General features: G+C 49.8%; 2 protein-coding genes across 2 annotated transcripts in view; both read left to right on the forward strand.

Annotated features, from left to right (window-relative positions):
- Positions 1 to 29,582: 29,582 nt before the first annotated feature.
- Positions 29,583 to 48,220, forward strand: Ivd (isovaleryl-CoA dehydrogenase). The gene is made up of 12 exons (XM_028885980.2): positions 29,583 to 29,763; positions 33,145 to 33,234; positions 33,441 to 33,492; positions 39,085 to 39,254; positions 40,117 to 40,210; positions 40,380 to 40,516; positions 42,038 to 42,134; positions 43,785 to 43,878; positions 44,489 to 44,570; positions 45,060 to 45,164; positions 45,247 to 45,319; positions 47,299 to 48,220. Exons 1-12 carry the CDS (start codon positions 29,623 to 29,625, stop codon positions 47,430 to 47,432), a joined length of 1,269 nt encoding a protein of 422 aa, XP_028741813.1. The 5' UTR covers positions 29,583 to 29,622; the 3' UTR covers positions 47,433 to 48,220.
- An 18,849-nt stretch (positions 48,221 to 67,069) lies between these two features.
- The window catches only part of Bahd1 (bromo adjacent homology domain containing 1), a 25,311-nt gene continuing 21,935 nt past the window's right edge, over positions 67,070 to 70,445 (forward strand). The window contains 1 exon segment of the mRNA XM_028885978.2: positions 67,070 to 67,600. Coding sequence (XP_028741811.1) covers positions 67,588 to 67,600 — 13 coding nt within the window. The 5' untranslated portion in view covers positions 67,070 to 67,587.

Raw genomic sequence — 70,445 nt, forward strand, 5'->3', positions numbered from 1 at the left:
GAACGCTCACCTTCAACTTTTTGGTTGTTGAGACAAGGTCCTGGCTGTCTTGAACTCGATATGTAAACCAGGCTGGCCTTGAACTCACAGAGATCCTCCTGCCTCTGCCTGTGTCACCATCCCAGGTCTCATTCTTATTTAGTTAACATATAAAATAATGGGTCTAATTTTGATAACTTTCATGGATATCACTTTAAATTTTTAAAAAAACCAAAAACCACGTTTTATCAATTCTCTTTTGTATAAAACACAAGGAGGAACCCAACCAATCAACATATGACCGACCACTTGGAAAGGGATTTCCCACACAAATGTTTCTCTCACGCCCACTTTACTTAGAGATCCATTACCTGCCAACGCCAGCACCTGCAGCCCAGTACTCTGTGACACTCACTGTCTTGGTCTAGGCTTTCTCACTGTCTTTCCCAGCTTCACCTCCAGTCAGGGTCCTGACTAAGCATGCCTACTGCCTCCCCAGACACTGCCCCCTTCTCCTGTGCATATCACTTTGACTCTTACACCGGATTTAACCATCTCTAAAACCAAACTTAAAGCTTCTCACGGACATTCAGGGCTGGAGGGATGAGAAGGTGGTGCTCACTGGTAAAGTATGTGTTCACTATGCACAAGTCACTGGACTCAATCCCGGGCAACACACACACTTTTTCCTTAAAAACACAACTGAAACCACTGATACAAAACCACTAAAATAGTCAAATTTATTCTGACAGGAAGTAAAATAGAGAGAGAGGGAGTTAGTATTCAGTGAGTACCAGTCAAGTTTCTGATGTTCAATGGTTTTGCTTGCCTTTTTTTTAAGATTTGTTATCATTTTTAGCTTTCCTCTAATCCCAGCCCTTAGGAGACAGAGGCTGGTAGATCTCTATGAGTTCAAGGCTAGCCTGGTCTACATAGTGAGATCCTATCACAAATCAAAATAAAAGTATTCTCAATTGCTACATGTTTATGCTGATTTTATAAATTAAACGTTTGTTTTTTTGTTTTTGTTTCAATGCTGGGAATTGAATCCAGGGCTCCCATAATACTAGGCAAGTGTTTTACTACAGAGCAGCATTGCCAGAACAAAATGACTTCATCCATTCATTAGAGACAGGATCTTTCTGTGTAGCCCAGTCTAGCCTGGATCTCGATATGTAGCCCAGGCTGCCATGAACTTACGATCCTCTTACTCAACCTGCTGAGAGCTTGGACTACAGACATGTGTCACCATGCAGCTGCTCTGAGGTTTTCCAGATTGATTATGTTTGACTATTCAGAGCTATTTTTTCCAAGAGCTGTTTCTCATGTTAAGTGAAAGTTGCAGGATCCAGGCTTGGGATGAGGTTTAGTTGGTAAAATTCTCACCTAGCATACATGAAGGCCTGTGTTCAGTTCCTAGCATTGCATTAAACTGGGCGTGGTGGTGTGAGGATGCATGCCTCTAAGCCCAGGAACTGGAGGGCAGGAGCACCGAGAGAGTTAAGAGCCTTCTTCTCTTCCAGAGGACCAGAGTTCACTTTCCAGCACTGTGTGTCAGCAGTTCTAGGTGGTCCGATGTCCTCTTCTGGCTCCTGAGGACACACACACGTAAACAAGTGAACATGGGTAACTTCTTTTAAAATCATCCTCAGCTACATACACAGCAGGCGTACAATGCCAGGGGTTTGTTTTGTTAGGGGAACAGAGAGGCCATTGTTAACTGATCTAAACAGGCAAGGTTAAAAGTCAAAAGAGAAGCTAAAGTCACCAAAATGAAACTCAAATGTTTATCTGCTCTTGCAGATCAGGATTAGACTGATAACAAATTTCCCAAACACAGCACTACCAACTGGTGTGATAAAGGAGTTTCTTTTGCCTTAATCCTTACACAAAGGGAATTGATTTGCACTCTCTCTTAGCTGGTGACCTTACCCTAAGAGTTGCTTTCCTCCTGTTCCGGATCTCTGTCCCCACCCTCCAAGGAAACTGACCAATCCGCTTTTGCTTTCTGCTTTTTCAGGTCCTTCTCTGTTCATAAAACCTCGTTAGTGTACACTTAGCTTATTCTATGGGATGTATCGCTCAATTCTCAAAAGTGGAACAATTAGAAACCACAATCTATTTTAATTCTGCTCTTGGACGGATCTGACAGCCAAAGAAAGGACACAAAGATGCAAGTTGAGAACTCCCAAGACCCTGGGAGGAGCCGCTGCGGATCCCTTTTCGGGTCTCCAGTCTTCCTCACGTAGCCCCCAAATCGTAAGTGCTTCTCCTCCGGAGTGGATTCTTCTGTCTTTGCATTGAGCACATCACCCCGACATCTTTTTGGTTTATGGGGTGCCAGCGTTGGTACTTTATGCTAAAGCGAGCGTTTGCCTGGCACAGCCTATAATCCCAGCACTTGGGAGGTGGAGGTAACAGGAGTTCAAAACCAGGCTGGGTCATGTGAGACCTGCTCTCAAAGAAGAGAACTGAGGCAGGACAGAAAGACGGGATATTTGGAGACTTGGGAAGAGGAAAGGGACCCTTACCCAGGAGACGAGGGAAAGTGAGGTCCTAGAGCTTCGTGGAGGCTTTCCCTCTCACGGCGGGGCTTTGACTCGGCAGTTTGGGAGCCAGAAGTTTACAGTCACACAAGCTTCTACCGAACCACTGGCTCCAGGTTCTTGTGGATTCCAAGAACGGAATTCACGGCCCGCAGTGGGCGAGTTTCATTGTTGGGAGTGAAGCGCCGGAGCGGGTCTGAGACGCGGCGCCGCGCAGCCGCCAGACCAGGTGAGTGTTTTAGGACCCATGGCAGGGACCGGGGTCGGGCTTGGGGAGGTGGCCGGTCCAGATGGACACCCACCAAGTGCCCAGGTGCCCCCTCTCAGTTTCGATCACATCCTCAGGTGAGCTGCCAGGCAGTGCTGCTGGCTTAGGAGAGAGCTGACCAGGTACCGGGAACCGGAACGCCTTCCTGGCATTTCTGGCCTGTGGCAAGGACAAAACTGTGGCCAGGACCAAGGACATTTCAGGAGCTGCTGCTTCTGGGGTCCCTGCCCTAAAACTTCCCGACCAGTGTCTGCCTCCTGTTGCCATGTTTCCCCTGAGAAGAGGTAGCGGATAACTCCGTTAAGGAATCTGGACGATGACTACCCTGGCTCCTCTGAGCTGAGTGGAGCCCTCTAGAGGCCAATCTAAGGGACGTCAAAAGCGTTTGAGGGGTTCCACACGACAGCCAGGTGAGGTTAGCGAAGGGCATCTGATTGGTGCCTGGGTAGAGACAAGGAGCAAGGCCAGAGAGGAGCCCCCTTTGAGCAGCGGTGGTTCCGTCCTTCCGGGAGCAGGCGTGAGCTTATACAAAAACTTGGCATCAACATCGTAGACAGAGAACCCGAAGCCAGAACAAATAGCATCTGGAAATGTCTGCATCGGGGCTGGAGAGGTGGCCCAGTGGGTAACTAACGGCTATTGCTGCTCTTGGAGAGGACTCAGGTTTGGTTCCCAGCACCATCACAGTGGCTCAGAACTATTCATAACTCCAGTTCCAGGGAATCAGTCGCCCAGGGAATCAGCCTCCCCAGGCCCCCACGTGGTGCACATACGTAAGTGCAGCTAGAACACTCATACACATAAGTCTACTATAATCCTTCTCTCTATAGGCTCACATGAGGATCCATCTGAATTTGCCTTATTGGGCTCCTTTAAGGTTTTTTTTCTTCCCTGGCCTTCAAGGCTGGGTTCAAAATGAGTAACCAAGAAGATGCAACATGGGAAGGTCACAGATGAGGTAAACGAGTCTCGAGGTGCACATAGATTAATAAAAATGGTTCTTTTAAGTTGGAAGAGCTGGCTGGAGACAAGCCTAAGCTATCATCTGAGCATTTATAATTAATAAGTCTCTGAGCGATTATTTGGGAGCAGCTGCCAGGACCTATCCCCTCTCTCTTATCCTTGAACTCATAGGTATCTGCCTGCTTCTGCATCCTTAGTGTCACCATAAACTTTTAAAATGCCTGTTAACTGTGAATGAATTCCCAATAACTTCATTGATGTTTAAAATGCCTGTTAACTGTGAATGAATTCCCAATAACTTCATTGATGTTTTCTGTAGTTGCCTAACCTCTCAAAATGATTACAGAATTAATATACTTTTATTGTCTGGGGTTTTAAAGGATGTGTGTGTGTGTGTGTGTGTGTGTGTGTGTGTGTGTGTGTCTGCTAGGTAAGTGCAGTTGCCCTGAGAAGAGGGCACTAGATCCAGTGGGGTTGGAGTTATAAGCAGTTGTGAGCCCTCCATGTGGGATGGGGGTGGTGGTGTTGGGAATGGAGCTCAGATCTTCTGCAAGAGCAGTCCACACTCTCTGCTGCTGAGCCATCTTTCCAGTCCCTAATATAACATTTAAAATGTCAAACTGAGCCGGACAGTGGCGGTGCACGCCTTCAATCTCAGCACTTGGGAGGCAGAGCTTAGCGGATCTCTGTGAGTTCAAGGCCAGCCTGGGCTACAGAGCGATTTCCAGGAAAGGTGCAAAGCTACACAGAGAAACCCTGTCTCCAAAAACAACAACAACAACAAAAATTGTCAAACTGTGCTACCCCATATTGTAATTTTCTGCTAGGCTGGACAAGTTAGTGTCTTCTGTGGCAAGATACTAAAATGGTTCTCCCCTCTAAAGGAATAAGAGTTTATTTTTGAACCAAATATGAGGGGCAATGGTCCAAGAACACCAATGTATGCTGTGGAATAGTCCTTCTGTACACCGTGAATATGTATTACTCTTATTGGTTAATAAGAAACTGACAGGCCAGTAGCCAGGCAGGAAGTTAGGTGGGAAAGCCAAACTGAGGATGATGGGAAGGAGGGTGGAGTCAGAGTTGCCAGCCAGATGGAGAACAAGTCGGGCACACAAAATAGGATAGATGTAAAAGCCACAAGCCTCGGGGAAGCACGCAGATTAATAGAAATCAGTTAAGTTGTAAGAGCTAGTTAGTAATAAGCCTGAGCTATTGGCCGAGCATTCATAATTATATTAAGCCTCTGAGTGATTATTTGAGAGCAGGCAGTTGGGACAGGAAAAGTCTGCCTACAAATTTACTTTGTGCTAAATGATAGTGTGGAAGTGCTCACACAGCGGCATGGCTGTCACTCCAGGCAGCTCGAGGAGTTCCTTTAACCCAGTGGCTCTCCACCTGGGAGTCTCCACGCATCTGTGGATTGGATGACCCTTTCAGAGGAGTTGCCTAAGACCATTAGAAAACGCGAACATTTACATTATAATTCATAACAGTAGCAAGATTACAGTTATGAAATAGCAATGAAAATAATTCTGCGGTTGGAGGTCACCACAACATGAGGAACTGTGTTAAACGGTCACAGCATCGGGAAGGTTGACAACCTTGGCTTTAATCAGATAAACCAGATCCTTGGCTCTGACACAGAAAAGAATTTCAGAACAAGTCAGCATGAAACAGAGCTGGGGTTTATTAAAGATATTTTAGTGCATATATTTTAAGAAATAGGGTTAAGAGAAAGAGAGGCACTCTAGGAAAAAGGAACAGCGTGGGAGTGAGCTTCTCAGAGAGAGCCATGCTCACTGTCCCTGCGTCGGGCATATGTAGCCTCTTGGTATATTTGGAAGCTGTTTTCTTCTGAGGGTGGCTGAGGAACCTAAACTAGATCACAGGGAGATTCCTGAGGGCCCTGACAGGGTCACAGTTCTTAAGGTAAGACTCTAGATCGGGATATAGCATCCGTTCTCAACTTGTGTCTCAACCCCTTTGGGGTTGAAGGATCCTTTCACAGGGGCCGCCTAAGGCCATCAGAAAACACAGATATTTACATTACAATTCATAACAATAGCAAAATTACAGTTATGAAGTAGCAACAAAAATAATTTTATGGTTGGGGGTCACTACAATATGAGGAACCGTATTAAAGGGTCACAGCATTGGGAAGGTTGAGAACCACGGGATACAGGGTTACAAGAAGTTGGCATCCTCATTGTAAACAAAGCCAATGATTTTGTTGGAGACTCCCAGAAAGTCTCTGGAAAGGGGAGGAGGCCCTACTTAGGGTCACATACATCCAGGCCTTAAGCCAGCTCACTGCTGTTTTAACAAAATCTCTATATTTGAAAAGAATATCTGTGTGTAAGCCACCTTCACAGCAAATGTCAAGTGTGCTGGAGTTCTTGCTTCTCATCTGTGAGGGGCTTCAGACTCCAGGAGGAAGGCTCCTTTCCCTCCTGATGTCCCCATGGCAATAACTCCATAGGTATCTAAGGAGACAAGGCTACTTTGTTCCTCTTCCCCGAGTTATCCATCGATGTCCTTTACTTTGTAATACAGCTTGAATTTGATATGGACGTAACACCTCTAGGGTCTCTCTCAAGGTTAACTTAGTGACTTCTACTATTCAAGTGTTGGTGACTAATATTCTCAGTCACCTAGGCCATCCTTATATGATTGAATCTAGCTGTCTACAGAAATAAGCAGGAGCCTGGGGATGTTACCCAGCTCCGGAGTGAGCAACCCTAGTCCCACTTCCGGTCTCTCCACTACAAAACAGGAAAAGGGCTGCTCCAAGTCTGGCAGCCCCAGGGCTGGGGGAGAAGTAAAGGGCTGCCTTTAACTTAGCAAATCCTGCTTGTAGCATTGGTTCCCTGATCAAGACACACATAACATATCTGAAATACCCAGCTAGGAAGCTGAGGCAGGAGACTGAGACTAGCTGGGTTGCATAGAGAGACCCTGTTTCAGCAGAGCCAAATGGAACCAAAAGAAAAAGTTCCCTTCCCTCCAGAGCCTGGCAAAGGGGCAGGGCAACATCCTCAAGTTGGGGTTCCAGATCTTTCAGAAGACAGCTATTTCCAAGAACGATGTCAACTGCTTTTCAGTTGTGGGAGTTGATATTAAGGGTCCCCGATGCAATCTGGGAAGACAGCTCTCTTCCCAGTACTAACCCCCAAGAAATGGACCTGTTGATTGATAGTTTGGGGCTTGGCAGGGCAGACTTTATAATAGTCTTGTAAACTTAAACTCCATGTCTTTGTTAGCTGCTGTGGGAGCCCACAGTGACTCCATCCTGTGGCTTGATTCCATCTTGACTTAGGGTCAGAGAGTTTGAGCTTGTATTTGCTTCTCAGGGCTGAATAACAGGATGTTTTGCTAAGGCAGTGGAGGAGGTGTTTATGCTTCTCTGTTCCTTGAACCATGGTGTCCTTAAGATAAGGAAGTCTTTTTGCCTCCTTGCTTTCTGTATATAAAGGCCATGAAGAATAAATTCGGGGCTGCGGTACTCACTGACAGTCCTCCCGATTCTTTTCTATGTCTTGTCTCTCTTAATCCTCACCGGCCACCCCCGCCCCCCCATTCAGGGGGCTGTTCGACAGGTTGGCTGGTCCAGACAAGCTTCAGAGCTGACTCAGCAGTTAAGAGAGCACTTGTGCCGGGCGGTGGTGGCGCACGCCTTTAATCCCAGCACTCGGGAGGCAGAGCCAGGTGGATCTCTGTGAGTTCGAGGCCAGCCTGGGCTACCAAGTGAGTTCCAGGAAAGGCGCAAAGCTACACAGAGAAACCCTGTCTCAAAAAAAAAAAAAAAAAAAAAAAAAAAAAAAAAGAAGCACTTTGTATTACAGAGGACCCAGGCTCAGTTGCCAACACCCACAGCGGGCTCCAGCTCCAGGGGATCCAACACCCTCTTTTGGCCTCCGTGGCCACTGTATACATGTGATACACTTACATACACTAAGGCATATGCACACACATGCCCATTAAATAAATAAATCTTCAAAAGAAAAGGAAAACCATGATTGCATTAGTTTGTGAAGCCCTCTTTGAGGGATTTCAAAAAATATCCCACACTGAGTAAGGCTCTGTTGAGAGCGGGTCACCTAAATCACTCCATATTGTATAAAACAGTGCAAAAAAAATTTGCAGACTGTGCCTTGTCCTGAGAGACTCCATTTTATTGATAAGTGAAACAGAGGATGATTGCATGCCTGGGTGGACATGTAAACACCACCACCTGTCCAGTCCCACCCTGTAGCACAGGCTGGCAAATGACTTTTTCCTTGGAGTAGAACAGGTGCCACCCTGGAAACTTATCAGGGTGAATTGAGACCATAGGGGCATATGGATCTTTTAAAATCATACCACAAGATCAAGAATTGATCAGACATATCAGACAGAGGAAAAGGTGTAAATCCCTCACCTGGACCCCATAAAGTTGTAGACACCTAGCTCTGAGATGTCACGGTCCCACCAACTGGTCCTCTAATGCCTGGGGTGTGATCAAGGACTGACAGGCAGAGGGCTTCCCACTGTCCTCAGGACCTCAGCTTGGCTGGGTTCCCACTAGTGACAAGGCCGCTTGACTGTCCAAATGCTGGCCTGTCTGGACCTGAACACACCATGTTCCAACCCAGTTCTATCCTTTCACCTCAGAGCTGGACTCAATTCTGCTCAATCCGGCTAGATAAGTAGATAGATGGATAGATGGCTAGATAGGTAGGTAGGTAGATAGGTAGATCTAGCTAGCTCTATTTATAGATATAAATCTATGTAGAGAGAAAGAGAGACATATTTACTGTGTGAAATGATAGTTAATAAGTAAGAATAGAATAAAAGAACATTAGCCAGATCACTAATGTAAGTGGAATTGTCTGGAAAATTTCTGCCATTGAAACAGTTGCACGTGTTTTATTTTTTAACTCATGGCAGGGGTGGGGGAGGAGACATGGTTTGCTTTGGCTTAGTTTCCGAGGAGAAAGTCCATCCGTGGCAGGGAAGAAATGGCGACAGGCGGGAGCATACTGGTAGGAGCAGGAAGCTGGATGATCACATTTCATCTGCACACAGGAAGCAGAGAGAGCGAACGGACTGGGCTAGGCTATAAACCTCAAAGGCCACCTCCAGCAAGGCTCCACTTCCTAAAGGTTCTATCATCTTCCCAAACAGCAGCACCAACTGGAAACCAAGTGACCGACGACATGAGCCTCCGGAGGGCATTTCTCAATCAAACCACTGCATTCCACCCACAGTCCTCATAGGCTTGTGGCCATCCCATGATGCAAAATGCACTTAATTCAACTTCAGAAGACTCTATAGTCTTTACTAATCTCAACACTCTTCAAAAGTCCAAAGTATCTTCTGAAACTCGAGGCAATCCCTTAACTCTGATCCTTCTGGAAAATCAAAAGCCGAATTATATACTTCCAACATGCAGTTACACTTACAACCCATCCAAAAAGGGAGAAATGGTATAATGAGGAAATACTGAAACAAAGGAAGACCAAAACCCAGCGGGGCAAACACCAAATCATATAGTTCCATGTCCAGTGCCCGAGGCTTCAGTACCAAAGGGTTTCATTGATGGCTCTGCCCCTCTAACTTTAATGCCTGCAACATACATGTCTCTCTTGGCCTGGTTCCACTCCCTATATGTAATGTGGCATGTGTCTCATGACTGTCATCTTCATCTTCTTGGGGTCTCAACTTCAACCAAGGCTTCCCCTTCACAGCTTCACATGATGGCCTTTCAGGACCTCCTCACAGGGGGACTGTGACCTGCCATATATTGCCTGACCTCAGTGACTCTAGTCCCAGAGTGTTGGGGTATTCTGTGTTGAGTGGGTCAGTTAAAGAAAGAAGTCACTCCAAGATGAAATTTTAAGGCCTGTGTGGCAGCAAGAAGGCCCAGTCTCTCTGATGGACTGAACCCCAAAAAGCCTTACAAAGGCATATTTATTGATTGTTACACAAAGTTGGTTTGGGGTAAAGTATTTCCTCATACCAAAGTCCCTAATCTAATCTATACGTCTCTCTAAAGGAGAGCATCACATGCTCTCATGACTTTCATCATTTAATGTATATCATTTGCAATACACAATAACCCAAGAGCCTCGGGTGCGCCAGAGGCATCTTGTGACCCAAGTCATGGGAAGGCTGCAACACCCCTTCAGAAAAACAATTCTACAAATCATGGAAAACAATCACTGTTTTCCACAAAGATTCTTTACTGTTTCTACAATGATTCTTCAAGGTCAAAGTGCTTCTAGAAAACAACTATTCATTCTAACGTCTACCCCAGGTAAAGTGACTACTAAATTGCTACAATTCCGTAGGGATAGCGTCCATCATAGTGAGAAGACATGGAAAGAGCTAGAGAAGGGCCGAGTGGCAGAGCAAGCAGCTGGCTGGTCACATCCCACCCACACATGGGAAGCGGAGAGCTGTACCTTTTGAATATGTTGCTTTTCCATAAACTCTGGCATTGTGGAAAGGCACAAATAAGTTTATTTCTATTTCTGGCCTAGCAAACTCATGACAAACTCCCTCCTTAAGACCCAGCTCCAAGTTCCTGTGCTAAGTCATTGCCAAAAAGAGGAAGACTATTTGAGAAGCCCAAAGGAGGACTGTTCAAATGCATTACTGCATAACTTTAGTTTGAGGGCCAGCCCACTCAAAAGCAAACAGTGTGAGTGTGGGCTGAGTGGATACAAAAAGGAAGCGCCTTTTAGATCCAACACAATAAACTATATTGTGTCAAAGAGCATTTGAGTGAGAATATATAGTGACTGGGAACTACAGGGGAATGGCTTCCTTTACTGCTCACAGGACTCCATCTTGGACTTTGCCCTGGTAGCCATGACAATCACAGCAGTGTAATACAGTGGTAGCCAGTTCTGTGGTAATGGTAATGAGGCGATTAGTCCACTATGGTAGATGGGGATAAGGAGAGTCAGGACGCCCTTGCCGAAGACCTTAGCGTATGTAGTTCTGCCTTCTTCCCCGGATGAAAGTGCTCTCTCTCAAGGCTGCAAGCCTCTAGAGCAAATGGAAGGTTGGGGGCTCAGTGGTTAAGAGCACAAGCTGCTCTCTCAGAGGACCTGGGTTCAATTCCCAGCACCCACATGGCAGTTCACAACTGTCTGTAACTCCAGCTCCAGGGGATCTGGCACACACACACACACACACACACACACACGCACGCACAGCACACGCACATACACATAGGCAAAACGTCAATGTACATAAAATAAATCATTAAAAAAAATTTAAAGAAAATGGAAGATCAATTGAAAGCAGGACCCTTCCACACTGTCACCCTTCATAATGAGGTGGAACTGTGCACTGAGTGGCTGATTTTCCCACACTCCTGTGGGTAATCCCTCACCTACGACCTAGAAGCAAGTCCAATAAACTCATTGGTCTCTGGAGGAAAAGGAGCACATGACTGCTCCTAGGTATGGTTGAAGAGGTTTTTATTGTAGATATGAGGGAGAGAACAGCCAGAGGCATCTGGAAGAGTCCAGACTGAACTAGGTCATGAAAAGATAAGTGGGGGGTGGGGAGCAAGAGTGGAAGAAAGGATGAGTGGGGAGAGGGTAAGAAGACCAAGAGAGGGAGAAGAACCCAAGAGACCCTGTGGCCAAGACGGCTGGATTATATAGGAGTCAGAAGCTGGGGAGGGAAGGCCGGGCCCCAGGCTGGAGAAGCTTAGGGTAGGGGGCACGGTAAGAAGTGCGGGGGAGGAGCCACAGGTACTGAATTAGACTTGTCCCTGGTTTCTTTGGGACCTGTCATTCTCACCAATATGATAGTACTTTGGTCTGGTTTTGTGTCCATCTGGGGTGAATAGGTATTGGTTTTGTTTGTTTTTAATTTTTATTTTATGCGTATGAATGTTTTGCTTGCACGTATGTCTCTGCACCTCACCACGTACATGCCTGCTTCCTGCAGAGGCCAGAAGACAAGGTATGAGATGCCCTGAAACTCCTGGAGTTACAAATGGTTGTAAGCTGCCATGTGGATGCTGGGAATTGCGGAACCAATGTTCTTAACTGTTAGTTATTGTGTGGCGCTGTGCTATTCATTAAGTGGCACTATTTACTGTGTGAGAAAAGCCACGAGGTACAACAACACCCACTATAAGAGTTTATTAGGGAAAGGGAATAGAAGGGGTTAAAATGGCGCTCTTGTGGCTGGCTTCCGCATGCCGGCGTGGAGTGCTGATCAGAAGAATCACAGGCCATACTTACCTTTTTAGAGCTTTATTGGGAGAGAGGGGGGAAGAGAGGGAGAGAAAGGGGGAGGGGGAGAGAGGACAGAGGGAAGGAGAGAGCGGAAAGGAAAGAGAGAGAAGGGGGGCACACAGAGGCTTTTTAGGCTGGGACACCGACACAGGCTGATGACTCGATTGGACCGAATCCTTACAGGGATGTGCTTAGGCCTATGGAAATGGTCGTGTAAGGAGAGAGAGGGATGGGTATGTGACCCGCTTTTTATGGATTCCCCTGCACATGCGCATATGGGCTTATGTAGCTACACCAAGCATGCGCGTAGATTACATGATCATGATGCGGGCAAATTATGTGACCACACAGTGCGTGGATTACAACGTAAAGCCCTGGAATGACTATGCATCTTGCCAGAGCATATACACTGTGGTCATGTAGCTGGAGGAGTGGCCAGGAATTCCAGCATTAACCACTGAGCCATGCCTTCAGCCTATGAATAGGCAATTGTGTCTTCCAGGAAAAATTAATGCAACAAGGTCTTAACACTAAGTGATAATCCCCACTAAGTTTTTTACAGAAAAATGATGGAGTATTACATGGACATTGACTAGACCTGATTAAAACATATTTGAGAAATTTATCCATGAATAGCTGACACCCTATCCTTTGTTTCTGGCTGTACAGAGAACTGGTTTTCTGTAGCAAAGAGACTCCTGCCTTCATATGTGTCTGATGGGTGACCTTTCCACAAACTGGAGTGAACTGTGTATATTGGGGAATGGTCTCCCATATTTCTTGGAATAACTCATCTGTCACTTTGGGGGATAATATCCAAGTTCAGCAGTGTTTACATTTAGTAAATTAACTAAGTGTAGTTAATGGGATCCCTGACAGGTAGGGTAAAGCTAATAGCCCAGTCTGGAAGAAGTCTTACCTCAGTTGGTGGGTAACTATGTGATCACCCCAGACACAGTAAACAGGTAGTAAACTCTGCTGAGGCTCCTCCTCAGGCCCTTTCATAATGAAAGGTGCAGAGTGAGGGAATAAAACTGGCCTAGGCGGCCTTCGAATTAGTGAGGAATTGAGTAGGCCAACTGAGCATGCCCAGAACCGCCTAGGGCTCCTCCCGCCAGTGTGGAAGCTACAGCGCCGAGGTCGTTAGGCGCTTCAGCACGACATGGCTGACAACCACCTTTCCAGGGCTGATTCTAGCTCTTCAGAGTCAAGGGCCGTCCTAGTTACAAGGTCCCCTTTTGCCGTAGGTGGTTCAGAACGTCTTTGGTGGCTGCTGTCCCTGAGGCATGCCTCGCTCCACTGTCTAGGCTGCTGGCAATTAAAGTGAGCCTGCCTCCCTCCCTCCGTCTTCAGAGTAGTATTTCCTGTCTGGCTTAGAGGTGTCATGGTTTCTCCAAAGGCAGCCAAAGGCTTGGCTGGCCTCTTTTTAGCCTTGATCTCATTTTTCAACTCAGGCCATGCGTGTCTTTCTTCTGTGGCTTGCTCTCGGTTCAGAATGGTAAGGCTACGTCTAGAAGTTGTACGTAAGGGACCCAATGCCACTTTCTGAAGCTTTCCCTCGATATGTGAGGCTGGCAGTCCAATATAGTGAGACCCAGTATACTAAGTCTCTCTGGGAAAGTATTAAGATATTTCCTAGCGGTCCTTGTCAATCTCCCATGAAAAAAGATGTGATTTTATTTGTGCCTTAAGTTACCTCCTTCACTCATCATGATGAACAGAGCCGTTGGTATCTTTTCATTCTTCCCATCCACTTGACCTCCGTAACACCTAGTCCCTCCTACACCTCCTATTTGGTAATTTCAGTTAGGATCTGACCATGCAACTGCATTGGCCCTGGCTAGCAGACACAGTTAATGATATGCCTGATACAGTATTTTCTCAGCTGTGCAAACAGAGACGGTGAAGCGTTAATCTAATTAATCTCTATCAATAAAAATCAGGAGTCAGATATCGGTTTTAAAACTTGAAAGACCAGAGAAGCAGGGGAGAAGCCACCAGTGACTTCCTACCTCTTCGGTTCCTCCATCCAAAAAGACCTAGATCCTCTCTCGGCCCCACCTTATCACTTCCTGTCTCCTCTCTGTACGGACCTCCAGACCTCTATGGTTAACTAGTGGCTAGCTCTGCCCTCTGAGTCCAAGCAAGCTTTATTTGTCAGAACAGAAACAAAATATCACACAAGACAGAATTACACATGGTTTCTTCCAAGTAAGCTCACAGGCCATGGCTATGTTTCCAAGCCCCTGTGAAAAACATGCTGGGTGCTGAGCGAAGTAATTCAACATTTCTCTGCATTGTCTTTATTTTTAACTTTTAAGGATTCTACTTTATTTTAAATTGTGTGTGTGTGTGTGTGTGTGTGTGTGTGTGTGTGTGTGTGCGCGCGCGCGCCGCATTGGATTCCTTGGAACTGGAGTTACAGGAGGTTGTAAGACACTCAGTACAGGCGTTGGGAACCAAATTTGGGTCCTCCGAACGAACTGTACATGTTCTTTTTGTTGTTTGGTGTTTGGTTTTTGGTTTTTTTGAGACAGGATTTCTCTGTGTAGTTTTTGGTGCCTGTCCTGGATCTTACTCTGTAGAACAGGTTAGCCTTGAACTCACAGAGAACTGCCTGGCTCTGCCTCCCGAGTGCTGGGATTAAAAGCGTGCGCCACGGCCTGGCCGCAGTACTTGTTCTTAACTGCTGAGCCATCCTTCTAGCCCTGCCTGCATTGTCTTACATTGGTCATTGAAAAGGGGATTCCAGACAGGTGAGATCCAGAACAGGCTCCAAAGCTACACAGAGAAACCCTGTCTGGAAAAAAAGAAAAGGAAATTCCAGGATGAACACTCCTAGATTCTGCATCTTCAACTTTCTGAGATCTTGTTCCCTCAGGTGCAAGTTCATTTTCACCAACTGAAAACACGTTAGTGCCGTCGGGCTGAAATGTGGGCCCTGGGAATACTGCATGGCCTAATGCCCAGCACGCTGCTTCTAAGTCTCCCCGTGATCTTGGATATCTGAAAGTTTACCATGAGCCCAAACTAGGCTGGCTGTGGTGGGATAGCACTTTCTTGTGCGCTGGCAGGATATTAAGTGATCTAGAAGAGGGCCCCATAGGAGAAATCATTATTCCTTGAATTATTTATCACAGAACAGAATGGTTAGTAAAGAGTAAGTTTGATGTCGGGTGCAAATTGGACAGTGAATCCTCACATACAAACAGGTGTACACACAGACACAAAAATAAACATGTAGACCTCCCAATATATGGATAACTTCTTCCTTTACTTACATGGAAGCAGGACAGTAAAAAGGTATGGAACTCACTCTGTAGACCAGGCTAGCCTCGAACTCACAGAGATCCACCTGCCTCTACCACCTGAGTGTTGAGATTAAAGGCGTGCGCCATCACCGCCCAGCTGCTTGTTATTTTTTGAGATAGGGGTCTACCTATGTCTCTCTGGCTGGCTGATTTATAGACATCTGCCTGCCTCTGCCTCCCATGTTCTGAGATTAAAGGCGTGTTTCTTTCCATCTGCTTGATCTCAGTTTAAGAATGACAAGGCTAGGGGGCTGGAGAGATGGCTCAGTGGTTAAAGAGCACTGCTGTTCTTCAGAGACTGGGTTCAATTCCAGCACCACATGGTGCTCACAACCATCTATAATGAGATCTGGCATGCAGACAGAACACTGTATACATAATAAATAAATAAATCTTAAAAAAAAAAAAAGACAAGGCTAGATCTAGAAGGTTGTATTTCTACACCAAGCTCAAAAAGATTTTTTAAATCTGTGTGTGTGTGTGTGTGTGTGTGTGTGTGTGTGTGTGTGTGCGCGCATGCGCGCACGCTCAACTCAAACACATGCTCACATTGTATGTGTGAGAATACCCATGGAGGCAAAAGAGACTTACATTCTCTGGAGCTAGAGTTACAGAAGGTTGAAAGTCATGTGACATGGGTACTAGGAACCAAGTTCAGGTCCTCTGCAAAAGCAACAAATGCTCTTAACGTCTGAGCCGTCTCCAGCCCTGGAAGCAGCGGTATAAGCTGCTAGTGCTGCCCTTCTCTAGAGACAAATGCTTTCCTATCCCCCCAAATGTTTGGTAGTGGGGCTCTTTGAACAGAATGGCTATCTTGTTTTCCTCAGACCTGGACTTAACTAAAAACCAAAAAGTCTCTAGGCATGGAGAGATGGCCTGATGAAGAAGATCTCAGAACCTCTTCTAGCCTTCTTTGGCACCCACATGCACTTGGCATACATGCACACAGAGACACACATATACACATAAAGAAAAATAAATCTGCTTTTAAATGTATAAAAAGAGGATCCTGGAGATATGGCTCAGCAGTTAGGAGCACTGGCTGTTCTTCCAGAGGACTTGGGTTCGATTTTACCACCCACATGTGGGCTTACTACAATCTGTAACTACAGTCCCAGGGGATTAGCAACCCATGAGGCCAGAAGGCCTGCATTCCTTGGGTGTGATGGTGTGGATTTTTTTATTTTATATTTTATTTTATTTATTTATTTATTTATTTATTTATTTATTTGAGAGCTATGGAGTTTTTCTCAGCTTTTGGTGAGCTTACCTAGAGGGCTACGGTGCCAAAATGATCAACGGTCACTAAAGCCGCCCGAGCCAGGGCCTTCCCAGCTTGTTGGCTCACGCTCAAGAAGATTAAGGGAAGGCAGACAAGGAGTGAGCAGAGCAAGACGTGAGAAAGAACTCCCGGGGGGGGGGGGCGCTCCAAGGGAAGAATACCTATGTGTTGCCCTCCCCAGTGGCCTCTTCATAGGTCTGCACTCACTTTTTGGTCTGTCATGGGCTGAGTCTGGAATGAGCCCACATACTTTGTGCATGGTCCCTCATCCCAACCAGAGAAGGGATCATGTGTGTTACTGGCCACATGTGTAAATGACTAGCTCATGATCTACCACCCGCCTCCATTAGTGTCTGAGGGGAGCTATCTCAGTGAGACAATACAATGAATCTTTTTCCTTTGAAAGCGTTGGAAAGCTTCGACAGGGCCTCAGGTCACCTCCGTTCTCAGCATGCAGAGTTCTGTGTTGTTATAAGCCATGCTGTTAGCAGAGACTTCTGAAGATACATTTGAAAAAATTAAATTGAGCCAGGCAGTGGTGGCACACGCCTTTAATCCCAGCACTCAGGAGGCAGAGGCAGGTGGATCTCTGTGAGTTCGAGGCCAGCCTGGTCTACAGAGCGAGTTCTATGACAACCAGGGCAACACAGAGAAACCCTGTCTTGAAAAACCAATAAGCAATTAAATAAACTCATCTCTTTAAAGTGTGTGAGTGTTTGCCTACATGTCTGTCTTTGTCCCACATGCCTGAGCCCACGGGGACCGTAAGAGGACATCTGATCTGATGCCCCACACACACACACACACACACACTTGGGAGTTCTTTCTCACGTCTTGCTCTGCTCACTCCTTGTCTGCCTTCCCTTAATCTTCTTGAGCGTGAGCCAACAAGCTGGGAAGGCCCTGGCTCGGGCGGCTTTAGTGACTGTTGATCATTTTGGCACCGTAGCCCTCTAGGTAAGCTCACCAAAAGCTGAGAAAAGCTCCTCAGCTCTAAAAAAAAAAAAAAAAAAAAAAAAATCCACACCATCGCTCACACCCAAGGAACGCAGGCCTTCTGACCTCGTGGGTTACTTCAATGAAGCACAGTGGAGACCGATCAGGTTCTTCCTCTCTTTGGCTTGACTAAACTGTAAATCCATTTTCCTCTGCCAATCCTGTTTCCCAATTTCTTCTGGAATATAGGAAATGGAGACAGCAAGCTGTAGACCTGAATGTTTGGTAATAGAGTATGTGCCATGTGGGTTCCATTGTCATGAGGTTAGAGGTCAGCCACTGGTCGCTCTGGCAGCCAGCTTAGATTTAACCCGTTCCAGCTAACCTAGCTGAGGAGGGACTGCGGCCTGCCTGCCGCCATCCTGTTCTCAGATGTCCGGTGAAGCCAAGGTAAACCAAGGTAAAAATTCAACTTGATTCCACTCCCAGAAGGTAATACATACATACATACATACATACATACATACATACATGCATGCATGCATACCACCACCACCATCATCACTAAGAACAACAAAACAAAAACAAGTAAAATGAAATAAAATAAAAGCTAGGTATGTATGGTAGTAAATGCCTATAATTCCAGCAGGGAGACTAAGACAGGAGAATTGCTACAAGTCAGAGACCAGCCTGGGCTCCATAATGAGTTCTGGGACCAGCCTGAGCTACTGTGCGACACTCTACCTTAAAACTGCCCACCCCACCCCACCTAAAAACCCACCACAAAAGCCCACCTAAGTGGAAAACACTTGCTATTAAGTTGGAGTCTTATTATTAAGTCTCCATGATAACATTCTTTCTGGTGTTTGGGTTGGTTGCGTTTTTCTGGTGGTGGTGGTGGTTTTGGAGACATCTTCTTACATTGTTGAGGGGCCTGGACTCCTGGGCTCCATCATGCCCAGCTTCACTCCGGCACACATCGGGATGCCAGGGGCACACACCTACTCAGGATTTTTTTCCTTTCCGTGTTAAGGATTAAGCCTAGACTTGTCTGCACTAGATAAGAGCGCTACCACAGATTGCTCAGATTAAAAAAAAAAAAAAACAACAACAACATTGCTTACTTATTTAAAATTTTGTAGCTTTTAAGATTCTTTATAAAATAAATTGGTGCCTATGAAACAAATCTATACTTGTAAAGCCCCCTTTCTGCCTGAGAAGAAAGGGAGGGAGGACTAGATCTTCCCTTCGGTCATGGGGCATTTGGGGTCATCTCCTCCCAGCTGGGCCTTACCTGCCCTTTCTTTGTTTCAGGCTAATAGTGGTGTTTAGATTTATGTCCTTTGACAAGCTACACAGCGCCTGTTTGTTTGAAGCAGAGTCACCCCTTGGGAAATACATACTTGGACTTAGCCGGTGCTACTGGCTACATAACCCAAGCGGCACTTCAACTCATCCTCCTCCCACGCCAACACGCCAGCCAGAGTGTTTCGATAAACCGTGTGTGGGGTTGCACACCTCTAATCTCAGCACTCAGGAGGCAGAGGCAGGCAACCCTCCATGGGTTCCAGGCCAGCCTGACCTGTACTGTGAGTTCCAGACCAGCCAGCACTACATGGTAAGATGTATGTAGTGAGTTGAAGACCAGCCTGGGGTACACGAGACTCCTTAAAACAGAAGGAAGAAGAAAGACAAACAGGTTCCTGCCAGTATGTCTGATCTGACCTGCACGCTGATATGAAATAGTCCCTGTCCTGGTATGTCTGATCTAACCTGCATGCTGATATGAAATAGTCCCTGTCCAATCACTTCACTAAAAAAACTAACAGATGACTCGGTGGTTAAGAACACTTGTTCTCAAAGAGAGCCTGGGTTCAATTACTGACACCCACATGGTGGCTCACAGCTGTCTACAGTTCCAAGGGATGTGAAGCCCTCAGAGGACCAGACATGTGATGTACATGCGTACATGAAGGCAATATACACTACACATAAAATAAATAAATCTAAAAATAATAATAATAACCCTAGGTATCCTCTGGCTTTTATATAAACCAAATAAGAAATCCCTACAAAATAGGCTGTCTCTCCAGAAGCTCATGATCCCATTAAAGGCGTGCTTCTTCTCGGTAATAAAACTTCATCTCAGCCCCTCACTGGTGGTGCACACCTTTAATCCTAGCACTAGGGAGGCAGAGACAAGCAGTTCTCTCAGTTCAAGGCCAGCCTGGTCTACAGAGTAAGTTCCAGGATAACCAGAGCTACACAAAGAAACTCTTTCTCTACTAACCAAAATAAAAATAAAAGAAAGTAAAGTAAATAATAAAACTTCCTCTCAACCCTTACTTGTGTAGTCTCAGAACTCTTTCTCTAACAGTGACAGTGTTCCCAGAGTTGTTAGGGTGACAATGATCAGCCCTACCAGGCTAGAGCACCTGTCCTCAAGAGGTCAGCCAGAGAAGCAAGTGAGAGAAAAAGCACCAAAAGGAGATTTATTCAGAGTGGTCACTTTGGAAAGGGGACACAGAAGTCCAGTGAGACAACGTCTCCCCGCCACCCTGGCAGACGTTAATCAATGTGGTAGGACGCAGCTGACTGTGGACAGCCCTGTCCCTTGGTTTGGGGCCCTGGACTGTATAGGCCTAACGAGTTTCGGACTCTGGACTGAATAGGGGTAGAGACGTGTGTGTGTTTCTCCCTGTTCTTGATGTAGCGTGACCAGCCGAGTTCCTGCCTTGATTTCCTTGCTATGACTGACTGGAGCCATTGTGGGCTAAAAAACAAAACCCTTTCTCTCCTAAGATGCTTTAAAAAAAAAAAAAAAGATATCTGTGAGTGTGTGTGTGTGTGTGTGTGTGTGTGTGTGTGTGTGTGTGTGTGCCAACAGAGGCCAGAAAATGGCATCAGATCCCGTGGAGCTGGAGTTAGTTACAAGCTGATGTGGGTGCTGAAAACCAAACTCAGGTCCTCTATGAGAGTAGCAGGCGCTCTTAACCATCGAGACATCTCTCCTGCACCCTCCACTGCCACCACCAAGTTCCTTTTTGCTAAGGTTTGTTTTTTGTTTTTTGTTTTTTTTATCACAGCAGCAAAAATGAAACTAAACATCCTTCCCCGAGGGCCTTTTGGGGGGTCCTGGCATGAGGCTCAGGTTTAAGTAGAAGGCGAGAGTTATTCCTAACACGGTCCGACCCATTATCACTGCCAGCTCCAGTTTCTCCCACCAGGTGGTCAGACAGTTTCCGGAACCACGTGGAGTCTCCTTCTGGAAGAGAAGCTTCCTCACTTCCAGACTTCAGGTTTTTCCTTCTCCAAGCACTCCGTTCCTGGGGGAGGTCCAATTTCTTGAGGTCCTTTGCGTCTCTTGTGAATATCTTCATTCCTGATAGGAGTTAAAACAAGAGCCTAGAAACCCTACGTTGAGATCTCTGCGTCGCCTCTGTCTCTGAGACCCCTCCGGCCTGCGCCAACAGCCACAGCAGTCAGTGCTGGGTAGCAACCGGAAACTGTCCCGGGCACCAGAGCTGAAAGCACATTTTTCTAGGCCTTGTCTGAAGAGAGCAAAATGACCGACTTCAGCCACAGAATAGAGGGGGGAGCAGGGAAACTCTGGGTAGGAGTGCAGTCCACAAGCTGAACCCTTTTTTACATTTACTTTCATTATTTCGAATTATGAATGTGTGTGTCTATGTGCACCTGAGTGCAGTGCTCTAGAATGCTGGAGGGCAGAGGCCTAGGACCCCCTGAAACTGGACTCACGGGCGGTTGTGGGCTGCCATTTGAGTACTAGGAATCGAACTCAGGTCCTCTAGGGAGAGCCGCGAGCCCTCGGAGCCATCCATCTCTCCTGCGGTCTCTCCCACCTCAGGGGCAGAGGTCTTGGCTGTGCCTTCACCCGGTTGTAGTCAGCAGGCTGCAGAGGCCCCCACCGATCAGCCATGATAACCTTTAAGGTGCCAGGGTGACTCGGTTAATTTTACCTGCTAACTAATTAACTTGTTTTATCTCCCCTCGCTACCCTCTGATCTTTGAAATTAAATTTTGAACACCTCAGAATTTTTCTCTCATCAGGGTTGACTCTGTGATCTGTTTTGCATAACATTAGATGCAGTGTTCTAATGCGTGGTTTTCCTAATTTGTGCCTGTCCATGAGAAACACTGGCCTGTATTATCTTTTTCTTGTGAACTTTCTTGTCAGATTTTGGTAACATTGTTATACTGGCTTCATAAAAGAAGTTGCCCCTCCCCTCCTCCTCCTCTCTCCCTCTTCCTCCCCCTTCCTTTCCCATTCCGCCTGAAGCGATTTCACTTTCCTTGTCACTAATCCAGTTGTGGCAATGCCTTAGTTTGAGGAAGGGGTGAGGCAATGTTCCAGATCATCAGAGGTTCGTCCAGGTCGGCCTGAGGGCCTGCAGACAGGGCAGGCCTCACTTGTGGAGCCGAAGGAACACAGACTGCTAGGGGCAGATGGGTGATCTTCCAAAAATGAGAGAGCTGATACACTGTGTCCTCCATAGTTTCCAGCTTGTAGCTAAACAAGCCATGGCCCGGGGTGGTCACTGAGCTGGCAATCAGCTTGGCAGTCTTGGAGTCCTCCTCAGCAGAGATCTCATACAGCCCTGGCTGACTCCAAGCTCACTATGGAGTGATGCTCTTGAACTTCTGGTCCTCCTGCCTTCTGCCTCCCAGCTGCTGGGATTAGAGGCGCCTGCCACCACGTCCGGTTCTGTGGTACCGGGGCTGATACACGGGACTTCATGCATACTAAGCAAGTACTCTACCTGCGGAGCTGTGGCCTCAGCTAACCCATCAGCCTTCAATACCTTCTTGAAATGACCTATTCCCTGCCTCAGCTTCCACAATACAACACAGCTGTAGTTTTCTTCCTAGCCAGTCTGTGGTGTTTCAGGCAGAGGTCTCCCTGTACAGCACAGGCTGGCTTCAAACTTTTGGTCTTCCTGCCTCCAAGTGCTGGGATCGCAGGTGTGCCTCGCCTGTATGGTTGAGCCATTTTTATTTAACCTGGCCACTAAATGCTGTGCTCAGCGATTGACTGGGACTGGGGATGTAAAGGCTCAGTGGAAATACTTGCCTGGCTAGTTCAGAGCTCTAGTCAGGTTCTCAGCAGCACAAGGAGGGAAAGAGAGATCCAAAACAGCTCTTCTTTTCTCATTCTTAAAAATACCTATTTTTATTTTACGTGGGTAGTGTCTTGTTTGAATGTATGTGTACTGTGTTCATGCAGTGCCTGCTGAAGCCAGAAGAGGGCGCTAGATCCCCCTAGCACGGAAGGTTAGCCGGTTTAGCAATCATGTAGATGCTGGGAATTGAACCCAGGTCCTTTGAAAGAGAAGTCAATTGTCTTAACCACTGGGCCATCTCTCTAGCCCCCCACCTCCCAGCTCTTGTTTTTCCTTTTTCTTCTCTCTCTCCCTCTCTCTCTCTCTCTCTCTCTCTCTCTCTCTCTCTCTCTCTCTCTCTCTCTCTCCCCCTTTCTTTCTTTTTTTAAGAGAGGCTTTCTCTGTGTAACCGAGGCTCGTCTTGAACTCACTATGGAACCCTGCTATCCCCAAACTGTTCATTCTCCTACCTTAGCCCCTTGAGTGGTGGGATTATAGGTCTGTGCTACAATGCTAGGCTCTCACTCACACGTGTTAGTAAGGCTTTGGGGAAAGAAGAGTGGCGATGTTTGAGAGAGCACAAAGATGGTACAGTTCTGTACCGGAAATGGAATTCCGTCCTCCGACCGGAACAGCTATCACCATCGCCATTACAGCAGTTGTGACCGTTTGCAAGATTCCCTTGAGAGAGGGGCTGTTGATGTTCCCTCATTTATTATTTATTTATTTGATTTTTTTGAGACAGGGTTTCTCTGTGTAGCTTGTCCTGGAACTCACTCTGTAGACCAGGCTGGCCTCGAACTCACAGATATCCGCCTGCCCCTGCTTCCCGAGTGCTGGGATTAAAGGTGTGCGCCACCACCACCCGGCGCTTTTTTTTTTTTTTTAATTTTATTTATTTATTTATATGTTATACAGTGTTCTGCCTGCACTGCAGGCCAGAAGAGGGCACCAGATCTCATTACAGATGGTTGTGAGCCACCATGTGGTTGCTGGGAATTGAACTCAGGACGTCTGGAAGAGCAGCCAGTGCTCTTAACCTCTGAGCCATCTCTCCAGCCCCCGATGGTCCCTCATTACTAAAGGAGAGGTGAAAAGGGTCAACAGACCCTCAGCTGAGATTTCAGCCCCTCCCGTCTGTGCCTCCCTGGCAAACTATATGTGATTCTTCCCTCTATGCACAGTCTCGTGGTCTAGAAGTTGTTATAATATATAGGGTGTGGAAGGCTCAGGGAGGATCATAGCTATGTGTGGCTATGGGGTCATTTTCATCCATGCTGGAGTGAGACTGAAGTGATGGGCGGCTTTGGGGTCGCCCACACTCTGCCGGCAAGCTTTGTAAACTCACTGGTGGGCTTTTACTTGGTGAGCTGTCTCGCCATCCCACCATCACAATTTAAATTGTAGTTTTATTTTTGTTTTTGAGATAGGTCTCTCTACCCAGTCCTGGCTAGCATGGAACTCACTATGCAGACCAGACTGGCCTCGAATTCAAAGATCTACCGGCCTCTGTCTCCTGAGTGTTGGGATTAAAGGTGTCAGCCATCATGCCTCACACAATTTAAAATTATTTTCTGGTCAGGTGGTGGTGGCCCATGCCTTTAATCCCAGTTCTCGGGAGGCAGAGGCAGGCGGATCTCTGAGTTCAAGGCCAGCCTGGTCTACAGAGCTAGTTCCAGGACAGCCAGGACCACACGAAGAAACCCTTAAATAATATTTTTTTCTGTGTTTACTTTTTTTTAACATTTTATTATTGTATGTGCATGGGGCATGTCTGTGCACCACGTGTGCAATGCCCATGGAGGCCAAGAGAGGGTGTTGGATCCCCTCTGGGGCTAGAGATAGGGACAGTTGTGAGCTGCCATGTGGATGCTGGGACCCAACCTGGGTCCCCTGGAAGAGCAGCCAGGTGCTCTTAAGTGCTGAGCCATCTCTCCAGACTAACTTTTTTTTTTTAAATCAGGGTCTCATGTGGCCCAGCTGGCCTTATATGTGCTACACAGCTGGGGGGGACTTTGAACTCCTGATCTCCGTGCCTTGCCAGTGCTGGGGTTACAGCCATGTCTCATCACTCATTGATAGTAATCTATATGAATAAGCACATGTGCTTACATGAAACGTTAGAGTGATGACAGTGAGCAGATCTAGGCTGCGTGTTCCCAAGTTCTTGGCTTCTTATTCAAGGGATCAAAATAAGGGGGTCACCCAGATCGCAAAGTAGTGAGGAAATGTTATTTAAAGCAAAGCAATACAAAAGAGAAGATATTTAAGGGCCTGTATTATTCTTTGGAGCACCCTTTTATGGGGTTTACAGGGTTCAGTTACTAAGGGACACAATGAGAGTGAGTCTCTGCTTTGATCGACACATTAGGTCATATAATCATTTCCCACTTGTCTAAGTTTGGGTTTTTATTGCTGTGAAGATGGCAATTCTGATAAAGAAAACATTTAGTTGGGGTGGCTCACTTGCAGTTTCAGAGGTTCAGTCCATTATCATCATGATGGGGAGCATGGTGGCATGCAGGCAGAGGTGGGACTAGAGCTGAGAGTGCTACATCTTGCAGGCAACAGGAAGTCATCTGTGACACTCTGGACGGTATCCTGAGCATAAGAAACCTCAAAGCCCACCCCCACAGTGACACACTTCCTCCAACAAGCCCACACTTACTCCAACAAAGCTACACTTCCTAATAGTGCCATTCCCTATGAGATTATGGGAGCCAATTACATTCAAACTACCATACCACTGCACATGTGCCTTCCCATAATGCACCTGATTTTAGTCATATGCACATCAAACGATGCATAGGCATAAGGTAATAAGTAGGGAATTCTCCCTAACACAGTTTTGACTTACTGTGAAAATACCAAAAAACCAGTCTAGTACGGATATGACTTTCCATTCTTTAGTACTAGATTATTGGGGATGTATTTAATAAAATCTGTCTTCAGTTTGATGATTGGCGAGGGAAGGAAAAAACATCCCAATGTAGCCTGATGTGGATTGGGGTCCAAGGCTGCATCTCCAAGGTCCAAGGAGAGATTGTTTGCAATAGTGTGGGGGTGAAGGAGGGGAGTGGCCAAGTGCACCGTTAGAAGAAGGGTGTGTGTATCCAAGCCAAAGTCTGTCCAGTTCCTACCTCCTGTTCTCATCAGGAGAGAATCCACTCCACAATGTTGTCCTCTGACTTCCATGTGCCAGTACCACATGCCACACAGGAGCTGCACTCACACATGCAATGAGGATGATGATGATGATAACTTGAGTGGAAGTGGTTAAACCGGGGGGTGTCTAGAGCCTCACTTGTCACGGGGATTTTCATTGCCCTTTGAGTTTCTGCCCCTATTTCCTACAAAGCAGTGCTTCACAACCTATGTGGAGGTCAGTAGCAAAGACTCAGGGTTTCCTCACTTCTGTAGGACAGGCTGAGGAAAGTACCACTCAGCTATAATAGCCTTTACTATACACTTTCCCTTGAGTCTCTAGAGATGGAGGACAGTCTCAAAATAGCTAAAGAATTAATTTTAACCAGAGTAGGAATAAGAGCAATGTGCTCTGTGTTTTCTTTTTTTTTTTAAAGATTTATTTATTTATTTATTTATTTATTTATTTATTTATTATGTATACAGAAGAGGTGCCAGATCTCATTACAGATGGTTGTGAGCACCATGTGGTTGCTGGAATGAACTCAGGACCTCTGAAGAGCAGTCAGTGCTCTTAACCTCTGAGCAATCTCTCCAGTCCACTCTGTGTTTTCTTTTTGTGTGTGTGTTGACACTGGTCTCGTGTTGGCTCAGGCTGGCCTCCAACTCTCATGCAGCTAAAAATAACTTTGAACTCCTGATCCTCCTGCCTCAGTTTCCCAAGGGTTGAGATTATAGGTCTGTGCTACTGCAGCTGCTAGTAGTGGTATGTAATTGGCTCTTGACTTCTCATCGGGGAGGTCCCAGAAGGCAGGACTCTGGAGTTAGTTAGGATGTGGGGACAGGTGGAGGGGAGTCAGCAGAATACCTGACAGTGAGGACCTGGTGCTGAGGGCTGCACTGTGTGATTAAGTATGATTAAGTGTGATTAAGTATGCAATCGTTTGGATTTTAATTTTGGATGCTGAGTTGAACCAAAGCCTCATGGATGCTTCACATTGTGCTGCACCCTCTCTGCTCTAGTAAGTGTGCCTTGTGATAGCATTGAAGTATGGGGGAATACCGTTTTCATCTTCAGGTAATGAAGAGACAGCAAAAAGCCAAGAAATGTGTTCAGAGTCCCATGTGTGTGCAAAGCCCCTTCCTGGATTTGGGTGTGGCACCCTTGGGATGAGCTGTCCCAAGGGGCGTTATCACAGGAGTGGAAAATCTCATAAAGGGAGTTAAGATAAGAGCCTGACTCCTATCAGTCTGTCTGTCTTCTTCTGGACACAAAAGACAGCTCTCATCCCCAAAGGTACTAAGTTTATTCTAAGCCAATATGAGGGACCCTGTCCTGGGAACCAAAATTCAGATCATCCTTAATGACACCCTTGGCTGTGGGAATAGCTACAGGATACCTGTATAGTCACAACCAAGGAGAGTCATGAATCAGTGCGTTTACCAAAGACGTTGGTGCCAACACTGGGTAGGTGAATTGCTGCAAACCAATTCTAGATGCTATCTGATGACATTACTAGGTTTTTGGTTTGGTTACAAGTTAGTGATCTGCTAAATGAATAAATTCCAGATGCGTGTGGTGGTGCACACTGTTAGTCAAAGCACCTGGGAGGCAGAGGCAAGCAGATCTCTTTGGGTTCAAAGCCAGCAAGTTCTAGAACAGCGAAGACTACATAGAGAGATCCTGTCTCTAATTAATTAATTAATTAATTAAAAAACTAAATTTTCTTACCTGATGGTCCAGAATGTTAGGTCAGATACAGAGGTTGGAGATAAGCTACTAAAGGAACTAAAAATACTCCAAGACCACTTTTTTTTTTTTGATCTGCTACTAATTCTTTATTTAAAAAAGATTCACAACTCAATTACACCAGGTAACAATAGCTCACAGTCGATAATACAAAACACAAACCCAGTAAGCATCTCACCTGACCAGGGGACACGGATTTCGATGAGGAAAAAAAAACAAAGAAATTACAGCATCAACTCGTTCAGAGTACTAGCTTGCAATTTCCAGCAAATTGGAATCACTGCGAGTCATTTTCCCCCACTTGAGTGGCAGGTATATTAATTTCTCGTCGTTTGTCAACCATCAAAAGTAAATTGTTTACCGGGTTTGGGGAGAGCGTGTCAGAGGCTGGGGCTGTGGTGATTATTCTGGCGTGGCTCGGCACGGTGTGATTCACAGAGTCCAGGCCACAGCAGCACCGAGCCAGTGCGTGCTTTATCAGCTCAACACAGAGGAGGGTCCCCGGGGTGAAACTGAACAGGATTGGACCCACGGCCCCCTGCTGTGCCCTGATCTACCTACTTCCCCATTCTCATTTGTTCATCCCTTCTGCCTCCCAGATGCTACCCCCAAGAAAAGCACAGGCTGGCAGGGGCATGCTCTAACAACCTCTACACATGTCCCTCACTGACTGTCCTCTGGCAGTCTGTTAGGTCCCATATAGACATTATCATTTAATTCTCACCGTGGTCTTTTAAGGCCAATAGTAGTATTATCTCCCTTTTATATTACCAAGGAGCCCAGAGAGGGGCCATAATCTACCCAGGGTCACACAGCTATTGAATCAGACTGATACAGCCAGGAGAAGAAAGCCAAAAGGAAAGCATCTCAGCCATGGACTCGAAGGAGACAGTGGTTTGATATCATCCAGGGCAGGGTCAGCACCTAGAAGGAGGAACTGAGATGTCTAGGTGTTCCCTGACCTGAGCAGCAAAGCTCGGATTTGGCTCCAGGTTTGTGTAAAGGCAAGCCCTGGGTTTTCTCACGGTGTCCTAAGTCACTCCGAGGCAGGACCAGACTTACAGTATTAAGGAAGGTAAGCTCTGAGGTTTCAGGCCTCAGAGGGAGGAGGAAGGGACCACACCTGCCCCCAAGACGTCAACAATCCCCTAAACACTGAGTCCCTAACCCAGGGTGGAAATGTGTGGCTGAGGCCACCACCAGGAGTAAGTGCCAGTCAGACACCTGGTGGTCCAAGACCACTTTTAAAGATACATTTTTATTATTTTTATTTATGTATTCGTGTGAAAGTGTGTACAGGTGCTTGTGTAGGCCAACAGTGTCAGATTCCCTTGGAGATGGAGTTGGAGGAAGTGGCAAGCTGCCTATGTGGGGGCTGGGAATTGAACTCGGGTCTTCTGGCAGAGAAGCACATACTCTAAACTACCGAGTCACCTCTCCAGCCCGTCTCCAAGATAACTTTGGCTGAGAATCTGAAATAGCCCAGTCTCCATAATCAGAAAGTTCTAAATCAGTCTATAGAATCTTCACACGTGAGGCTTTTTCAGGGGACCTCAAAGACCGCTCGCTCTTCTCTCCCTGCCCTGTCGAGAAAACGTCTTTACATAATCTGGAGAACAGCAAGAACCAAAACCTGTTACATAATAGCCAAGCGAATCTTACTGTTTTAAACCAGTGCGGGACTCGAGAGCAAGAGAGTCTCTACAGATCTTCTCTAGCCCAGATCTGCTTGGACAGTTGATTCCTCCGCACTAGGCGCTCGGACCGTCCTGTGTTGGAGTGCTTGTTTTCCCACGAAGATAGTCTTCTGCAGCTAAAGGTTACAATCTCAACACGGGATACTGTATTGTGGACTCTTGTGCCCCAGGACAGACTCTTAGGAAAGAAAGTACCGGCCGGGGCCAAGGAAGACTACCGCCTCGCGGCTGATTGGCTCGCGTGGAAGCAAGAGCAGCGCAGCCTTCGGCTGGCCTCCGAGTGTGATTGGCTGCTGGATCCCCACCCCCTTTCCAATTGGACGGAGTTGTGAGACTAGGATTGGTGGAGCTAATGCTCCCTGGAGCTCCGGTGCAAGGCCGAGATGGCGACTGCGATCCGGCTGCTGGGGCGACGGGTGTCCAGTTGGAAACTGCGGCCGTCGCCCCTCGCTGTCCCGCAGCGAGCTCACTCGATGTTGCCTGTGGACGATGCTATCAACGGACTAAATGAGGAACAGAAGCAGGTAGGGAGGCCAGGCCCAAGGCTTCGTGTCTCCGTGTCCCACCGCACGAGTGACTTGTGCCTGCTGGGCCTTGGAAGCGTCACTCAGAAGCCAGGGAGAGGATCTGCTCGCTTCCTACTCTTAGCTAATGCCCAAGCCTCTGACTCATCGTTATCTCTAAGAAGGGAAGATTTGAGACAGACAGCAAGGCAGAGCTGCTAGAAGGAGATAGAAGAGTAAAGATCAAAGCTCTTTGTGGTGTTTGGGTGGGAGTGTTGGTTGGTCCTGCCTCTGGTGGCAATCGTGAGTCCACTCAGACTCCAAGCCGTTGTTCTCTGTATGTACCGACCCCCTTCCCTGGGGTCTCTGGATGTATAGCTTTGGGTAGCCCAGACCTTGCCTTGTAGACCAGGCTGGTCTTGAACTCTCATCTTCGGCTTGCTTCTGCCTCCAGAGTGATGGGATTAAAGGTGAGGGCCACCGTATTAAGCTTTAAATTGTGGTTCTCAATTTATGATTGAAATTATGGTTGATCCATAACCAACAAGGCATTGTGTTTTGAGTGGCAGACTTAAGGGATTTCGAAATGCACCCTTAGTTTGCCTTCATCAAGGCCTAAAGCAGAAAGCTGAACCAATCTTGAAAGTTCACAGATTGCCTATCCACTCTTATTGCTGCATTTAAGACAGTTTCCTCTAAATAAAGCTAGTGACTAATTTCCCGGGATGGCTCAGGTCCTAGCAATGTATACATTATATTAAACAATTGCTATAGACTGCCTAATAAAAGTGCTAAGGAGGGACTGCTTGGCGCACAGAGTGTCTGAGTCGGGTGTGTACAAGGGAAAGTCATGCTTTCGTGACTTTCTCATACTTTTAGGATGTGACTTTCTCACAGTCGTGCTGAGGTTCATGTGGACTGTCATTTTTGTCCCTGTACATCCGACATTAATAAAGGAATTGGATGGTTGCTGGCTAAGTCGTTTACCTTTTCAACTAATTTTTGGATTTGCTTATTTTGTGTGTACAGGTGTTTTGCCAGAATGTATGTATGTGCACCATGTGCCTACCTGGTGCTAGCAGAGGTCAGAAGAGGCTGTCCTGTCCCCTGGAATTGGAGTGAGAAATAGTTGTGAGCCTCCATGTGGGTTTTGGGAGTCACCTAGGTTATCTGCAAAGCAGCAAGTCTTAGGTAGGACTTAGGTAGGAAGCACTGACTGCTCTTCCAGGGGACCCTGGTTCAATTCCCAGCACCCACATGGCAGCTCACAACTGTCTGTAACTCCATGCCACTATAACTAGCTTTATAGTGTTCTTTTTTTTAAAGGTTTTTTTTGAGCTGTATTATTATTGTGTGCGTATGTGGAGGTCATAGGACATCTCTGTCGAGTGTGTTCTCTCTTTCCACCTTCCGGGTTCAGGGGGCACTAAACTCAGGTCGTCAGGCTTACAGGGTGTGCGTTGAACCCGCTGGGCCATCCCATCCAGCCCTTCGGGGACATACAGCAATTCGGCAAGGCCTGGATGACATGGCAAACTCTGGCTTCAAATGGGCAGAAGTTAAATATTAAGGAACCTAGTGAGTTGTGTTCTTGTAACCAAATGAAAGGTGGGGAGAGGGTGATGAAGCGTGTGTGAAGAGTGTGATTATAAATGAGGCTGAACCAGAACTCAGGTGGGGTGTGTGTGTGTGTGTGTGTGTGTGTGTGTGTGTGTGTGTGTGTGTGACTTAGAGGCCGCATGAAGTGCTTAGGACTGATTCTCCCGGAGTCCTAGCCATGGTGCTAAACCGCCTAGAAACATCAGAGTAGACTAGCAAGAAGGACCAGTGGTCAAAGGCACTTGACACGAGATCTGCTGACCTGAATTTCGTTCTCAGGACCCACATGGTAGCAGGAGAGAACTGACCTGAAAAGCTGTGCTCTCACCTCCATACATGCGCAGTGACACACACACACACACACACACACACACGCACGCACGCACGCACGCACGCACACACACAAAATAAATAAATACGGTTTAAAAATGAACAACAAAAGCCGGGCAGCGGTGGTGCATGCCTTTGATACCAGCACTCAGGAGGCAGAGCCAGGCAGATCTCTGTGAGTTCGAGGCCAGCCTGGTCTACAGAGCAAGATCCAGGACAGGCACCAAAACACCACAGAGAAACCCTGTCTTGAAAAAAAAACCAAAAAAAAAAAAAAAGAAGAAGAAGAAGAAGAAGAAGAAGAAGAAGAAGAAGAAGAAGAAGAAGAAGAAGAAAAGAAAAAAAAAAGAAGTCCCTGGCTGTATGATTGGCAGAGAGCTGCTTTGGAGACCTCAAACTTCACATCTGAGTCTGATGCTCAGTCCTAGATCTCTAGTTTTCCCACCGGGGCAATGTCTAATCCCATCAAGTAATCTCTTTTAGCCAAAGTCTCAAGGATGGTAAAGAGACTGACAAGTGTCAGAACTGAGGGGGAGTGTCTGGGGTGCAATGAATGGGTGGGTAATGGAAAGGCACAGGGGAGGCTGGATGGCCAACGGAGGACAGCCTATGTGGACTGGCTTGGGGCTTGTGTGTTACTCTGAGTAGAGCAGAAAGGTATGGAGTGATTTTATGTAGGGAGGCAGCATTTTAAAAATCTCTTCAATACCTGAGTCACTGGGGTACATGAGTTCAAGGTCAGCTTGGGCAAAATTCAGACTTAAAATTAATAAAATGATAATATTGTAATCATTTCCAAGATGTTTAAACCAAGAATCTTTTTTGGTTTTTCGAGACAGGGGTTCTCTGTGTAACCCTGGCTGTCCTGGAACTCACTTTGTAGACCAGGGTGGCCTTGAACTCACAGAGATCTACCTGTCTCTGCCTCTCAAGTACTGAGATTAAAGGCATGCACCATCACTGCCCAGCTTCCAAGAACCTTCAGAAAGAGGGGAAGATCACGGTCCTAGTTAAGGTTACAATTGCTATGGTGAACAGCATGACCAAAAAGCAAGGTGGGGAGGAAAAGGTTATTTGGCTTACAATTCCTCCTTGAAGAAAATCAAGGCAGTAACTCCTTTGGCTTGCTCCTCGTGGCTTGCTCAGCCCGCTTCCTCATGTAACCCAGGACTGCCCCATCCGGGGTGGCCCTACCCACAGTACACTGGACCGGCCCCCATTGATCACTAATTAAGAAAATGCCCTACACCTTGTCTACAGCCAGATCTTAGGCATTTTCTCAGTTGACGCTCCCTCCGCTCTGATGCCTCTAAGGAAACATAATTCGATGTGACCCCTAAGCCTCAACCTGACGCTACACAGTGAGAGTGCCTGTGGCCTGGCTCCCCGAATACGCCTTCAACCCCGGGACATTGCTCTCGGTGGCAACCATGTCTTGGTCTCAGTAGCCTCTGTCTACCTCTCTCCCTCTAGCTCCGTCAGACTATATCGAAGTTCCTTCATGAGAACCTGACCCCCAAGGCCCAAGAGATTGATCAGAGCAACGAGTTCAAGGACCTGAGAGTGAGTGGCAAGGTTGAGGGTGGGCGTGGAGGCTTCTGGGGCAGCGCTGCTCTGCACAGCTGCCTAGAAAGGTGCACGCTGTCTCCTGGAGACAGGGGCCTCGCTAAGAGTGGAGCTGCTTTCTCTGAACGGCCTGGGCTTGTTGTTCTGGCCACATGTGGCGAACTGCCTTCTTGAACCCCCCCCCCCCTCTGTGCTGTTGACAGGAGTTCTGGAAGCAGCTGGGGAGCCTGGGAGTCCTGGGCATCACAGCCCCTGGTGAGTACAGCTTCTTTCCCTAAAGAGAGCGTTCTCTGTTGCCAAAACAGGCAGAAAGGGAAGTGGACATGGTGGTGCACTCCTGTAGTCCCAGCATTCAGGGGCCTGCAACAGGGGCACTGCTCAGAGTTCAAGGCCAGCCTGGGCTACAGAGTGAGACGCTGTTTCAGAAAAAAACAAAAGCAAGTGGCTGGAGAGAAGGCTCAAGCTGAGAGCATTTGCTGTGTAAACTTGAGAGCCAGAGCTCAGAGCTCAGCACTAAGAAAAGCCGGGCCTGTCCCACCCAATGCCTGTAATCCCAGAACTGACTGGGGGGCTGCGGGGCCTGTCCCACCCAATGCCTGTAATCCCAGAACTGACTGGGGGGGGGGGTCGGGGGGGGGGGGGGGGTCGGGGCCTGTCCCACCCAATGCCTGTAATCCCAGAACTGACTGGGGGTCGGGGGCTTGAGACTGGAGGCTTGTTTGGGGCACACAGGAAAAACACGAGTTCTAGGCTCAGTGAGAGACCCTATCTCAAAAGGAACAAGGTAAACCAGGCATGGTGGCATATGTCTTTAATCCCAACACTGGAGAAGCAGAGCCAGGCGGATCTATGTGAGTTGAAGGCCAGCCTGGTCTACAGAGTGAGTTCCAGGACAGCCAGGGCTACACAGAAAAATGTTGTCTTGAAAAACCACCCCCAAAAAAGGACACCGTAGAGAGTGGTAGAAGAGGATGCCCGATATCTTCCTCTGGCCTCACACGTGTACACAGGAGCATGCACTCACATACACATGTACACATACATCATACACACATACACATACGTACATACACTCATACACTCACACAGAAATCAACGATCAATGGAAAGGGAAGATCACTCATTCCCCAAGAACTTCCTCATCCTTGGACCCGAGGCAGCACCCACTGACATAATCATTAGTGATGGCAAGAAGCAGGCTCTCTCAGACTCTTGACTCTGCTTAGTTCCATGCTGGAGATTTAATGAGAGCCTTGCATCCTGTGGAATCTGCATGCTCTACAGATTCCTCCTTTTGTTCTGTTTTCATTTCTTGCATCCTGTGGAATCTGCATGCTCTTCAGATTCCTCCTTGCATCTGTGAATCTGCATATCTGATTTCTTGTCTTTTCTATTTATTTCCTTGCATCTTGGAATCTGCATGCTCTTCAGATTCCTCCTTGCATCCTGTGGAATCTGCATGTTCAGATTCCTCCTTGCATCCTGTGGAATCTGCATGCTCTTCAGATTCCTCCTTGCATCCTGTGGAATCTGCATGATCTAAAGATTCCTCCTTGCATCCTGTGGAATCTGCATGCTCTACAGATTCCTCCTTGCATCCTGTGGAATCTGCATGCTCTTCAGATTCCTCCTTGCATCCTGTGGAATCTGCATGATCTTCACAGATTCCTCCTTGCATCCTGTGGAATCTGCATGCTCTACAGATTCCTCCTTGCATCCTGTGGAATCTGCATGCTCCTCAGATTCCTCCTTGCATCCTGTGGAATCTGCATGCTCCTCAGACTCCTCCAGATGACTTGGGGCATGTAGAAACTTCTAAGTTGACTAACTGTCCTAGCAGTCCTCCCTCAGTGTTCGCTGAGCTCTGTCTCACCAGTGACCTGTAAGTGGGAACCTTCAGGAAAAGTATGTCCCTGAGGGACAGCCTAAGTCCTCTGCTTATAACTTGTCCCCAAAGCTCATTTGGGATTAGAAATGGGACTAAGAGGGATGTCTGGGTCCTCAGTAAGGTGGCCACATGATGACCTTGGATTTTAGTAGGCTCTTGGGCCTGCCCAATATCCCCTGTGTATGCTACGACTTTTGAGGGGAAAGACAGGGAGCTGGTATATTCTGGTTCTGTGCTGCCTTCTAGAAAAAAGACCCTGCTGGGGTTGCCATGATGGTGAATGTGTGAGCTGTTGGCCTCCTCGTTCAGCTGCACTCCTGGGGCATAAGAGCAGTACCAGAGGTTTTTGTCCTTTCATCCTTTCCTAAACAGTAGAGAACAACTCTTTCCTTCCTTCCTCCCTCCCTTCTTCCTTCCTTCCTTCCTTCCTTCCTTCCTCCTTCCTTCCTTCCTCCTTCCTCCTTCCTCCTTTCTCCTTCTTCCTTCCTCCCTTCCTTCCTTCTTCCTTCCTTCCTTCTTCCTTCCTCATCCTTCCTTCCTTCCTCCTTCTTCCTTCTTCCTTCCTTCCTCCTTCCTTCCTCCCTTCCTTCTTCCTTTCTCCTTCCTTCCTTCCTCCCTTCCTCCTTCCTTCCCCCTTCCTCCTTCCTTCCTCATCCTTCCTTCCTCCTTCCTTCTTCCTCCTTCCTTTCTTCCTCCCTCCCCTTCTTCCTTCCTTGTTTTTTTCAAGACAGGGTTTCTCTGTGTAGCCTCAGCTGTCCTGTAACTCACATTATAGACCAGGCTGGCCTCCAACTCAGAGATCCACCAGCCTTTGCCTCCTGACTGCTGAGGTTAAATGTGTGTCCCACCGTTGCCCAGCAGAACAACTGTTTCTAATCTCATACTTGGAAGGCTAAGGCAGGAAGTCTCGAGCCAACCTGGGCTACAGAGCTAAGATCCTGGCTCAAAAAAAGGGTGTGGCTGGAGAGATGGCTCAGTGGTGAAGAGCATTTGTTGAGCATACGAAAGACCAACCTTCATTCCCAGCACGCGAATGGTGGCTCACAGCCATCCATTGACTCCAGTTGCAAGGGATCTTCTGTCAACCAAGGGCACCAGGCATGCACATGGTACCCATACATACATTCAGGCAAACACCATGTGCATAAAATAAAGTAAATGTAAAAATGTTTAAGGGGGGAAGCTAATAACTATCGGTATAAAGTATGTACTATTTACATACTGAATAATAGAGGATGTAGAGGATGTGGGCAGGTGTGCATAAATTATGTTGCCGTTTTATTTATGTAAGGGATGTGACTAGATTTGGTATCAGAGATGGGTCTGGAAACCAAGGATACAGGTATTGGTTTGACAAGTGTCTGTGTAGTTCATCTTCTATCCTCCTGGAGTAGCTTAGGTCCTGGGGTTTGAGTTGACCCTGGAAAGTTACATGAATGTGATACAATGAAACTGCTTAATGATTCATTTAAACCATGTCGATGTGAGAGAGTTTCCGGAGGGACCTACTGGGAACCCCCAAACAAGACTCTCTCTGTGCTTTGAGAGTTTAGGATCCAGCCCAACATAATATGCTTCTGAATCAGAATGTATTTAATGGAACAAAAAAAGCAACTTAAAATCAATAGGCCAGGTTGGAGAGATGGCTCAGCAGTTAAGCGTACTGATTGATCTTCCAGAGGACCTGGGTTCAATTCCCAGCACCCACATGGCAGCTCACAACTCTCTGTAACTCCAAGATCTGACACCCTCACATAGACATACATGTAGGCAAAACACCAATGCACATAAAATAAAAATAAATAAACCTAGAAATAAATAAATAAAATCAATGGGCTGAAGCCAGGCTGTGTAATAAATACCTGTAATCTCAGCACTTGAGAGATAGAGGTAGGAAGGTTGGAGGTTCAAGGCCACCCTGAGGAGGTATTTGAGACCCTGAGGATGTAGCTCAGTTGTTAGAGTGTTTACCTGTCTCCATCGTGACAGAAACAGAGTGGTGCCTGTCATCCCAACACTCAGAGGTGAGGGGAGAAGAGCAAAAATTTGAGAAGAAAAGAGAGAGGAAGGAAGGAAGGGAGGAGGGAGGAGAAGGAGAAGGGAGGAGAGAAGAGAGAGGAGAGAAGAAGAGAAGGAGAGAGAGAGAAGAAAGAGAAGGAGAAAGAAAGAAAGAAAGAAAGAAAGAAAGAAAGAAAGAAAGAAAGAAAGAAAGAAAGAAAGAAAGAAAGAGAAAGAAAGAAAGGAAAGGAAAAAAGAGAAACAAAGAAAGAAGCCGGGGCAGGAGGGCAGCTCACTGGCAAGGGAATATACTTTGCACGAAGCTCGAGGTTTGATCCCCAGAACCACAGTTATAAAACAAGAAACAGGAGAAAATCCTTTCAAGTGCGAACTTCAAAAGGAAAGCCAGGACTGGTGTTGTTTGTACTGGGGATTGACCCTAAAGCCTTGCACGTGCCAGACAAGTATCCTACCATTGAGCTACATCCCCACCCCCTTTCCTATTGATTTGTCTTGAGGCTGGGTCTTGCCAAGTTGCCCTCGCTGGCCCTGAACTCCCTCCATAGCCAGGTAAGACTTGAATGTGTTCTTTCTGCCTCTCGGGTGGCTGAGACGTAGGCCTACAGCAGCAGGCCCCCGCGGAAGGACGAGTTTTGAGAGCAGACAGCATTCTGTTTCCTACTGTCCTTCCTGGAGTCCTGGTTGACTAGGCTTCGCTCACACCGGGCAGCCTGAGTGCTCAGACCAGCTTGTTTATGGAGCTTTACACAGTGGCCGTGTGAAGGACCAGGGGACCCAGACACAGGGAAACGTGCTTTCTTTCTCTTTTTCATTCTCTTTTCTTTACCTTTTCTTATTAATTTTTTGAGAGGGGGCCTCAGGCCAGCATTGAGTTTGCTATGTAGCCATAGATAGCATTGAACTCGTGATCTTCCCATTTCCACCTTCCAAAGTCTGTGGGCCACTGTGCCTATCCTGAAAACCGTTTTTTGTTTGTTTGTTTGTTTGTTTGTTTGGGTTTTTTTTGAAGATTTTTAAAAAATTTCTGTATCTGTGTGTGTGCATACATGTGCACACCTGTGTGTATATGCTACATGTATATGTATCAGACCTACTTTGTTCCCAAAGCGATGCTATCACACCTCACCTTTGGTGCCAGAAAGATGGCTCAGTGGTTAAGGGCGTTTCCTAGTCTTCCAGAGGACCCAAGTTCAATCCTTGATGTCCGCATAACACTCGAGCTGTAGGACAGTAGTTTTCAACCTTCCTAATGCTTCAACCCTTTAATACAGTTTCTCATGTTGTGGTGACCCCCCAACCATAAAATTATTTCCATTGCTACTTCATAACTGTAATTTTGCTACCATTATGAATGGTAATGTAAATATTTTTGGAGGTAGGTTTCTCAAAGGGGTCGTGACCCACAGGTTGAAAACCGCTGCCCTAGGGACTCCAGAACCCTCTTCTGGTGTCTGGGGGCCCCCCGTGCGCATGTGGCAGAGATAAGTAAAAACACAAATAAGTCCTTTAAAACCTCACCTTCTTGAGGCCTCTGCACATACACAGTCTGTAACCGATTTCCGTGCTCTGAACATAGCCCCCTCGCCACCCACCCTCTTCATGTTTCTTTTCCTTCTTTCTTCCTTCATCCATCTGCTTCTGCCTTCTGTAACTTCTGGAAGAGTGGGTGCTCAGGTTTTTGCTTGTCCTCACTGAAGATGTCGGGATAAAGCCAGAGTTGGCCATAGTGGGTTCTGAACTGCAGCTCCCCGGCAGGAGCAAGCAGAACCAGCCCTGTGTCCTTCTGAGCAGAGTCCCTGGCAATAGCCTGCCGGCCTTGCTAGGGGGACTTGGAATATAGCTACCAGGGTGTTTCTTTCCTGCCGGTTACTAAAAGATTCCTGTCAGTGTTCCAGTGTAACCTGGATGCCTTTCTGCTTCCCACCCCGTCCCCCTCCCAGTTCAGTATGGCGGCTCTGGCCTGGGCTACCTAGAACATGTGTTGGTGATGGAAGAGATATCGCGGGCTTCTGGAGCAGTGGGGCTCAGCTACGGTGCCCACTCCAACCTCTGCGTCAACCAGATTGTCCGCAATGGGAATGAGGCACAGAAAGAGAAATACCTTCCCAAGGTGAGGAGATGGGAAAGAAGAAACCCACATGGACTCAACATGGCCACCATGACATGCCCTCCCCTTGTGGGGGCCAAGCAGATTTTCAGTCTTGTCTTGCCGCTGTGAACTAAATAGAATTAGGAAAGTGCCTGAGATTGCTTTGAAATGCTTAAGTCAAAAGACCTTGGCCTGGTGGTGGTGGTGCACACCTTTAATCTCAGCACTTGGGAGGCAGAGACAGGCGGATTTCTGTGAATTTGAGGCCAGCCTGGTTTACAGAGTGAGTTTCAGGACAGCCAGGGCTACTCAGAGAACCCCTATCTCGGAACAAAAGGGGCGGGGGGACCCTTCAGTCAGGGATGTGGTGACCTGTGACATATGTAGAGTTTCAGCTGCTGCTTGGGAGGCAGAAGCAGGAGACTCACAAATCCCAGCGTGAGTGATTTGGCAAGACCCCGTCTCAAAAAGCAAATAGGAGCCAGTGAGCCGGCTTTAGTGGTGAAAATACCTGCCTGCCACCGAGCTTGATAACCTGAGTTTGACACACGTGGCGGAGAAAGAACCAACTCCCACAGATTGTCCACACACACGCACACACACACGCACACGCACGCGAATAAATAAAAATAGAATTTTTAAACTATAAAGACTGAGGGGTGAGAGGCGGTCTCAATGGTAAATCCCTTGCTTAGCATGTTTGAGACCCTGGAGCCAGTCCCCAGTACCGCCAAAAAGTGGTGGACACAGGAGTAGAGGGAAGAGAGGCCTTGCAGGTACTCCACTTTGCTCTGGGGGCAGTTTGGGGGCAGCATGCGGGCAGGAAGAGGCCGTCCAGGGTGCTTCCACAGTCCTAACAAGGCGGTCTCGGCTTCCCTTGTAGCTGATCAGCGGTGAGTTCATCGGAGCCCTGGCCATGAGTGAACCCAATGCTGGCTCTGATGTTGTCTCCATGAGGCTTAAAGCAGAAAAGAAAGGTAAGGCCTCTTGCCACAAAGCCGCCGGAAAAGGCAGAGAAACTGGGACGGGACGAGGGAGGAGCAGTTGGGGGTCGTCTCTGCTGGGTTCCCAGCAGGGCGGCCGCAGTTCTGTGGACGGACTGGCTGAACCAGGACAGGAGACTTGCACAGACAGCCTTTCCCTTAGGAGACCACTACATTCTGAACGGCAACAAGTTCTGGATCACCAATGGCCCCGATGCCGATGTCCTCGTTGTCTATGCCAAGACAGATCTGAATGCCATGCCAGCTTCCCGGGGCATCACAGCCTTCATTGTGGAGAAGGTGAGGATGGTGGGCGTGGGATTGGAGAGACTTCCAGCTCTGACAATAGTGACAGAGATAACCCCTTCCAGCTGGTCAAGATTGAGATCAGTGTTCTGTGCTCTGCTCCCAGAGGATGGTGGGTAATGAGAGGCTGAAGAAGACAGCCCAAAAGTCAAGTCCTGTGCTGGCAGAGTTGCCCAGTGGAGAGCAGCTTCCCAGCATGTGCAGACCCTGGGTTCAATTTTCAGCACTAGAGAGAAAAGAAAAAGAAAGAGAGATGCAGAGAGGCTGGGTCAGGTCTGAATGTAGATAGTAAAGCTGTCCACAGAATCAAAGAAGAAGAAAATGGAAAAGAAGCCATGGGATCGTCTTACTGAGCTGAGCAGGAGCTGTCGGGGAGACTGAGGCATGGGTGCGAATACAAATGTTTTGGACACTGTACCTCCAATAGTATGGACAAGGACAACATACATCAGGAGTTAGATTAAAACTCAAGAGTTCCATTTTAATTTTGGTTTTGTTTTAAACAAACCAGGAGCCAGACAAGGTGTATTTGTAATCTGAGCAGCACTTGACAGGCAGAGGCAAGTTTGAGGCTAGCCTGGTCCTTGTAGTGAGGTCCAGGTCTGTATAGAAAGACTGTCTCAAAAACATAAAAACAGGAAACAGTAAACTTTTCAGTATAGAGAAAAAACCAGGGGAGTTTTTGTTGTTGTTGTTGTTGTTTTGTTTATTGTTTTAAGATGGGGTCTCATTTGTGTAGCCCTGGCTGGCTTAGAACTCGAGCTGTCTAGACCAGGTTTCCCTCGAACTCACAGAGATCTGTCTGCCCCAGCCTCCCCAATGCTGAGATTAAAGGCGTGTGCCCCAGCCTGGAAAAAGTTTGAGGTGTTTAAGTTCAGGGAACAGGTGTTGGCTCCACACCAACCGTCGAATAAATGGTGAAGAAAGAGGGCAGGTGCCACTGAGGCTTGGGAACCCAGCTCCAGGGGAATGCTAGAAAGTTTAAGTACATGGTACAAAGGTTGGCAGCACACTCCACGAGGAGGAGGGGGAGGAGCTGGCTAAGACTGGAACCGGAAAGGCCCGGAGGTAACGGAGCAGCGTGTGCCGTCGCTCCCCTGGGCATTTGGCAACACACGTGCGTCTGCGTCTTCCTGGTCAAGGCGTGCAGGTGGTTGGAATCGGGGCTCCTTCAGGGACAGCTGGCTAAAGAGAAGGGGGGCAGAGGAATTGGTATGGGCTCTGAGAGTGTCTTCAGAGTCGTGTCCCTGGGAGAGGGAGGAGGGCTGGGGGCTGAATGTTCTGTTGAGGAAGAAAGAACTGCTCCCCTGAGAAGTGGGGAGAAGCAGGCTGGCGGCAGAGGAGTTGGGAACGAAGTCAGTGAGGCGCGAAGGCTGGAGTTTTGCAGAGGGAGAACTCGGGAGCAGATGTGGGCATGCTGGGAAGATATCAGAATCGGTCAGTGAAGTGAGCTTTCCCCTTTTTAGGCCCGCTTGGGCCAAGTCTAACCAGGACCTCCTTTGGTTTCCTGCAAAGGGTATGCCTGGTTTTAGCACCTCCAAGAAGCTTGACAAGCTGGGTATGAGGGGTTCCAACACCTGTGAGCTGATCTTTGAAGACTGCAAAGTGCCTGGTAAGTGTACAGAGAATAAAGGGTCCCTAGCCTGACTCCTTTGGGAGCTGGAGAAGCCCGTCCCCTGGTTACAGAGGTGCACTACCATTGTGCGTCCCATGATATGTGGCTAGACTGCGGGCCGAGAGCCACTGGACAGCTGTCTGTCCTGGCCACAGGCCCTGCGGCTGTTTGCTTGCCTGCCCAGATGAAGGATGGGGAACACACCTTGCCAGTAGCGGACGGTGAAAGGTCAGGCCAGCCACCGTCCACTGATGTCCTTCAGACTTCCTATGCATTCGCCTGTATGGCCTACATGCGCTAGCCCTACTTCTTGTCACCTTTATAAATAACCCGACAGGAACAAGTTAAAGGAGGAAGAATTTATTTCCCTCATGGTTTTAGGTGTCAAGCCTATGGCCCATTGGCTGGCTCTGTTGCTTCTGCTCCTATGCTGAGCCAGAGCAGGAAGGCCTAAGGGCCTGGGAGAGCTGCTTTAAAATCTTACGGAGGATAAGTAGCAGAGATGGAAGAAGAGGCCAGAATCCTATTAGACTCTCAAAGACACACACCCCAGTGGCCAATTCTTCCTGGAGGCCCTGTCTCCATTTCCACTGTCTCTCATTAATGCCATTAAATTATGAATCCATCATCAGGTTAATCCATTGATTAGGTCAGCCTTCCAGTCACGTCCCAAACCCCACCTCAGAACACTGCCTCATTGCGAACCAAGCCTTCCGCCCACCAGCCCGCAGGGGGCCATTTCGTGTCCAAACCACAACACTCTGAATTACACTCGGTAATGGTGCTAAAAAGCCCTTCTGAATAAATTGACAGAAGCCAGACTCGATGGAGGAGAGGTAATTTGATTCTGCAGGAATATTTTCTCCCCTGTGCCGTAACTGTGAACGTGACACTATGTGGCACTGTGAGAGAGCTGAGGGCATGGATCTGGTCATGAATTAGGGCTGCTTCGTGCATCAGCCATAAACCATCCAGAAACAGCATGCTGTGGTCAGAAAGAGTGTCCAGGAAAGAGAATCCATACAGACTCACTTTTAGAAAGAAAGGAAAAAAAAAATCATTCATCATCCTTAAAGGCAGTGAGGAAAAAAAGAAGGAAGGGGAAAAAAAAAAAAAAAAAAAAGGCAGGTTAGGCTGTCAAGTTTCTACACAAAATGTTCTGCCCACGTCTCCCAAGTCCTTATGGTGGGGGGCGGGGTAGGTGCTCATCAGCTTCTGTCACCGACACCCTAACTCATAGACTAAGCAGCTTTCATGGACATTGCTGAGAGGTGACCCTGAACCGAGCACACAACCTCGGGCCGATAAGTTCTCAGATTTCGGTATAAGTAGACATCAGGTGCAGAAAGAATCCAAGAAGGGTGGGTGACTTCTAAACCAGTCAGCCTTTCTTCTTTCCCATCCCAGGGAGTCCAGGGTGAGAAAGGGAAGATCTAACAACTTGGGGCTCCGTAGTATTGTGCGTGGTGTGGGGTCCTGAAAACTCCACCTCTGACTGGAAGTGGCAGAGAGCTCATCTTTGCCTCTCACTGGAAACCCTAGTTGAAGGTTGAGTAACGTACTTTTGTGCCTTGTGTGACATGGCACCTTTTATAACCGTGAAGCGGCTATGAACGGCCCTCACTGACTGGCACGTATTCCCCGCAGCTGCCAACATCCTGAGCCAAGAGAGTAAGGGTGTCTACGTACTGATGAGCGGGCTGGACCTCGAACGCCTGGTGCTGGCAGGTGGACCCCTTGGGTGAGTGTGAGGGGGCATGAAGTTTCACCCGTGTGAGGAAGCTGGTGGGCCCCTGAGTGAGTGTGAGGCTGGGGCAACCCGAGCTCCCCAGCCTCGTTAGGTTAGCAGCCTCCCCTGGACCGGGGGTGGGGGGGTGAACAAAGGAAGCTATTTTGTGAGCTATCCTCTGTCCTGGAGAATCTGCTTCTCTGTTTAAGTTCTTTACACAGAGGGAAATGTCATCATGTGACAGATGGCAGGTGAGGGCTGCCTCTGCGTAGTCAGTGTGGTTGAGAAACAAGAGGGCCAGACTCTGACCCCTCCCGCGGCCCCACCACACCCGCCTGCCCTCAGAGGAAGGGCCTGGGAGCTGGGCAGGCGGCTTCCTCTGAGGCAGTGCCAGCAGGGAGTGCCAGCGGGGGGGGGGGGGGGGGTAGGGGGAGTGCCAGGCGGGGGGGGGCGGTGCCAGCGGGGAGGGCCAGCGGGGGGGGGCGGTGCCAGCGGGGAGGGCCAGCGGGGGGCTTCTCAGGCCCCTCCCCTTCTTCTCCCGGGGACTCCAGTCTCCCCTCTTCTGTTACCTCACCCCATTTGACAACATCACACCTCCACGGTGCCTTTCTTCTTCCGGCAGGATCATGCAGGCTGTCCTGGACCACACCATTCCCTATTTGCATGTAAGGGAAGCCTTTGGCCAGAAAATCGGCCAGTTCCAGGTAAGGGGAATACTCGCCGCCGAAAGGCCCCCTTTTGCTGGATTAAAGGCGACGAGGAGGTAGTGGCGCGCTGCAGGTGACTGCCCTCCTCTAGCAGAATGAGCCGCCGTCCTCAGACTGCAGACTGCAGCTCCTTTCCCATGCAGCCTGGCTTTGGAGGGTCCTCACCTTGTCCTACCCATTCCCGTTTGAGATGAGTGAACTAGACACTGCAAGGCTGGAGGGTAAAGCACGCAGAACATTGGAGTTTAGGGGATGGGAGCTGCATTTCTAATTCCACCCTTCTTGCCGGAAGCGAGCCACACGGGAGGCAGCTCGCTAGCCTCATCTCCTGGAGTTGTTTCCGTCTCCATTGTCCTTGGCAAGTCCCATCTCTTCTCTGTGCCCCTGGCTCCTCATCCCTGACTGTCAGCTTGTCCTTGCCACTGACCTGCTTTCAGTAATCAGAGTGTCCCAGCATGGTGACCCACGGCCTCCCTTTGTGCCCAGCTGATGCAGGGAAAGATGGCCGACATGTACACCCGCCTCATGGCATGTCGACAGTATGTCTACAATGTCGCCAAAGCCTGTGATGAAGGCCACGTCATTGCCAAGGTGAGGGCCAGCTCTGGGGGACGAAGAGGTGGGTTGGTGGGTCATCCACCGGGACCCTGCTGAGCAAAGCCTCGTCCCACAGGACTGTGCCGGCGTGATTCTGTATGCAGCCGAGTGTGCCACACAAGTAGCCCTGGACGGCATTCAGTGTTTAGGTGAGTGGCCCTCACTCTCCACTCCTGGGGTCCCTCTCCACTACTCACTCTGCTTAAACTAGCTACAGCCATGCGGGCACCTCTAGGCTCTGTCTGCCCGCAGTGAAGAGGAAAGGGAAGTTTTTGTAATGACAGTCAATAAATAAATGGATCTTTATTATTTTAAAGGGGAGTGAGGCCTAGAGACACAGCTCAGTGGTTAAGAACACTGGCTTCTCTCTTCCGGAGGACCCAGGTTCTATTCCCAGCACCCACCTGACAGCTCACAACCATCTGTAACTGCAGTTCTAGGGGAACCAACATCCTCGTGTGGCCTCTGAGAGCACCAGGCACAAATGTGGTACACAGACAAACATGTCGGCAAAACCATATACATAAAATCAATTTTTTAAGAGGAAAAAAAAAAAAAACAGCTGGGTGGGGGTGACACACACCTTTACTCCCAGCACTCAAGAGTCAGAAGCAGATGGATTTTGAGTTTGAGGTCAGCCTGGTCTATAGGATGAGTTCCAGGACAGCCAAGGCTACACAGAGAAACCCTGTCTTGATAGATAGATAGATAGATAGATAGATAGATAGATAGATAGATAGATAGATAGACAGACAAATAAATAGGAAGGAGAAAAATAAATGGGAAAAAAAAAAAGAAGAAGACGAAGAAGACTGGAGGCTCCCAGCTTCCCCTCTCTTCCCTGCCGGGTCTAAGGTCACCAGGAAATGGGGAGAGACGCCTCAGGTAGAGCAGCCTCAATCATGTCGGCTTAGGTTGGAATCCCATCCCTCTAGCCCAGGTCTGCCACTGATTTTGCATTTTTTTAAAGCTGGGTCTCAGGTATGTGAGCATGTCATGTAGCTGAGGATGACCTGGAAGTTCCAATCCTCCTGCCTCCACCTCCTGAGTTACCGGGACTACAGGCATGTGCCGCCACACCTGGTTTGTGTGTAGTACTGAATCCAGAACTTGAGGCATGCTAGGTGGACACTCCAGAGTCCCAGGCCCAGGTTTTTCTCTTTCCTTGTCTGGGTCCTCAGCAATCTGGGAGACCTTCTAGAGCAGTTCTCCCATGCCTTCCCAGCCCCAAAAAGGTTCCCTCGTCACCCCTACCGCTCTTCAATCAGTCCTTCCCCCAGAGCCCGTATATCCTGGGGTTCTTCCGGGTTCAACAAATAATCAAAGATATTCAGGAAAGGCTGGGCATGGAGGTGCTCACCTGGGCTCCCAGCACTTGGGAAACCGAAGAGGAGGCTGAGACAGCCAAGCTGGGCTCTAGCTCGGTGTAGTATCCTTGCCAAGCATACACAAAGCCTCTGTCCCAGCCCTGTGTTAACCAGCTAGATAACAGGTGGCACACACCTGTAATCCCAGAACTCAGGAAGTTAGAGGTAAGAGGATCAGCAGTTCAAGGTCATCTTTAGCTATTTTGTGAGTTGGGGGCCAGCCTAGGATATGACAGACCCTGTCTCAAAAAGGAAATGGAAGGAAAGAAAATTTTATCAGCGGCTTGGGATTTTGCCAGCACAAAAAAAGGACCAGCAACATGGCTCCGTGGATAAAGGTGCTTGCTGCAAAGCCTGGCAAGCTGATTTCGGTTCCCAGGACCCACACCATTAAAGGAGAAAACTGACCCACGTTATCCTCTGTACAGGTTCCAATTATACCTGAGCTGAACATAGACTGCTCATCATGATCCCTAAACATTCCAATGTAACTATTTAAATGACATTTATGTCACATTAGATAGATAGAGATATTTAAAATATGAACTGGAGTTATAATTCAGTGGTAGAGCATTTGCCTAGTGTGTGTGAGATCCATACTCAGTCCATAGTGGGGGAGAGGAGAGGGAGAGGGTATTGGGAGAACACAGGTAGGTTCTATGCAAAGAAACCAGTCCCTGAAGATACTGGGGAATGACCCCCTGGCTGTCTTCCTTGCGGCCTTCAATTCTGTCCGTTCTCTTCCCACATCTGCTTCACAGGCGGAAATGGCTACATCAACGACTTCCCCATGGGCCGCTTCCTTCGAGATGCCAAACTGTATGAGATTGGAGCCGGGACCAGTGAAGTGAGGCGGCTGATCATCGGCCGAGCGTTCAATGCAGACTTCCGCTAGCCCCATGGCCTGGCAGCCCTGGTCCTAGCACCCAGGCCTTTCTTTGGAGGCAGAGGCATAGGGCCCTTTCCCCTGTCCAAGGGAGCTCTGCGGCTCAGCTGCCCTTCACACCAGCTCTCTGCCCACATGAGGTCGGATTCTCCGGCCATGGCAGCCAGTCAGTCGGGAAAGCTTAAGACGGACTGCAAAAATGACTTTGGTTTTTCTAGGGCTTGTGTGTGTGTGTGGGGGGGCCTCCATGACAGTGCCCTCGCTCTCCACTTCTGGATTTGATGTTCTCACCCTCTGGGATGGCACCTTTTAGTAGGTACCCGACTCCTTTTCTTGGGCAAGCCTCCGGCAGGGAGCCCTTTCCACCCGAGCGGAAGCATCGCTGCTTTCCGTTTTTTTTAATGGTCTCTTTTCTTGAGGAAAAGGCAACAACCTTGTCCTTGCGGGCTGTCATCCTAAGGTCTAAACACCTCCACAACATCTGTGGCAGACCAGAGGAAGGACGGAGTCCTGGTCTAACCACGGTGGATGGCACGGAAGATTGGCTCTCGCTGGCCTCCCTGGTGTACCTGAATCTGACGGCATCGCTCTGTCACAGGCTGGCACTGAGCCTGCTCATGTGACCTCCTGCAGCTGACTGGGCAGCAGGCACCGGCCCTGTGGCCGGCCTGGGTTGCCTGGCTCAACTCCAGTCCCTCTCTCTGCCTGTGCACATTTCTCCAGACACCCTGTGGCTAATTTTGTTACCGCTGCACAGCGGCTGCTGCCATTTTGTATTAAACATACTGCGAGTCGAACTCTTCTTCCCCCAAAGCATTGTTCTGAGGAGAAGCAAGCCACTTGCTGTTGCCCTCTGCCTGCATCCTGAGTGTCCTTGAAGAGTCAGTCATGCCCTTCTGTAATGGGACAGGAGGCTAGAATGGGAAGCCTCAGACCCGAATCTCCCAGAGACTTCTCCTCTTCCTTTGCTGAGGTCAGACCTGGAGTGTGCCTAGGCAAGCCCTGTAACACCGAGTCTGTGTCTCCTCCCTCCCCTTCCAACTTGTACACGGTTTTATTTAGGGCTCCCTGTAGCCCCGACTGGCCTTGAACTAAGATCTGGAACTGTAGATCTGCCCCTACCTCAAGTGCTGGGATTACAGGCATGAGCCCCATGTCCCTCCCTGTGATTTCTCTTAAAGGAATGGGGGGAGGGGTTCCAGTGGAGGAAGGGAGAAGGAGAACTTATTAAGTTTCTGGAGACCATCCTTGAGAGTCGTTTGGTTTTGAGACAGGATCTAGCCTGCCTCTGCGTCCTTAGTGCCAAGATTACAGGCATGAACACACACACCCGGCACATCTGAGTTTTGTTTTGTCTCAATATATAGCCCTTGCTGGTCTTGAACTCAGAGATCCTTCTGCCTCTGCCTCTCAAGTTCTGGGGTTAAAGGCGTGGGCCACCACCATGCCCAGCCCAATCTTTGAGAGCGGTTTTGTTTTTTAATAGCCAGACAACTTGACTTTTTCAAGGTCAGAATTGGATCTAGGATCCAGATGGGCACATAGCAAAAACAGAGAGTCCTCAACATCCCAACCTGGGGCCACTGCATCTAGCATCCTAGGTGGATCATCTGAATTGTCCCACTCCTTCTCAGTTCCCCAAGGTAAACCTGGTCTTCCTGGATCCCAGCCAGCGGTGCGGGCCTACAGTCAGGTGCTGAGGCTTGAGACAGGGGGAACTAGTGCCTTTCCAGCCCCAATCCAGTCCCATCTTCAGGGAAGACCCAGAGCTCATGGCTGCACCTTACCTTGGCTGTTCTGAGTCCTGCCGTGTTCATGAATGCAGTGGAAATGGTGGTCCGCTGAGGCAGGGATGACTGGAATGACCCACGGAATATGTTCAAAATGTGCCAGGGGACCAGCAAGCCTGCAAGATAAGGTGGCTTGCCTCCAAGACAGACAATCTAAGTTGGAGTCCTGGAGCCGAGGTCTAGATGGAGAGAACTGATGTTCAAGTTGTCCTCTGACTTCCACAAGTCACCCAGTCACGTCAGGGAATGGCTTGGGTAGTGGGACCCTGCTGGCTTTATATTATAAGAGATTTTTTTTTTTAGTGTTCTGTCTGCATGTACGCCTACTCGCCAGGAGAGGGCATCAGATGGTTGCGAGCCACCATGTGGTTTCTGGGAATTGAACTCAAGACCTCTGGAAGAGCAGCCAGCAGTCCAGCCCCTGTAAGAGTCTTAAACAAGGGTGCCTGCTCTGTCACGTGACATCCCCTGCCATGCAAAGATGCATCAGAAAATACTGGAGATGGGAGTACTGGTGCTTCTGGAACCTTGAGCTAAATCTCTCCAATTACCCAATCTGTGCGCATCCAGCTAGAGCAAGAGAAAGGAAGAATGGGGTTGTTTTCCGGGGTTGGGGGAGGGGGGTATTTGTGTTATTTATGTAATATGCACAAGAAATGTTTTAAAATAAAAGACAAACTATGTAGCCTGAAAAGTGGATGAGGTGGGGGGCGGTTAATGAGATAAGTTAAGTGTGGCCTGGGCATGCTCTTTATTGGAATCTAGTGACACCTAAATGTAGACACCTGGGTCCCCTGGGGAGCGACACTGGGCTAAGGCAGCCGCAGAGTTTTACAACCACCCAACTTGGGCCTGGAGGGAGTTTCTCCCCAGAGAGCTGAGTCAACCCTGTCACGAAGTGGTAGTCCTTTACGTTTGTAATATTGCTTCACTTCGCCCATCAACTCCTTCCCTGACCTTTGCAACCAGCAGAGCGCTCGAGGCAAGATTGCTTAAGGCCCCCATGCAAAGCCCTGAAAGGTGAGTTTCTTAAACCTAGGAACCAAGGGAGAGTCAGCCACGCCCCGACGCCGGAGAAGCTGGGTGGAGCCAGAGGCCGAGTAAAGCCCCAGCTTGAGGGATTAAGGGGAGCGGCTGGCACTTCGCGTGCCCTGGCGGGAGCTGGGACCCTCAGGCCTGAGTGGTCGTCGGTCACGATCCGCAGCCTACAGAAGATCCAGAGTGCTCTCTTTCCGCCTCCTGCCTTCAAGCTTTGCGAGCCGCGCAGCGATGACTCGCGGGACCTGCTCTGGCGCTGCGTGGAGCTCGCCTGACCCCTGCCGACCATACGCGGGGTCGCACGGATCTGGCCGCTCCACTTTCTCACTCTGCCTGCATGCTTTGGATGGATGCACGGTCTCCAAGTCAGAAATTTCATAATGAATTGCATTTTACTAAACTAGGATATTAAAAGAGCATCGTTCTCTGTCACCACCATCTAAGAAAGCCAAACAAAAATAGGGAGACCATAAAAAGAGCAAAGGCGAGTGTTGTATTTTTTAAAATATGGTCACTGTTTCAAAAAGTGTAAACTAATTTTATTTCAAAACTTATTTTATGTGTATGAGTGTTTTGCCTACATGTATGTATGTGCTCTGCTTGTGTGCCTGGTACCCGTAGAGAGCAAAGGAGGACGCTGGATTCCCTGGAACTGGACTTAGGGACTGCGTTGTGAGCTGCCATGTGAGTACATGGAAACCCAACCAAGGTCCCCTGAAAGAGCAAGAGCTCCTAACCCCTGAGCCATCTCTCCGAGAGTTCAAAACAGTGTAAGTTTTGGAAAGCTTATAGAAACGAAAAGCCTTTTCTTGTTTCTCCTGTACCATTCCCATGCCTCCAGGACAAAACCACTTTCCAGTCTGTAAGGAGTTTCTTTTTGGCTATTCATGCCTCTAAATGTTCTATTGATTGATTGAATTGTAGGTTCTCCTAAGGGTAGCGCTCTAATGTCTATAACTGTGATTTATGACAATCTTGTTACATGTGCGTATTTTTTCACTTCCTCGGATGAGCGCTGTCCACCAGCAGGCATTCAGAAAAACCCTAGATAAGATGAAGCAGGAGCCTCATCTGCGTAGCAGCAGCCTCTGCGTCTGCCTGCCTTCAGCCCTAAGTGCAGGAACTCAGAGCCACAGTTATGCAGGGTGGAGGCTCTCTGGTGTGCTCCACCTACTTCCTCTAACCAGGAGCCATTCTGGAATTTTGACTTCTCCTCCACAACAATCCACCAATCTGCTTCCCTTCTTCCAGGGCAGTCTGCTCCAGAGGGAACAAGCCTCCCCTAAAGCCTTCCATGTGTCCTGGCATATTTGAGATCAAAGTTCATTCTAGGTATATCGGTGCATTTAATGTCCTAGCACTCACATTCTTGACGCAGGAGGATAGCTGTGAGTTTGGGGCCTGCCTAGGCTGGCAACATACCCAGTTCAAGGCTAGCCTGGGCTATATAAAAGTAAACTGTCTGGAAAATGCCCCCAAATAAAGACCTACCATTTCAGCAGAATACCTTTGTCCCTTCCTCCAGGAGGATCACTTAGGTCCAGCACTTGGGAAGCAAGACAGGAGGGTCTCTGTGAGTTCAAAGGCCAGCTTAGTCTATAGAGAGAGTCCCAGGACATCCAGGGCTATTGAGACCTTGTCTTAAGGAAAGAAAAGCTGAGTGGTGGTGGCTCATGTCTTTAATCCCAGCACTCAGGAAGTAGAGGGAGAGCCAGGTGGGTCTCTGTGAGTTTGAGGCCAGCCTGGTCTACAGAGCGAGTTTCATGACAGCCAAGGATACACAGAAAAGCCTGTCTCAAAAAAAAAAAAAAAAAAAAAAAAAAAGAAAGGAAAGGAAGGAGGGAAGGAGGCAGAGAGGGAGGGAGGGCAGAGATGACCTAGGGATCTGAAGGCAAACACAAACACTATTTTGATCCATCTCTCTCTCTGTAGCTCCCCTCTCCGCTGCTGAGCATGCGCTTGTGTTCTCCTCCTTGCCTTATTTCCTAGTCTGTGCCTTTGCCCTGGCTGGTTCCTCCATCCAGGAAGTCCAGCCCTTCACAGTGTTCCTGCGTCATCCCTAAAGCCTCACTACAGGACGCCTCCAGAAGAACTCTCCAGCCTTTCTCCAGTCCTCCATCTCCTCCTCACCACTACCTCCCCCCATGACCTTCCTCTGGCCTTGGCCTCTGTGCATCCGTGGGCTTGCAAGTGTGCAAGGGCAAGGTGGGGCTCTCTTCTTCACGAGTTCCACCTCCTTCCTCCAGCAAGGCACACTGCTGGATATGGCTTCTGCACACCCCACTGCCCCCTCTCAGAGAGGCTAGCCTCATTTCTACTTAGTATTTCTTGGCTCTTCATGGCTGTTCCATTAACCAGACAGAGTGCACAGCAGGAGGAAGCCTCCATTCCGCACAAGGGGTTGTACTTACTTGTTGTATCTGTTTCTCTCCCATTAGACCAGAAGCTTGAGGGCTAGATCTGCCATTTCACTGTCCGTACAGCAGCATCACCAGCACAGCTTCTGGTGGGCAGTCATGTGATGTCTGGTCCACATTTTGCTGATAACATAGTTAGTTGGGGTATGGTCCCCTCTAGTAATACAACAGATCTTAGAGTTCAAAAGTCATCTCTCGTCTGCCATAATGGCAAGTGTCCATAGTCTTGCCACTCAGGAGGTAGAGGCAGGAAGAGTTTGTGTTTGGGGCCAGCCTGGGCTTTGTGGAGTAAAGCAAAAAGAAAAGAAAGAAAGGAAGGAAAGAAGAAAGAAAGGAAGGAAGAAGGAAGGAAGGAAGGAAGGAAGAAAGAAAGAAAGAAAGAAAGAAAGAAAGAAAGAAAGAAAGAAAGAAAGAAAGAAAGAAAGAAAGAAAAACTACAGTAACACCCATAAAATGCTTTTACTTCTCTGACCGCTCAGCAGCACCCAGTGCTTGCAGTGAGTACTCAGTGACTGTGCTCACGCTGGCTGAGGGAGACAACAGGTGGGCCAGAGCCCTGGCCTAATCCAGAGTTGGCACAAACAGCGGGGCCAGCCGGCTTCGTCTGACCCTGCTCTCCCCGGTCCTTCCCACCCTGGAGAAGCCAGGGCCCAGCTGCAGAAGGGAGGCCCTCACCCCCATACTCCTCTGACCCACTCAGAAATAAAGAAAGGAGCAGTCATCAGGAACCTTGGCCCCTCCTCTGCCGGTTGGGGACAGAATGGGATCTAGATGGAGGGGGGGGTGGCAGAGGGGGACCACACACTGCTCGCTCTTTCCACGGTAAAATGTGTAGGAAGCCCATACATACAGGGTCAAGGATAAGAGGCAGAAGCAGGCTCCATGGCTTACACCTGCAGACCCTTCATTTGCAAGGCTGAAGCAGGAATGTCAGTTCCAGGCCAGCCTGGGCTACATAGCAAGACTATGTTTTGTTTTGTTAAAATAAGTTCAAATGACTTCGAAGCCCTCCTCCATTTTATTTTATTTTACTTTATTTTATAGTGCTGAGGTGGGATCCAGGGCCTAGTTTCATATTAGGCAAGGGTTCTGTCTCCAAACTACACCACCAGCACCCAATTATTATAGTTTTGTTTGTTTATTTGTTGCGTTTGAGACAGTCTCACTATTTGCTCAGGGTAGCCTTGAACTCCAGGCTCGGGCTGGACTCTTGCTTTACTCTCCCACAGGTATACCAGTGTATTTTTTTATTTTAGGTGGATTCTTACCTATCTGTGTATCTCTACACAACATTCTTTAGGATGCTAGTCTTTTTTGGGGGGGGGTTGTTTTGCTTTGGGGGGGAATGTAGTTGTTGTTTAGTTTTTTGAGAGAGGGTTCCTCTGTGTAGCCCTGGCTATTCTGGAACTCCCTCTTGTAGACCAGGCTGGCCTCAAACTCACAGAGATCCACTTGCCTCTGCCTCCTGAGGGCTGGATTAAAGACGTGTATCACCACTGCCCGGTTGGATGTTAGTTTTTTGGTTTTTTGTTTGTTTGTTTGTTTGTTTGTTTTTGTTTTTTGGGTTTTGGTTTTTTGAGACAGGGTTTCTCTGTGTGGCTTTGGAACCTTTCTTAGAACTCCCTCTGTAGACCAGGCTGGCAGTGAACTCACAGAGATCTGCCTGCCTCTGCTTCCCGAATGCTGGAATTAAAGGCATGTGCCACCACGGCCCGGCTGTTTGTTTGTTTTTTTACCTTTTTATAGTTGGACTCACACCGTGTGTGTGTGTGTGTGTGTGTGTGTGTGTGTGTGTGTGTCTCTTGCTGTCTGGTTCATCATTGTACAGTGCTACTGTTTTTCTTCCAGGCTAATGAGCAGAACTATAATCTGTTGAACTTTTTTCTTGTCTAGTGCTCCCTCATGTGGAAATTCTGCAATTGAATGTTCCATCTACTCTGATGGCATTTGGGCGTTTCTAGTCTGAGATTGCTGTGGGGTATTACTATAGGTGCCTTTTGGAGCAAGTGTGCCTCTAGGTACATCCTCAGGGATGGAATTTCTTTATTGTAGGCTATACACATGACTAACCTGAAAAGGAAATTCAAAGCCATTTTCCACAGTGGTGGTGTGGGGTTGGGTGAGCTGGCTCAACTGTGCCCTTCCTGGCAACCTAAGTTCAACCCCTGGGACCCACGTGGTAGAGGACACCAACACCCACACGTTGTCCGATGACCTCCACATGCACACAGAACATGCACACCCACAAACATACAACACAAATACACAATAATGATGTGATTTTAAAAACTTGTAAAGCAAAGTGATGGTATATCTATATATTTTTAGACCAGCGCCTCAGGAGGTGACTCAGAACAGAGGCGGCAGGTACCCAGACCAGGGCCAGCTCCGAGTGTTTATGAATGTTCATTACTGCTTCCCTGGCCAAGCCCATAATCCACACACTCAGCCAAGCTTTCTAGACAAACGACTAAGGGTCATCCACTGAGCCAGGAGTGTGGAGACAAGGACAACTCAGCCCAGACCAAACTCCGAAGGACAATTACGTGTCTGTGAACTCTGCCAGGCAGCCCAGAACTTCAGCTTGCCCTGGGGAAGAGAAGCGCTTGATGGCGGGGATGGTCTTGAAAAGAAGAAAGCTATTCCAGGCCCAGGAAGGAACAAGCTCCCTCCTCAGAGACAGCAAGTAGACGAGGGAGTCAAGAGACTGTAGAAGAAGACCAGGGCTACTTGTGCTGACAGAGAAAAGCACACCACCAGATCATCCAAGCACACTTTGTGCCTTGTGCCTGTCTGGAGCAGACATGGGTGAGCACACACACGGACATGCATGCCGCCACACAACGCCGAGAGTCTGTCAGACACGCTGTAGGAGCAGAAGCATCGAGCGTGAACACGCAGCTGCCAGTGGGAGATAAGCGCTGGACTGGGGGGCCGCCTGCCCGGCCTGCCTGGAAAGCCACCTTATGCATCTATCTGTCTGAGCTCCCCAGGGGCAGCCTCTGCAGAGTGCTGTGTTTCAGAACGGCCTGGGCACCTTGCCCCACCCTCAAGGGCTTGTTCTATTTACAGGAATGGAGCAGCAAATTCTCTCAGTCCAACTTGGGTTGTGGCTAGTGCTGGCAGGCTCAGCAGGATCAGGTATTCCGTGAGTTCCTTTAGTTGTTAAAGACAAGTTTAATGAAATTTGCTATGAGGAACTGGGCTGGGAGTGTAATTTGGTGATAAAGTGCCTGCCTAGCATGCTTGAGGCCCTGGGTTCAGCGGATCCCTGGATCTGCAAAAAAAAAAATAAAATAAAATGAGTGAGGAAGGGAAGATAAGGGGAAGGAAGAGAAGAGAAGTGAAATGAATTTTTTAAATGGAAGAGTCTGAACAGGCAAGAAGCCAGTAAGAAGAGGCTACTGTGCTTCCGGGTCGGCCTGCAGCTTCCTGGCCAAGAGGGGAAGGGTAGAGGTTGGGGTCATTGCAAGGCTGCTCACTAAGCTGGACATAAGACAGTTTCATATGGTTGAAGTTTTAGAGGAACTGAGGTCTGCTCCCCAATCCTGACTGTTTCCAAAGCCCTGAGCTGGCTAGTTCAGGCTAAAGAATTGCCACTTAGTTAAACTCAGCAAATCCTAGCCCTTCTCAGCCCCTCTCTCCCTTCCCCCACCTGCCTCTCCCCTACCCCCACCCCACTTCCCCGCCTCTGGACAGGCTGCTGAAGGACGGACGGGGAAACAGTCTGGCATTCAGGGGCTCCATATCCCCTGGATACCCTCCTTTCCTAGGGTTTGCCTGGCCCCAGAGAGGAAAAAGGACAAGCTGTCAACGGAAGGCAGCTGGGGCCTGTCCTGTGGCCAGGATGCCCAAGGCACACACATCTCTGTGTCCATTCGCTGACCTACACATAGTTGTGGCTTTCTGCTCTTGCCATGTGGTCATTCACAGAGGCAGCAACCCCTCTATTCCAGACTCCTGAGTCTGGGGAGAGGTCATGGGCCTGTGGCAAGAGTTCTAGATGTTCTGTAGAGTGTGGAGCCTGTCACCAAGAAGCAAGGAGACTGTTCTCTGCAGGAGAGGCAGTTAGGTCTCCCCAGAGAACACAGCCTCAGTCCTGCCAGGGACATCTGCCCGAGACATCAGAGCTATTACTCTATGAATCCCAACAGCAGTTCCCTGACCAGAGCGTGGCCCTTCCTAGTCCATGTTCTTCTTCCACATTATCCCTCCTCTAAGGTGAGAAACCCCACTGGCCATGCTAGCTAGGTTTCCTCTTCAGTGTCCTCTGAGAAGCTCACTCCCACCAGGAACAGCCGCTCAGCGCATCGCCCTACTGTCCATAGGGACACCATTGCTCCATACCTCAGAGGATGTGCCAAGGCCTCCTGTGCCCACCGCAACTTCCCACCACCCTGCTTATGGAGGTGGTTTTTTCTTTTGGCCAGCCTCTTCTCCCAGCACCCTGCCTTCAGGCCACTTAAGTGATCTGCCCGACCTGCACCAATCCTCCGTTTAAGAACAATTGGCATTTACTGAGTTGCCACTGTGTGGTTGCCAGGGACAATGACAAGTATTCGTTATGAAGCAGGCAGAGTTTAAAAGTTAGGACAAGAGGCTGGGCAGTGGTGGCGCACGCCTTTAATCCCAGCACTCCGGAGGCAGAGCCAGGCGGATCTCTGTGAGTTCGAGGCCAGCCTGGTCTACAGAGCGAGAGCCAGGACAGGCACCAAAACTACACAGAGAAAACTGTCTCACAAAACAAACAAACAACACCAACAACAAAGTCACTTCTTATTTCAATCACCTTATCAGTTTTGTTTTGTTGTTGTCACAAACAAGATCTTGCTATGTAACTGTAGCTGACCTGGTACTCACGATATAGCCCAGCCTAACCTGGAACTCATAGCAATCCTCCTGCCTCAGCCTCCCAAGTGCTGGTATTGCAAGCACATGCGCCTGTCTATGCTCCGCTTTAGGACTGCTGAGCTGAGGCCTGAACCCATAGCCTTGCACATACTCTAACTGAGCTGTGTCAGCAACCCTTCAGCCAATTTTAATGGTAGTCTTTATGATCTAGCGTGAGCACTACCCCAGCCCTCTACCTGTGAGCCTTGGTATTCCTCTCCAGCACCCTATCCCTGGCTCCATGGAGTTGCTCACGCAATCTTTTTTTTTTTTTTTAATCGAAGTTATTGGGTTGGGATGAAACATATAAAGAGTGGCCCATGCCTTTAATCCCAGCACTCAGGAGCAGAAGCAGACAGATATCTGAGTCTACAGAGTGAGTTCCAGGACAGCCGGGGCTACACAGAGAAACCCTGTCCGAGGAGAGAAGAGAGAGAGAGAGAGAGAGAGAGAGAGAGAGAGAGAGAGAGCGCACGATTGCCTAGCATGCATCAGGCAGCAGTTCAACTCCAAGTATGACATTTTAAAAATTATTAATTTTGGGCCTTGAGAACAGCTTAGTACCAGGGTTCAATTCTCAGCACCCAGGTCAGGTAGCTCACAACTGCCTGTAACTCTAGCTCCAGGGAATCTGGCATCTTTAGTCCCACAGGCGCATGCACTCATGTGCAGGATATATATGCTTACATGCAATTAAAAATAAAATCTTTTTTTAAAGGTAGTTAATTTTTTTTTTTTTTTGTTTTTCGAGACAGGTTTCTCTGTGTAGCTTTGCGCCTTCTGAGCTCATTGTAGCAGCTCCTCGAATACAAGATCTGCTGGCTCTGCTGAGTGTGGATAAGCTGCGCCCACGCCGCTTAAAGTAGAATTTTATCTCACTATACGCTGAATACCTAAACTCTGCCTCAGGGTACTAGAATTGCAGGCATAGACCACCTTTACAATAAATACTTGCATAATAAATGTGGTGGTAGGTTGCTGCAGACCCGATCAGAAGCATCTCTCTTCCCAAGGCCCTCCAGCAAGCTTATCTAAATGAAATCACACTGAACTGGACATCAAGGGCAGCCTTGGAGAAAGGAGGAAAAGGGTAGGCAAGGGACACTCAAGGCTTTGCCTTGAACTAAATTCTCCCTTTCCAGTCTTTCAGGGCAGCTGAAAAGCAGGTTCTGTTCACAGCACCTACCTTCTGGAGAAAGGCAGAGCCAGAATAACTTTTTTTTTTTTATTCCAATGATGGCATCCAGGGCTTTGAACAGCTGAACATATGCTTTATCATTGAACTATACCCCAAGTCCCAAACTGTAACTTGGGGGTTCAGGTTCATCAAGATTGCTGTTACTGTGTCAGACCCATAGCCTTTGTTAAGTTGTTGAGTGAGTGAAGTCAGTTGATTTTATAGCAAAAACTATGCATCCATCTTAAAATAAATAATACGAACTACAAACGGCAATTCAGAGGCCATGATAACGTTGCTATTACTCTGGAACACAACTGAAGTTATCAGTCAGGTCAGGGGAAGCCTAGGACAGTGGGTAGAGCTGGCACACACTGGCTGTACAAGCTAGCCTCCATGTTGATAAGGATACGCCGCATGCACCTGGCCAAGCAGAGTCATACACCACAGCGTGCCTGTCAGGCTCCGTTAGCCACTGAGTAACTGCCCACTGAGAGCCACCATGCACAGGTATCTTGCAACCCAGGACACTGGGCATGAGTGCCCGACAGAAGACAGGTGGTACTGAGGAGTCACGACCAGGCGGACTTTCAGAGAGGGAGAGAGAGCATCATAGAGTTAGGAGTGAGACTGAGCCCAGGAATAAGACAAGAGAGCCCCTGACTGGGGGGCCTTGAAGGTAACTCCAGATTTGGATCGTAGGGAGGGACATGAAGAGCTTAAGCAGGCCATGGAGATGAAGTGGTGTGCTCTCTGGAATGATCCCACTGAGATCCTTCTGGCTTGGGGAGAGCAATCAGAAGTCAGGGCTTTGGGTCTCTGGGGCTGGAGAGGAGGTGAAGTTGAGTCACGCAGGTGGATGGTGAGCTGTGATCATAGTGGACAGACGGGGCGATGTCCAGTGAGGAAGAGGGGAGTGCAAAAGATGACTGGGAAGTTCTTGGCTTTCAAAACTGGATGGGAGGAGGTGCCTTTGTAGCAGCAGGGGAGAGAGCAGCCGGTCCTCCTGCAGTTAGAAGTTGGGTTCTGTATCAGAGGCTCCTCAAAGCCTCATTGTTGTTTCCATGTCGAAGCCAGTGCAGAGGGTGGGGAAAGAGTACTTTTGATCAGGCTTTGCCAAGGGAATATTCTTTTGATAAAGAAATAGGGCAACCCACTTGCAACATTTTGCCCCAATCTCAGCGTGAAAGGAAGGTTGCTCACAGCAACTTGACGTGGAAAATTCAAATGAGTTGCTAACAGACCTTTGGAAAACAGAATAGGGAACTGTTGGGTAAGCTCATTTAGGAATACATGATGCAAGAATGGTTAAAAGAGGTGAGGCTGGGAGCTGGGTGCCCAACAGTGCTGAGTACAAGTGGCCCATTGGGTAGCACAATATTTGTGACCTAGACTAGTCTCTACTGGCAGGAGCTGGTCCTGGCTCTTACTGAGAGTTCACTGAAGGGGAGGGAAGAGGGCAATAGAAACTCTGGTGATTCTCCTTCTGCTCTGGGTTTTGGAGACTAGAGAGATTGGTGGGAAAGCCTAGAGGTAGAGTCACCTTCTCTGAGAAATGAAATTAGGGTTGCCACTGAGAATATTTCCGAAAGCAAAGGAGGATGTCTGGGGCCATGAAATCAGTCTTGGTGTTGGATGGCAGAGTAGGGAAGCCATAGAAAAGCCAGCCAGACCCAGCAAAAGAAGCCACTCAGCCACTAAAGCCAGAAGGGAACATACTGCTGCAAGGTGGACAGAAAGACAGCCACAAGCACCAAGTGGCTGGGGATGAGCAGATAGGGCATAGACCGAGGATGTAGTTCTGGACACAAAGCAGGCTGAAGGTGCAGCCAGATGAGAACAGGAGAAAAAGGTTCACAACTGCTAATGCTTTGGGGGGCCCTTGGCTAGGCTCAGGCACTGTTCAAAAACACTTCAAGTTTTAAGAGGACAAAGAGCTAGGACATCTACGAAGGCACTCAGTCTTCAGAGCTTGTATTCTTAACAACTATACTATGTGAAATACAGAAAATAAAATAAATAAAAACAAAGATCTATAAAGGATTCAACTTCTGCTTGACCTTTACGTTAAATGCCATATCGAAAACAAACAACAACAGCAAAATCAAAGGTTTTGGAACCACTCCAAGCCTTTGTGATCTTAGAAGTCACTCAGACTGTTCATGTTTCTGTTTTCTTGTTCATTTGTAAATTTGAGCATAATACCCACCAGGATTGCTGAGGTTAAATAAAGAAGCCAATTGAATGCTTGTCCATGCCTTCTGCAACATCACTGATTTTGGAGGCTCTCAGGATAATACCCATTCCTGATGTGATGTCCTCATCTTTCCAGGAGCTCCAGGTCTGTACTCATGGAACCACAGGGTATGCACCCTGGCTTCTTATTCCCCAGCCTCCATCACAGTACTTCAGGAACGAATTCTTGTTTAACACACTCCACTGTGGCATCTGAGCAGACCAGTGCCTGCTGAGGATGAGGATGTAGACCCTGGGAAGGAAGGTTGCAAGCAACCTGAATCTAGTTCATCACTGGCATTTCACACTTCTTGGAATGGTCCTCCCCTCTCACTCATGATGTTCCTTACCAATCACTTGCTGATCCTTCCACAAAAGATAACGTGGCACCTACAATTCTCCTAAGATAGTATGCCCTGGTTCATAGGAGCGATCGCCTGGAAGAGCCCACAAATTCTGTTTAATGTCCCCTTCAGCAGCAGCATGGTCTTGTGGGTATTAGATAAAGTATGTTCGGTAAACTTCCGTTCCTGGGGGAATAATGAAGGTGTTTTAGAGATGGCTGTGAGACTGCGACAAGGATCTCCAAGACGGTCCAAAATAGGTAGATGTTCCATGGCTATGAATCATAAACTTAAAACCTTCAGAGTTAAGACATCTCAAAAATACCCCAAGTGGGAAAGGAGGGACTGTGAGCAAATCAGAGTATGCCCACTCTGTAAGATGGCACTTGCTACTTCCTACCTGCCTATCACTGCAACAGAATGTGAGCCAACAGTACCAGATCTTTTGATTTTTTTTTTTTCAAGAGAAATTTGGAACTTTAAATCTCAAAAAAAAAAAATCAGTATTGGTTTTTAATTTTAGTCTTTTTTGAGAGTCCTGTGAAAACCAACACTACTTGCTTGTTAGATTGTTCCTAGAGACTAATTTACCTCCAAGTGGATTTGAGGGGGTAGAGATGAAGGGCCGTGTCCAGGGGCAAAGGCTGAAGGACTGGCCATGTTTCCTTGGGGCCAGGACTGTGCTAGACCTACAGCAAACTACAAAAGAGGATGTGGAAGCCTTAGACCTGCTCTTCAGGTGTTCATAGACTCATTATAAAGGCCCAGAAGGCAGAGGTGAGGAGCTATGTGGACTTCCTAGAACTCTGAGTTTTAGAAGATCTTTCCAGAAAGGCAAAGATGACTTGGAGAACAGCAATTCCAGGGGCAGGAATTCAAGAGAGCTCCAGAATGGAAGCCAAAGAAATTGAACAGAAACCGGGTAAAGTGGCATAAGCATGTAACCTCAACATTCTGGAGGCTGGGGCGGAGAAAGGCAATTGAGGTTAGCCTGGACTACAAAGAAAGTTTGAAGCCTGCCTGGGCTATGCAGTGAGACCCTGCCTCAACCAATGAATAGATAAATAGGCATGACCTGTGCCCAGGGAATTTGCTGGCAGGTTAAATCCTATTTGGAAAAGGCAGTGCTAGAGCATGGGTTTCCTTGATACCAACATGTTGTCGTGTGAGATACAGCTCTCCCCAGACTGAGGTGGGAACCAGCTGGGGGTGGCTAGGAGGTAACAAGGCCCTGGCATGCCCTTCAAGCAGAAGAAGGCAGTGCTGTGGGCTGGGGCAAGCCGTGCGGCTCCAGGTAGATGCTGAGCACTGACTTCAGAGTCAAGAGGAGGGCTCGTAGTCCCTTTCTGTAACTAGGGATAGGCACTTGCTGTTTTAATCGTGGGACTCCTCATCTGTCAATCATCCACAGTAACTGTATCCCAAATGGGATTGGGGTAAGAATGAGGAACCAACTCACTTTTCTCCATTTACTACTTTTTTTTTTTTTTTTCCTTAGAGAGGGTCCCACTAAGTAGCCGTGGCTGGTCTGGAACTCACTATGTAAACCAGGCTGACCTGCCACTTCCTACCAAAGGATGGGATTAGAGGAATGTGGTCGCCACCATACTGGTCTGTCTATAACTGTTACGGCTTGAGAGTTCTAATCTCAAAGGAGGGTCGGGAGGCGGGGGTGGGGGGGGAGCACTGGTCTCCATGTTAGGCATCTGGAAAACAGTAGGTGCTCTAGTAAACAATAGTTTGGGGCTAGCAAGGCTGACTGCCTCTGTGAGGAGAATGAAATCGCTTTTGCCTTCCTCAATCTTTCCCGGGTATGGTGGGCAGTTAGGGTTGCAGCGTCGTTGAGGGGTCTGCGCCCTAGAAGGGGCCCTTTCCACCTACTTCCTACCTGGGAAGGAAGGAGAGACCCAAAAGTTAAGCTAGAAGGAAACCGAGGGGCAACCCGACTGTCCCTGTGTGAACGCATCTTGTAAGTTCCATCAGTTTGCATTTCGGATCTCAGGCCCAGAGTTTCTTTTCCTCGGATGATCTCGAGTGTCCCCAACGCCTTCGGGGCAGGGCGTGGCGGAGAGAAAACTTGAGTGGCCCCAGAGGCTCTCCAGCTTCGTGTCCTACTCTGAGTGGGTCTCACAGATTCCTACCTATGCTAAAAAGAGACCTTTGCCGCCGGTGTCCTCATCTTTCCTGCTCCCGAAGGTCTGCCCCCCCCCCAAAAAAAATGTCGGCTCCTCTGCAAAATCAGCTCGCGTTGCGGTTGTGGACTCTTGTCAGAACGCCCGCACCTTTCCCCAGCCCCACACCCGGGAACGGACCCTGGCACCTGCCCCTCCCCAGCAGCCATTACACGATGTTCACAGAAAGTTAGTTTTCAGTCTCCTCCTCCCTCTACCCACAACCCATCCGGGTGCCGGACTGGAAGCATCTTGAAAGTAGGAAGTCACTCTCCGACTGGCCTCTGCCTTGGGACGTTCTGGTCACTTCCTAAGGGATGGAGCGCAGCCGGGGGGAGGGGGACGCGGACCGGTGCAGAACCCAAGCCGCCGACTTGGCTGCCCAGCCCGAACCTTGGGATGGGGGCGGGGGTAGGTTAGTACTTCGCCCTCTAGGGCAGGCTCCAGCCTAACCCAGCCCACCCAGCTCAGCTCCGACTCCCAGAGGCGTGCCCACCCAGCCAGGTGATCTCGAACCTTCTCTATCACACACCCCAACAACAAACAACCCTCGGCTCTCTCCATCCGGAGAAAGGAGGTGGAGCCTGACCTCAGCCGGAGGCCGCCGCAGCTACGGGGGGGGGGGGGGGGCTCACTACTCTAGCCCTTGGGGGAAGTCTTTCCTCCTGGGGGTGGCAAGGGTGAGGGCCTTGGAGGGCTCCCAAGGGTCAGGAGAGCCCTCCCCGAGCAGTGTCGACCCTCCATCGGCAAAGGGAGACTGCAGAAGAGGTGGCTTTAGTGTATGTGACTTGTGACTGTCCCTCTCCGGCAGAAGTGCCCTCGGGCCCCTCTCCGCCATTTATGCCGTCCCCCCCACCCCCACCCCCACAACCTTCTAGCCTTAAGGGCTGGATGAACCTAGGTGCCTAAGCGGGCGGTAGAAAGAAGATGCCGCTTTGCGGCGCTCTAGGGAGCCGAGGTGTGCCCATCCCCCGCCATCCCTTGACGGGTGGGGGTGCAGGCGGACCCCAGGGACGCCGACGAGGGGAGGAAGGAGCCTGAAATAGGTGTAAGCAGCAGTTGTTGGCATTGCAGGGAGGCAACTCGGGTGAAGGGTAGAGAATGCCGCTTAAAGAGAAGGCCAGGGGGACCCAACGAGGGTAGAAGTCCAGTGTCAAAGGGAAGGAGAATGCAGAAACAGCTTTCGCTGCGAGGGGCAGCTGCAAAGACCTCCGTGGCTAGCAATCTGGAGGCTAGCGCTGGACAGATGGGGGTTCTGGACACAGCACCATGGCATGCGGCCCCCAAAGTCTGAGTGCATGCGGCTTGTGTTAAGACCGGTCCCACACAGACCCCCCACTTCACCCTGATCCCCTGGACCCAGCCTGTGGCAATAGGTGTCCTTAGGGAAGAGAAGCGATCCTCTTCTTTGATGGGCACTCAACAACTGGCTTCTTGGTGGCAGGAGGGCCCATCCCCTCCGGCTTAGTTAGAAAGGGAGTACTTCTGACTCTCCCATCCCTAGGGAAAAGAGGCCACAGCAGGTAATAACCAGAGTTCTACACTTGGCTTTGCCTGGGGGGGGCAAATAATTTCCGGAGGTCCCTTTAAGGAGGGGTGTTCTGATCCCTTTAAGAGGGAGCGGGGGTCCCAGCAAAAAGACTATGAAAGACCAGCTTTATTTCCCCACCTCTGGGGGCTTCATTTGACGGGGGAATGGGGCAAGTGTTGGCATCGAATTTAATCCATGCCAAGGTGTCCCTCCACGAGAGAGCAGTCCTTCATCTTGTCCAGTGGAGATTAGGGGACAGGTTGCTCAGTGTTCTGGGACCTGGAATTTGGAGGCTCCGAGGAGAGGCAGGGAGAGCCGGCTGCCTGCCCACACCGGGAAAGGAGAGACCTGGACCTAACATGGAGGCAGGTGAAAGTGGTCAGTGCCACCTTCACAGAAACTGCGCTGCGGGCTTGGGTGCCCTGCCCGTGCCAGGTGGCTGGATCTCCTCGGGGCAGGCGGTCTGCTGGGACTGCAGCGGCAGCTGGGGAGAGGTGCCTCGCCGCTGAACTGGGGATGACAGAGCAGCCAGTCTGTCCCTGCTGTCTGTCTGGTTGTACTTGGTGGGGGAGGGGTGTGCAGCATGCTCTCTGTGGCCCTGGATGTTCTCCTCCAGGCATCCATCTCCCGAGGCTCTGCTGCTCCGAGGCAGCTAACCCTTACTGAAGGGTCTGGGGGTGACTAGGTAGAGAGCAAGCCTCTGCTGGGGGGCGGGGGCGGGGGGGGTGGTAGTTTCTGGAGACCTGATGGATCCATTCCTCTTTCCAGACCAAGTGACAAACCCTGCTTTGGCCAGAGAGGGGAAAGGTGACGGCCCCCAGGCACTGGCACAGCTGTTCTGGTGGAGGAGCCGCATGCTCTCAAGAAAGGCCGGAGGAACTATGGGAGCTGGGGCCTTTTCCTGAAGTGGACAGAAAGGCTCTGGATTGGGAAGGAAGACAGTCCAGATGTAGGGGCTCCTGCAAACGGAGTCCAAGACGACAGGAGGCCAGAAACTACCCTCTGGGGTACAAGCAACCCGTATAATAAGCCCGGCCTCCTCTTAGCTGGCTTGTTGACCAGCTTTAAAAAGCAAGAGAGAAGGGGACCCAGGGAATCCATGGGCTGCTAAAGGAGGGACATCAAGTGCCCTTAGCAAGCCTGTGATCCAGTCCCCCACACCCTCAGTCATAAGCCCACTGAGCCTGAGCCTCCTCGGGCAAAGGAGCCACCACAGGGAAAAAGCTCTGAGGACAGTTCCTTTGGCTGTGGAGCAGGCTGGGCAGTCTAAGTAGCTCCTGGGGGCTTTGTCTCCTCCCAAGTCAGGATTCTCTCTTCCCTCCTGCCTGGGTTCCAAATATGTCAAGTCTTCCCTCTCCCGTACCAGGATCACAGGGTTTTGCCTGAAGGTGCCAGGGAGACGTCCACTCCAGCCATGCTCTGTCAGTTCCCAGGCTGAAAGTGGCCTGCTACTTGAGGCTCCTTCCCTGTGACCAGTTACATTCCTTTCCTGATTCGCAGTCCCAATCCCCCCATTCTCAGAGATAAAGCAGCTGTGTCGGGGCTGCCTTATCGCCTCTCCTGCCGCAACCTTTGGAAGCTTCGGTGGCCATAGGTGCCCTCTACTCCCGATCTGATGAGGACTGAGGTCTACCATGAGCATGATAATGGACTTGGCTAATTCTGAGAGAAGACAGTAGAGCTGGCCTGTGTGTGTTGGGAGGGACGGCTGGGAATCTTTGCCTTGGGAGGCTCAGAGAAGGGAGAAGTCCTTCAGTGTCCTACTTTCCAAGGTTTGGGATTTTGCCTTCTCTAAGGATGGGAAGCAGAAGGAAGGGTAGTGGTCCTAAGAGAATTTGGCCCTTTGAGAAGTTTGTGCACCACGGTTTAGCACGGCCTTTGGTAAACCATGTCCTGTAGACCAGCTGGGCAGTCTGGGGGCCCGGGAGCAGTTCTGGAGGCAAAGGAACTGTCTTTTTTTTTTTTTTTTTTTTTTTTTTTTCTTTTTTGCGAGGGAGGCTACTGCCCAGCCACAGGGGCTGGCAGCCCTAGTTACCTTCAAAGCTGCCCGGGTCAGTGCTCCAGTAGCGTGGTCTGGGAAAGGTGGGGCATCGTAGATGGTGCAGGAGGAGCCCCTAAAGCCACTCTCCAAGGCTCGGCTTTTCCTGCTTATTAACCAGGCTTCCTCAGCACTCTGGGCGCTTCTCTGCCCTAGGCGTTCCAGGGCCCAGCCCCTCCCCGGCTGCTCCCAGGCTCGGGTGACACTACCCTTTCTGCTCCTGCTCCTTTACCTCCCAAAGCGCCCCTCCCCCGCCTGAATTGGGAATGAGGCTTTGTTCAGGGGGTGGACTCGGCATTTCTCAAGAACCTACTGTGTGCACGTTACAGCTCCTTGAAGTGAAGTCCCGGGCTGGCTCTGGCGCGACAAGGTGTCCAGGACCCAGTTCCCTCCCGCACCTCACAGGGACCTCCCACCCCTTCGTATGACCTCAGCCTGCTGTGCCCACCCACCCAGCTGACCCCGAGAGCGTGCTCAGGCTTGGAAAAGCACGTCTGTGGGTGTGAGAGCCGGAGCCACAGCAGAAGGTGACTATGGGGAAGCTAGGTAAGTGTCTGCCTCGGTTCTACGCTGGCTTGGGGACGCGAGGGAGGGTGTCCAGCCGCGCCTGTTGGGCTGCCCGCCCCTTTCCCCCCTCCCCCGAAGAGCTAGCTCTAGGTTCCCCGCGGTGGTGGAAGAGGGTGTGTGGGTGTCAAGGACTCACAGACCAGGCTCTGCTGTCAGCTGGAAATGGATGAGGGTTCCACACTCGGCTTCTGAAAGAGGGCGAATTGGGAGCCGGGGTGGGGGGCGGTAGGTGAAGGGCAGAAAGAGGGAAAAGAGATGCGGGTGAGGGGTTACCGAGCCAGGACCGACCTTGCTAGGGAGGAAAGGAGACGTGGCAAGCAGGGAAGTCGGAAAGATGAGGCAAGGGCGGGAGGGGCTTCTCAGCAGTCGGGGCCCTTTCGCGCGAGTCTGGGGCCCTTTCAGCAGGAAAGGGGGTGTTGTTCTTGCTTGATTTTTCTGCTGGTCTTCCCGAAGCTTTGCCCCGGGGGCAGCAGCCTGAGGAGGGTGGGGTGTCCCTCGGCCCGCAGTTGACTGGAGCGGGTGCTAGAGAGGTTACCAGGGAAGAGGGATGTAGAAGGGTGACGGTCAGGGCGGGGGCGAGCTAAGATTTCTCAGGGTGGGGGGTCTGCAGCTGAGGGGCTGGGGCTTCAGGGTCAGGTCACCATGGGATACGGACTCGGGCTCCGAAGACGCGGAGCAAACCCAAGAAGCCGGCAAAGAAAATCATCCCCCGCCGCCACCCTTGGCACCGTACCCCTCCCCCCAAGCCCCACCACTCCCCGCACCGCCTCCCCCGGCCGCCTCGTGCTGCCCCCTGCGTCGGGACGACCGACCCGTGATTCTGATTGGTTGGATACCGGGAGGGGGAGCCGAGGGCCGGATTGGCTGGCGGGGCCAGCGCAGGACGGGGCGGCTGATTGGAGGAGCTTGCCGAGGGGTGCGCCGCTGATTGGCTGAGTACGAGGAAGCAGGAAGGAGGGCGGCGGAGGCTCCGCTCTCGGGGAGTTTGTGGGGGAACCGCGAGCGGCGTAGCGGATCCCGGAGCCCGGCCCCCGCTGCCTGCCCGTCCGGCCGCCTGCCCCGCCCGTCCGGCCCTTGCCGTCCGCCCGCCCCGGCCAGGCGCGCCCGCCCCCCCCCGACGGCCCCGCCCGACCGCGGCCCCCGCTCCGCCCGCCCGGCCCCGGCCCCCAGGAGGAGGCGCTGACGCAGCAGCGTGGAGCCCGGGAATTGAGCGCCCCCGGGGGGTTCCAGCCGCCAGATTCCAGCCCGGCCGGGGCCTGCGGGCGCCCAAAGCCGCGCCGTCCGCGTCGCTCGTCCCGGTGAGCGAGGGGCCGGGATCCAGGAGGGGGAAGGGGCGGGCGGGCGGGCGAGCTAGGTAGGCGGACTAGCAAAAGGGAGAGGACCGCCGGCCGCCCGTCAGCGCGCCCCGCCGAGCGCGCCGCGCCGCCGCCCCCGCCAGCCCCGAGAAGGGACGGACGGACGACAAGAAGCAGGTGCGGCCGCCTGCCCGCCCGCCCGCCCGCCCGCGCGCGCCGCCTCCCTCCCCCGGGTCCGGCGCCGCGGTCCCGCCATCGGGGAGCGCGGCGCGCCTCGAGGTGACAGCCCCCGGGGGGCGCCCGCCTCATAGGCCGGGGGCGGGGTGGGTGGCGGCCGCAGGGTGGCAGCTTGGCCGGGCGGCGGTGGCGCGGGCGTCCCGGGCTCCGGAGGGCGGGAGGACGCGGGGTGCTTCCTCGCCGCGGCGGAGCCGGCTCGGCTCCGAGTGCGCGGGCGGCAAGGCCCCCGCCGCGCCCCCTCCCCCATCGCGGTCCCCGAGGCAAGGGGCCGCGGCCGGGGGCGTCGCCGCGGGATCGCCCTCTCGGGGTGGGGGGCGCCCTCCCGGGTTGGGAGCTGACCGGCTATTGCCGGAGGGGGGGGGTGAGGATGGGGGCCGCGCCGGGGCGAGGGGTAGTGTGGACCCGATCGGGTCGGGCTGGAGGAAGGGAGGCGCCGAAGACGGAAGGGGACCGGTTCGAACAGCGAGTGTGGGCCGCGGGAGGCCCTGTGGGGACCGTGCGGGGCGGCGGCCGAGTCCGAGGTGGGGCGGGGGCAATCGAAGTTGTCAGACCGCCTCCAAGTGACAGCAGGACCTGGTGCTCCAGGCCCGGCCTGGTTGTACCCTGCCAGCCCCGGCGCCTCTCCTCCGGGGCCGGGGGCCGGGTCAGGTCGGGCCCGAGGGGCCCGCTCGGCGGTGAAGGGCCGGACAAAGGCGGCGCCCAAGCGGGCGCAGGTAATGGTATCGGGGAGGGGAGCGAGTCCGGGGCACCCACCCCAAGGGGCGGGCGACGGGGCCGGACTCTGCCCTGGGGACTGCGGGGGCCGGGGCGTCCACCGGGAGGAGCTGCGGCACTGGCTCTGGGCTCTAGCCGCAGATCGCCTCGCGGCTCCGGGAAGAGTGGGGTCGACTTAGCCAAGGCGGAGGGGCAGGGGTGGGGGGTGTGCGCACCGAGTGCCCTGGCCGGTGGCGAACCGGCTGGTGGACTCCTGGAGGCGAGCAGAGCCTGCCAGCCGGGAGAGGCTTTCATCAAGTCTGCCTGCCGGCAGAGGTTTAACTCCACCTGGGATGTCTCCTAGTGGCCCATTGTCGGTAGTCTTAAGAGCACCGACAACTGACTACTTGGATTGGGACTGAGGGACCCCACCCCCCTACACACACCGCCACTGGGCTTGGTGATACCTTCACTACTGCTGTAGCAGTTTTCCTTAGCCAAGAAGGTACCCACGTAAGGACATGATGAGCTGAGTCCATAAATCCAGGGAGAAATTTGGTGATGAGATAAAATAAGGTTTCCAGTTCTCTTCTTTTGTG

This window comes from Peromyscus leucopus, chromosome 4 (assembly GCF_004664715.2).
Source record: "Peromyscus leucopus breed LL Stock chromosome 4, UCI_PerLeu_2.1, whole genome shotgun sequence".
In the NCBI taxonomy this organism is placed as follows: domain Eukaryota; kingdom Metazoa; phylum Chordata; class Mammalia; order Rodentia; family Cricetidae; genus Peromyscus; species Peromyscus leucopus.

Coding starts and splice junctions, on each gene's coding strand:
- Ivd (XM_028885980.2), top strand. CDS start 29,623: ATGGCGACTGCGATCCGGCTGCTGGGGCGACGGGTGTCCAGTTGGAAA. Junction 40,517..42,037: donor CAGCCTTCATTGTGGAGAAG/GTGAGGATGGTG, acceptor TTTCCTGCAAAG/GGTATGCCTGGTTTTAGCAC. Junction 44,571..45,059: donor AGAAAATCGGCCAGTTCCAG/GTAAGGGGAATA, acceptor CTTTGTGCCCAG/CTGATGCAGGGAAAGATGGC.